The 72089-nt window shown below is 38.5% G+C and overlaps 1 protein-coding gene across 1 annotated transcript; it reads right to left on the bottom strand.

Moving 5' to 3' along the window:
* Nucleotides 1-32159: 32159 nt before the first annotated feature.
* Nucleotides 32160-62815, bottom strand: KCNMB2 (potassium calcium-activated channel subfamily M regulatory beta subunit 2). Its single transcript, XM_057739984.1, has 4 exons — nt 62696-62815; nt 47600-47770; nt 44885-45080; nt 32160-33241 (listed from the first exon to the last, which is right to left on the bottom strand). Exons 1-4 carry the CDS (start codon nt 62749-62751, stop codon nt 32957-32959), a joined length of 708 nt encoding a protein of 235 aa, XP_057595967.1. The 5' UTR covers nt 62752-62815; the 3' UTR covers nt 32160-32956.
* Between the last annotated feature and the right edge of the window lie 9274 nt (nt 62816-72089).

The following is a 72089-nucleotide window of genomic DNA, read 5'->3' as shown; positions in this document are numbered from 1 at the left end:
GGCTGTACCAACTTACAGTCCCACCAACAGTGCAGGAGAGTTCCCTTTTCTCCACACCCTCTCCAACATTTGTGGTTTCCAGATTTTGTGATGATGGCCATTCTAAGTTTACTTCTTAAATTATGCTTTTAATTGATTCTTATAACCAGATTGATTCTTTGAACCAGATTAATTGAATAACCAGAAGGCAACTTTATAAGGAAGATAGATTGAATGTGGACTTCTGATTCTAGCATAAAGAAGCTGATTTTAGGATTTCAACATTTAAAGGAAGTCTTTACTTTTGAGGTGAATATTCCATGTGTATAAGAAAAAAATGTGTTTTTTGAGAGGGTCACCTTTTTTGTTGATGTCCAGCACTGACAACAAGAAGAATGTGGTACCTAGGGATTACAGATATAAGACAAACAGTGCTTAAAACAGAAGCTCTTCGTATATTAACACAAAAATCTTCAACTTTCTCCTTGAATTGAACTAAATGTAACTGATTCTACCAGATAAATTACTTTAACTGTATTTTTCCATGATGTATTTTAAATTTGAAAAACATAAGTGAAGGTGTTACAGTTGAAAAAGATTTATATGCCACTGTCTTATTTGTTTTCCTACTGTGTTGCAATTTTACTCCATAATTCAAAATATTTTAGAGCTTTCAGACATTGTAGTAGCCATAATGACTGGGGTGGAATTAATTCCTAAAGGGTTGACTGAGTTAATAGGGTGCTATGATGGTATTTTTATGGACTGCACAGTATTTAACTTGTTATTTCTTTTATTCAATAAGAGGAATGGTCCTTCCTTCCCCCCATCTTCTTCCTTCTTTTCCTCTTTCCCTCTTCCCTTTCTTCCTCTCTCCATTCATTCCTTCCTTTTTCCTTTTGGACAAAGGAGCCTCTAGTTTTACCCCCTGCTATATAATATTAAATCCTATAAAAATTAAATAGAATTTATTGAATACCTCCTCTCTTCTAGTCATGGTTCTAGGCACTGGGGATACAGTGGATGAAAAAGGTATATAAACCTCTGTCCTCATGGAACTTACATTATCAAAATAGTCTCTATATTTGTTGGGGGTTCTCTTGAAGCATTTTGGAGGGTTTGTCATAAACTGTAAAGGATAATTTAATTTCTCTGGTTTTCAGGACTCACTAGAAAACCATTTCTACCAGTCACTAAAAAGCCATTTCCACCTTCTTACTGAATTCCATAAAACCCATTACCTAAAGCTTAGAAAGCCTTAAACATCTCTATCCTTAAATCTCTCATTTCACATGAAACCTGTGTAGAAACTTCTGTAGTTACAAATCATTTTTGTTTAACTAAAATTCTTTTTTTCTCCTTTTTAAAAATCTTGATGGATTGTCTTGTTTCACCATTTCTACTAGAATGTTTATGAGGCAAATGCCACCCAGACACTAATTCTGAAAATTGCAACCCTTTTCCTCTGACAAACAATAGATGGCAACATGTTCTGCATCAAGATCACAGCCATTCTGTTTTTCTTATGCGTAACGTATTTTTGAGTTCCTAGGCACGAACTGTCCAACTCTCAGCCTCATGTTAACAAATAGGTGGCAGGACACAAAACGCAAGAAAAGGAAAGAGCTCTCAGTGAGATCTGCTTTACATAAATCTAGCATTTATGAATGGGACAAAGCTCAGCAAGTTTAAAACAATTTGGTTGAAGCGATTACCTTTGTCCCATCTCCTTGAATTTTCTCCAATGTATCATTTTCTATAGTTCGCTGGATTGCTGAGTCTAGCAGTTCAGACTGTGAATCAATTTAGCTAAGAATACACCCAAATGACACCGGGAGAGGGGTCAACTCATGTGCATTGTCATTTTCATTTTTCATACTTAATTTTTCCTTTCCCCCATAAAATGAAACAAATAATCCTTTTAATTACATAAACTTGGTTTCTGACATCCTACTTAATGATTTTTCCTGAGTACAACTATCCTAAAATTTGACTCTCCCTCAATGAGACATACTCTTAGAGGTGGTGTAGGGAATTCAGATTTGATGGTCATATTCTCTTTCTTCTAAAGAGCTAATTTTCAAAGTGGAAGGTGTTTGGTTATACTTGTTTCCTGGGAAGCTTCTGTCTAAGGGAAAACAATGCCTTTGTTTAATTTTTCTTCATTTCTCTTCCTTCCCTAACTTTCATTTTCAAGTATTTAATGAATTCTTAGTACGTACAAAGCACTGTTCAAGGTGCTATTCCTGGGAAAGAGAATTAATTAAAATAATATTATGTTAATTAATAGATACCAATTTGTATCGATTTTTTTTAATGCTGTTTAGTTTATTTGGGAACGTATTTCACAAACTCTGGGTGGAGCTCTAAAATCAGGAACATAGTGTCCTGCTCCTGTGGTGGCACAGTAAATATTAAACTGATTTAATCTCTACATATTGTTAATAAAGAACTCCTTCAGTTGTCCCCCTATTATTTGAACTTGAAGCTTTATTTTTGAGAGGTTCTGTCAAGTGGGTCCAAGGAGGTGATTTGGTGCTTTGCTTCAATAGGAGTCTGTATGAAGATGCTGACTAGTTGAGCTTAAGTCACCAGAAGACAGAAAGAAGGAGAAGGGCTTAAATTAAAAGAGGAAATTTGTGAGTTAAATAAAGTGAAGAACTTGACTGTGTGATAAAAGATGGAGTAAGCTCCTTGAGGAGCTTATGGTATATCCATTCTTGCAGAAGCTTAATCAAAATTATTAATAATTGCTCATTATGGATGCTTGTTTACTTTCTAAGGAAGGAGTGATAGATTTTCCCAGAGAAACAAAAACTGAGGAGTTCATTACCACTAGACCTGCCTTACAAGAGGGTGTTCTTTGAGCTGAAATAAAAGGTTGCTAAACAGCAACATTATACATAAGAAAGTAAGAAACTTGCTGGTAAAGGTAAATATATAGGCAAATACAGAATACTGTATTTCTATGATGGCATGGTATATCATTTAAAATTCTAGTATAAAAGTTAAAAGACAAAATATTAAAAATAACTGTAACAAAATTGTGTGAAAAGATACACAATATGAATAGATATAAATTATTACAACAGTAATATAAGTGTGGGAGAGAAGTTAAGGTACAGAGTTTTTGTATGTGACTGAACTTAAGTTGTTATCAGCTTAAAACAGACTATTTTAACTATAAGATAATTTATGTAAGCCCCAAGCTAACCACACATACACATTAAAAACAAAAAAAGCCTGTAGAAGTTACACAAAAGAAAAGGAGAAAGAAGTTAAAGCATATCAATACAAATAATCAACAAAACACAAAGGAAACACAAACAAAAGTACCAAAAGACTATAGGAAACAGTTAACGAAATGGCAGTAGTAACTTCTTATCTATCTATAATTACATTAAATAGATTAAAATCCCCAATCAAAAGATATGAAATAGCTGAATGGATTAAAATAAAAGAAGATCCAATCATATATCGTCTCTAAGAAACTCACTTTAGATTTATGACACACATAGACTGAGAGTGAGGAGTAATAAAAGATATTCCATTTCGTAACTGAAAGAAAGCAGGGGTAGCTACTTAATTAGAAAAAAATAGACTTCAAGTCAGAAACTGTCACCAGAGACAAAGAAGATCATATAGTGATAAAAGGGTCAGTCAACCAGAAAGATATAACTAGGAAGATATAACAATAAATATATGTGCACCCAACATTAGAACACCTTAATATATGAAGCAAACATTGATAGAACTGAAGGTAGAAATAGATAGTAATACAATAATAGTAGGAGACTTCAATACCCCACTTTCAATAATGGATAAAACATCCAGCCAGAAGATCAATAAGGAAACAGAGGACCTGAACACGCCACAGACTGAAGTGACCTAAGAAACATATATTGAACATTCCATCCAACAGCAGTGCAGTACACATCCTATTTAAATCCACATGGATCTTTCTGTAGGATAGATCACATTAGGTCAAATAACAAGTCTTACAAATTTAACAAGATTGAAGTCACACTAAATATCTTTTCTGACAATAATGGAATGAAACTAGAGATCAAAAGCAGAAGGAAAACTGGAAAACTCACAAATGTGTAGAAATTAAACAATGCACTATTGAACAACCACTGGCTCAAAGAAGAAATAAAAAAGAAAATTAAAAAATACTTTGGAACAAATGAAAATGAAAACACAACATAACAAAACTTGTGGGATGCAAAAAATACAGGACTAAAAGAACTCATAGCAATAAACAACTACAAAAAAGAAAGGAGAAAGATCTCAAATAAACTAACTTTACACCTCAAAGAGCTAGAAACAGAAGAACAAACTAAGGCCAGAGTTGGTAGAAGAAAGGAAATAAAAAAGGCTAGAGCAGAAATAAATAAAATAGAAAAACAATAGACAAAAATCAACAAAACTAAGGGTTGGTTTTTTGAAAAAATAAACAAAATTGACAAACCCTTAGGCTAAGAAAAAAAAAAGAATCCGATAAAGTTAGAAATAAAAGAAGAGACATTACAGTTTTTGCAACATAAATAAAAAGAATCATTAGAGACTATATGAAAAATTATATGCCAACAAAAGCTTATGGGTAAGCTAGAAGAATGGATAAGTTCCTAGAAACATACAATCTACCTAGACTAAATCATGAAAAAAGAGAAAATTTGTACAGACCTGTAACTGGTATGAAGATTGAATCAGCAATCAAAAACCTGCCCCCAAAGAAAAGCCCAAACCAGATGAATTCCACCAAACCCTTAAAGAATTAATACATTTTTGACTGGAGACATATTACAGTTACAGGTGTTAGTTTCTGCAAAAATCCCCCGGTCAATAATATGTTAACACAAATACTTCTCAAGATAGAAGAGAAGCGAACACTTGCAAACTCATTTTATGAGTCCAGAATTACCCCAACACTAATGCCAGGCAAAGACACCACAAGAAAGTAAAACTACAGGCCAATATTCTTGATGAATATAGATGTAAAAATCCTCAACAAAATACTAGCAAGCTGAATCCAATAGCACATTAAATGGATCATACACCATGACCAAATGCGGTTTATCCCTGTGTTGTAAGGATGATCAACAGAAAAGAATCAATGAATGTGATACACCACAGTAACAGAATAAAGGATAAAAAAATCACATGATCATCTCAATAGATTCAGAAAAAGTGTTTGACAAATTAAACACCTTTGTATGGTTAAAAACTTTCAACAAACTAGGAATAGAAAGAAAGTACCTTAGCAAAATAAAGGCTGTATATGAAAAGCCCACAGCTCACATTATACTCAGGGAACAAGGCAGGATGCCCACTCTCATTACTTCTATTCAACTTAATATTAGAAGTCCTAGCCAGAGCAATTAGTCGAGAAAAAGAAATTAAGGGGTTCCAAATCAGAAAGGAAGAAGTACAATTGTCCTTGTTTGAAGATAACATGAACTTATATGTAGAAAAATCCTAAAGACTCCACCAAAAATCTATTAGAACTCATAAACAAATTCAGTAGACAAAATCAACATACAAAAATCAGTTGTGTTTCTATACACTAACAATGAATTATCTGAATAGAAAACAATCCCATTTACAATAGCACCAAAAAAAAAAAAAAAAAAAAAAGAAAAGATACTGTACTTAGGAATAAGCTTAAAACTCAAGAGGTAAAAGACTTGTATACTGAAAACTGTAAGAACACTGATGAAAGAAGACACAAACAAATGGAAAGACATCCTGTGTTTATGGCTTGGAAGACTTAATGTTGTCAAAGTGTCCACACTACTTAACGTGATCTACAGATTCAATGCAATCCCTATCAAAATCCCAATGATATTTTTTTTAAACAGAAATATACAGAAAAATAATTCTTTAATTCATATGGAACTACAAAAGACCATGGAATGGCTAAACCAATCCTGAGAAAGAAGAACAAAGTTGAAGGCATCACACTTCCTGATTTCAAAATATATTACAATATGTTTTATGATATGTATTACAATGTATTATATTAACTGAAACAATATGGTACTGGCATAAAGACAGACGTATAGACCAGTGGAACAGAATAGAGAGCCTAGAAATAGATTTACACATATATGGTCAGTTTATCTTCAACAAGGGTGCCAAGAATACACAATGGTGAAAGAATAGTGTATTCAACAAATGGTATTGGGAATACTAGGTGTCCATATGAAAATAAAATTGGATTCTTACATTACACCATACACAAAGTTAACTCAAAATTGATTGAAAACTTAAAATTAAGACTTGAAACTGTAAAACTCATAGAAGAAAACATAGGAGAAAAGCTTAAAGACATTGGTTGTGTCAATAACAACATGATATCCAAAGCACAGGCAAAAAGGCAAAAATAAATAAATGGGATTACATCAAACTAAAAATCTTCTGCACAGCAAAGGAAAGAATCAACAGAGTGAAAAGACAACCTATGGGATGAGGGAAAATATTTGCAAACCATATATATGATAAGGGGCTAATATCTAAAATAGATAAGGAACTCATATAGTTCGATAGCAAAAAACCTAATAATCCAATTAGAAAATGGGGGTAAAGACTTGAATAGACATTTCTCCAAAGAAGACATACAAATGGCTAACAGCTATTTGACAAAATGCTCAATGTCACTAATCACTTGAGGGAAATGCAAATCAAAATCTGGATATTTATCCAAAAAGAACTGTAATCAGAATCTTGAAGAGATAGCACTGGTTATGTTCATTGCAGTGTAACTGCCAAGATATGGAAACAACCTAAATGTCCATTGACAGGTGAATGGATAAAGAAAATGTGGTATTTATATACAATAGAATACTCTTTAGCCTTGAAAAAGGAAATTCTATAATGTGTGACAGCATGGATGAACCAGGAGGAGATTTTTCTAAGTGAAATGAGTAGTCACAGAAAGACAAACACTGCATGATTCCACTTATATGAGGCACCTAAAATAGTCAAACTCACAGAATCAGAGAGTGGAATAGTAATTTCCAGGGGACATGAGGAGGGGAGAAATGGGGAGTTACTGATCAATGGGCATAAAGTTTCAATTAAGATGAATTAACCCCAGAGGTCTGCTGCACGACCTTGTACCTATAGTCAACAAATAGTGAATTAGACCCCTAAAATTTTGTGAAGAGGATAGATTTGATGTTGTGTTCATACTGCAATAAAATAAAATTAAAATGAGAAAACTTTATTTTCTTCAGATACTTTTATGGTTTCATTTAAATTGTTGATCCATTTAGAATTTAAAGTTTTGAAATAGTGATTTAACTATATTACCTTTCCTAACATTGGTAGCTAGTTTTCCCAGTGCCATTTGTTATACATTATTTTTTCATTAATTTGAAATCCCATCTTTGTCAAATATTTGATGTGTTCCTGGACTTTATATTGTTTTGCTTCTTTTTGTGTTTCTTTTTACACTGGTACTATGCTGGTTAATTGCTGTATCTTTACCATCTGGTAGGCCAGCCTTCCTGTATTATTTTTCTTTTCAAATTTCTCTTGAAAAGCTTTTAAGTTTACTCTTTCAGAAGAAGTTCAGAATTATATTGTCAAGTTCCCCCAAATACTTTTGAGTTCGATGGGAATTGGATTAAATATATAGATTAATTTACTGAGACTTTTTTTTTTTCTTTCAATCTTTATTGGAATATAATACTTTACACTGTTGTGCCAGTTTCTGCTGTACAACAAAGTGAATCAGCTGTATTTATACATATATCCCCATATCCCCTCCCTCTTGAGCCTCCCTCCCACCCTCCCTATCCCACCTGTCTAGGTCATCACCAATTATCGAGTTGATCTCCCTGTGTTATGCAGTTGCTTCCCACTAGCTATCTATTTTATATTTGGTAGTGTATAAATGTCAGTGCTACTGTTTCACTTTGTCCCAGCTTCTCCTTCCCCCCTCCACATGTCCTCAAGTCTGTTCTCTACATCTGAGTCTTTATTCTCCCTCTGCCACTGAGTTCATCAGTACCATTTTTTTAGATTCCATATATATGTGTTAGCATACAGTGTTAGTTTTTCTCTTTCTGACTTACTTCACTCTGTATGACACACTCTAGGTCCATCCACCTCACTACAAATAGCTCAATTTCATTCCTTTTTACGGCTGAGGAATATTCCATTGTATACACATGCCACATCTTCTTTATCCATTCATCTGCGGATGGGCATTTAGGTTGCTTCCATGTCCTGGCTAGTGTAAATAATGCTGCAATGAACACTGTGGTACATGTAACTTTTTGAATTATATAGAAAACATTTTTAATCTTACAGTATAGTACGTTGAAAAGTACAGTAGTACAGTACAACAGCTGGCATACAGGGGCAAGGCTTCTTTATAATAATAAATCTTTTCATTCAAGGATGTGGTCTCTCTTTAATAAAAATATTTTATGTCCTTTGGTTAAAGTTTATCATCTTTATACAGGCTATGTGCTTATCTTTTTTTGCTGCTGGGGAAAGGATTTTTCCTATTATATTTTATAACTAGATATTATTGATATAAATAAGAGCATTGGCTTTTGTTACACTTATTAGGTAATGGCCACCTACCAAACTTGATTGTTTCTTCCAGGTGAGTCCATTGCTGGTGTTTTAAAGAGGAAAGCAGGTAGCCTGGGAGCCAGGAAGGGTGGCAGCTGAGTGGCCGGCCACCTTGGAGGCCTCACAGATTGTGACCGCCAGTCCTACAGTTATAGAAACTGGACTGTCACCAATACCCCTACAGATGGATAATACCACACTAGCAGAGGCTAACAGATAAAACAGAACGGAAACTTACTAATATATCATGAAGGGATGGGAATGGGAATGATCTTATGTCTCTATACAAGGCACTCACATTACTTTGAGGTAGCTGGAAAATAAAGTTAACAGTGAAAAATTTGCTTCAGAAGCAGGCAGATCAATGGTCTTGAAGTTCATTTCAGTTAGGTTTTATTGGAAATGAATTTTCTCAAATCCTAAGCAGATAGCAAACATTTCCCAAGGTCCAGAAAGTTCTGCCTGAGCAGTTTTCATTCTCCTGGCTAGTACTGAACACAGGCTTCCAGGTTTGCCTTCTGGATCCAGCACTTTCCTGCTGGCCACTAACTTTTGTTAGTGCACTCTTTGTTTAGATGCATTCTTATTACCAAAAATTTTAGATAACTGTTTTTAGAAGAGCAAGTCTTTCTGTAGGGACAGAGATTTTCTGTCTCCTCCCATTATGTGTTGATTTCATTAGATTAACTTTCAGAAAGTGGCCTTAATTTTTTGATTTCCAAGTTTAGGGTGTGTGTGGGAAAATTACCTATCTATGAACCCCTCCAACCCATGGTGCCCAGAGCTATAGGGGAAAAAAAAACCAGAATTCGTGGCCATGTTGGTTTCTATAATTCTTTTTGTGCAAATTAAGGTTATTAAATACACAAAGGTAAAGTTAATTTCATTTGGATGTCAAAGGGGACATTGCCAAAGGCTGGGAAGGATGGGACAGATAAAGCGTAATTAAATGAGCATACTTGCGACCGTCTTCACCTCAGTTCCTTTCTGTGGCCAGCACCAGCACCACAGCTGTGAGAATCCCAATGACAGTCGAGGGATGCTTCAGGGAACAAAAGCCCTGCATACTTTTGAGAATGTTGTTGGATAATGGGCTGAGGGTTCTGTTTCTGTCCATGGCTCAGGAGGGTATATTTTGTTTCTCCTGAACCAGAGCAGGAGAATTTAAGCCCCTTAGTAAAAAACGAGCAGATGAAACTGCTCGCCAACTTAATAAACATCACTTTATTATAGTTTGGCTTAACATAATTTGTTGGAGTCAGTCCATTGGGTGTTATCTGAGACATAAGCCAGAAAAAGTTTCACCTAGGCTTGCTTAAGCTGAGAGAGCACAGCAAATATCCACCACATTCAACATCAATACAAACTCAAAGAAGAACCAGATAGAAATTTAAACTGTGCAAGTAACCTTATCAGTAATAAGAGTTAATTAGCCTGAATACGTGCATTATACTTGGTGCTGGCTGTTTGAACCCTTACTTGTTTTCTTTTATGGTTTACATATTTGCTATGTGTAGGTCATGCTCTGGACTTCCCGCATGCTGCTGAAGTGGGCTGATGGTCTAACTTCCACTTTACAAATAGAGGAAGAGGTTTTAGAAGGCCTTCCTTGACTGAAGGTGTAAAAGTGGGTAGCCTTCCCAGAGCCTGCATTTCATAACCCTCTTTTCAGTACCATCAAGCCTGTCACAATGCATTTAGCCAGAGTACCTTCACCGGGTGATGTTTGGCACACTGTGGCCACATCCTGAAATAGCTTCCACCATTTGTCAGAGTAAAATTTTCAGAACCAGAAGGGGAAAGCCTCAATAAGCTGTTGTTGAATTACTAAAAGGAGTGATATAAATAACACTGATATTTTAATCTTTGGAACTGGCTGCTAGCAAAGAGTAAGAGTATAAATAATAAAGAAGAGAGTCAAGAACAGGTCTGAGCAGGAAAGGAATAAGTTGAGGCAGAGTAAGAGAAATCAGAGAAGGAGGAGGGAAATGTGGAGTGCAGCATCCCTGAAGTCAGGAGAGAGTAAAATGGCCACTTTGATGAGAACCAGGAAAAAGCCGCTGGGTTTTGGGATCAGGAATTCTTTAATGGCCTCCAGGAGCAGTTTCGGCAGAGTAGGGTCAGACCACAAGAGGTTGAAAAGAGAAACGGCAGTCAGAGGAAGAGGCGTTACCTCTGGATGGTTAAGCACAGGTATTTGCAGTTAGCTAGTCTGGATTCAAATCCACGTTCTCAATTTACTAGTTCTGTGCTTCTGATGCGTTAGTTAAACTTTACAAGGTAGTTTCCTTGCTTTTACCGATGAACTAAAAAGCAGTACCTACGTCAGGAGGAATTAACGTGAAAATGCATGTTAATGCTTAGCACAGCACCGGGCCCACAAGAAACATTCACAAATATTAGCTGTTAAAAATAAGTAGAGACAGTAAGTTTAGATATTTTTGAGAAAGGAGAAGGGAAAGGTGATTGAAAAACAGAAAAAACTTGGGAATATTTATTAGCCAGAGAAAAGAGTAATTGTAAAGGAAGATATTGGTGCTGGAGTAAAGGATGGTTAATGGAGATGTGAGAGGTGAGTGAAGACAAAATGATAAAAGGAAGAGGGCCTTGGTCAAGCATGCCTTTTCAGGCAGAGTAAAAGGAAGCTAAAGAGTTTGTTAGATTACAGTAATCTGAGGAGTGCAACTCAGAGGTAAATTTATTTGCTGAGAGAATGGAATGGTGAATTTTTTTTTAAGCTCTTTATTGGAATATAATTACTTTACACTGTTGAGCTAGTTTTTGCTGTACAACAGAGTGAATCAGCTGTATTTATACATATATCTCCATATCCCCTCCCTTCTCAACTTCCCTATCCCAGCCCTCTAAGTCATCACCCATCATTGAGTTGATCTCCCTGTGTTATGCAGCAGCTTCCCACTAGCTATTTTACATTTGGTAGTGTATATATGTCAATGCTACTTTCTTACTTTGTCCCAGCTTCCCCTTCCTCCTCCCCACCCTTGTCCTCAAGTGAATGTGAATATTTAATGGCTTAGTAGAGGAAAAAAAGATTTGGAATAGATGCCATCGCACATGCTATGGAAGCCTAATGAAGATGAGCACAAGACAAGATAAATAGCTGAGCACCACAGGCCAGGCTGATAACAGGGTGATTTTATGGTGGACAGTGCATCTCAATGGCCAGTTAGGAGACTGTTTGTCCTGCAAGCCTTGCAGTTGCCCAGTCTCGAGACTGAAAAAAGAGCCTGGAGACAGCGACAGAGACACCAATGGTTTATTGGATGGGGGGAGCTTACACAGGGTCCTGAAGTGACATCGCCACTGCGTGCGGCAGACAGAGAGCAGAACACTGCAGCAGTCTTCACTATTCGGGAAAGAAGGAGGCTACCATTTATAGGGAGAATTGCTGTCAGGTGGGCTTATTGGCTACCAGGGACTAATTAAGTCCTACAGTTAAAAGGATTGGATAGTCATGTGAGTGAAACAGGGACTGGTCAAGCAAGTGATGTACAGAGAGCAAGAGGACAGCCATCTTGAATGGCCTGACCATAGAGAGACTAACATTGGCAAAGTTCCTGGGCAGAGAGAAGGTACAGAGAGGGAAGGTGGGGGAATTTATCCAGAGTTGGAACTGGCAATAAAGTATGGGAGAGGGTCTAGAGAAGAGGAGTTCTGGAGGGCAAGTCAGAGCTCAGTTGATGACTGACTGTCAGGTACAGGTGTGAGACGAGCCATGTGATGCTTGAAATGTGCTGATGGCTAAAGAGACTAGGGAATGGAAAGTTAGGTATAGGTTAGATGGATATTTTACCGCATCTTTCTAGAATTTACACTAACTTGCATGGAGTTTGAGAGATATTGGCTTCTTGAACAAAATGAAGATAATTTTGACGTTCAAAGAAAACTTGGCAAACCTTCAGAAAAAGAAATAAGCTTTGGGTCTGTCTCCTTTTGATAAAAACTAAAAATTGCACACAGGCCATTCAATTTTCTTGGCCAAAGGGCTTCCTTGAATATGGACTTCAAGGTCAGGAAGCCAGGAAATTAAATATTTTTTTTTTTTACTGTATCTAACCCTCTGGAGATATATGGAAAATGAATCTACTCTACATATGCAGAACTGAATACACAAAAATGAACTCTGTACTTTTGACTTTTTGAAAATCTCAACAGTTGAATAGAAGTATTTTTGGCTTATAGAGACAGTTTGTGTATGGATATATTACTTGACAGAATCATTTTAAAAAAATAGCCTCTTCTAATAATAAATATTGCCATAATTAAAAGAGTACTTTTAATCCTCCTAACTCTGATAGGTAGGTATATGCTTCCTAAATTTCCTGTAACAAATTACCACATATTTAGCAGCTTAAAACAACACGAATAGCTTACAGTTTTGGAGGTTAGAAGTCTAAAATGGGTTTCACCAGGCTAAATAAAAATCAAGGTATCAGCAGGGCTGCATTTCTTCTGGAGACTCTAGGGTAGAATTCACTTCCTTGCCTTTTCCAGCTTCTGGAATTCCTTGGTTGCATTCCTAGGCCAGGGGCCTATCCCTCCATTTTTTTTTTTAATAGACTTTATTTATTTAATTAGTTTGGCTGTGTTGGGTCTTCATGCTGCACATGGGCTTTCTTTAGTTGTGGTGAGCAGGGGCTACTCTTCAGTGTGGTACGCAGGCTTGTCACTGCGGTGGCTTCTCTTATTGTGGAGTGCGGGCTTCAGTAGTTGTGGCATGTGGGCTCAATAGTTGTGGCTCGCGAGCTCTAGAGTGCAGGCTCAGTAGTTGTGGCTCAAGGGCTTAGTTGCTCCATGGCATGTGGGATCTTTCCAGACCAGGGATTGAACCCGTGTCCCCTGCATTGGAGGGCGGATTTTTAACCATTGCACCAGCAGGGAAATCCCCCTCTGTTTTTAAAGCCAGTAACATAGCATCTTCAAATCTCAGTCTCTCTCTCTGACCTGTTCCCATTGTCATATATTCTCTCACTCTGACCCTTCTACTCCCTCTTTTTAGGAACCTTGTGATTACGCTGGGCCCACCAGGAAAATCTAGGATCATCTTCCCATTTCATAATCCTTAACTTAATCACATTTGCCAGGTCCCCATTGCCGTGTATCATAGCGTATTCACAGGTTGCAGGTTTAAGAAATGGGCATCTTGGGGCCATTGCTTTGCCTGCCACAGTAGGTACAATTACCCCATTTCATGGCTGGGGAAACTGAGACTCAGCATTTAAGTGATTTTTCTGAAGTCATGTAGCTAGTGATGAGCATGAATTAGAGCTCAAGGCTGTCTGTGTCCAAAGATCCCCTTCTTTTTGTGATACCATGGTCACTTCTCTAATCCTAAGAGAAGTCTTTGATTTTTATATTTTTTATACAAGTACTACATGAATATGTGCATCATAGTAGTGTCCTTGGCCACTATAACAAGTTATCAAAAACTTGATGACTCAAAACAGCGGAAGTGTATTCTCTCACAGTTCTAGAGGCCAGAAGTTCAAAATCAATATCACTGGGACAAAATCAGTGTCAGCAGGGCCGTACACCCATTGGACTCACCAGGGGAGAATCTGTTTCTTGCCTCTCTCAGTTTCTAGTGGCAGCTGGCCATCCATGATTTATCACACCACTCCAGTCTCTGCCTCTGTCTCACATCAGCTTCTCTGTGTCAAACCCCCTCTGCCTCTCTCTTATAAGGATACTTGTGATGACGTTTAGGGCCCACCTGGATTATTCAGGATGATCATCTCATCTCAAGATCCTTAACATAATCGCATCTGCAAAAAACCTTTTCCAACTAAGGTGATATTTGCAGGTTCCAGACATTAGAATATGTATTAATATCAGGGTTCTCCAGAAAACAAAATGAATAGGAGGTCTCTCCACCTCAAGAAATTGGCTCATTTGAGTGTTTGCAAGTCTGAAATCTGTAGATCAGGTGGGCTGGCTCAAAACTCAGGCAGAAATTGATATTACAGTCTTGGGGCAGAATCTCTCTTCTGGGAAACCACAGTTGTTACTCTTAAGGCTTTTAATTGGTTGGCTGAGGCTCACCCACTGCATCAAGGGTCATCTCTCTTTTTTTTTTATAAATTTATAAATTTATTTATTTATTTATTTTATTGGCTGTGTTGGGTCTTCATTGCTGCACACAGGCTTCCTCTAGTTGCGGCGAGTGGGGGCTACTCTTCATTGTGGTGCGTGGGCTTCTCATTGCGGTGGCCTTTCTTGTTGCAGAGCACAGGCTCTAGGTGCGTGGGCTTCAGTAGTTGTGGCACATGGGCTCAACAGTTGTGGCTCATGGGCTCTAGAGCGCAGGCTCAGTAGTTGTGGCACACGGGCTTAGTTGCTCCGCGGCATGTGTTATCTTCCTGGGGCAGGGCTCGAACCCATGTACCCTGCATTGGCAGGCAGATTCTTACCCATTGTGCCACCTAGGAAGTCTGGTCATCTCTTTTAAAGCCAACAATCATGATGTTAACCACATCTACAAAATACCTTCACAGACACAACTAGATTAGTGTTTGATTAAATAACTGAACACTATACTCTAGCCAAGTTAACACATAAGACTAACCATCATAGGACACATATTTTTGAGGGTACCATTTAGCCCACTACACCATGTTATAAAAGTTAAGATTTACATAGTGTAGAGGAATAAGGAATAAAAAATAAAAGCCTGCTTTCATTTTTTTGTCCCCTCCAACTCTCCTCCCCAGAAGAAATCACTGTTAACTGTTTGGTGTTTATAATTTCAGATTTCCCCCATGCGTTTACAGACTTACATCATGTATATACGTGGTGTATATCCATTTTATACATATCATAAATTTGGCTTACTTTTTATATACTATGTCTCTCCACATTTGTACGTTTGGGTCTACTTCAGTTTTTTTCACCACTGAATAGATGATCAAGGTATGCATGTACCATAGCATATTTAACTACTCTCCTTACTAATAGACCTTTGTTTTTCCTTTTTTTTTTACAGTGAACAGCATTATTACAGTGCACAATCCTCCATCACATATCTAAGTATAATCATATCTCTATGAGATGTCATTAGAGGCGGAATTGCTGCCCAATGGAATTCACACTTTAAAATTTGATAATACTCCTAAATTGTTCTCCACGAGGGCTCTACTCATTTGCACTCAAACAGAAAGAGTTCTCATTTTTGCAGAGTAGTAACACTGGGAATCATACAGGTTTGATATTTTACAAGCTGATGAGGGAACAGTGATATATTATTGCTGTTTAGTTTAATTTTTCTTTATTTATGTGAGTAAACATCTTTCCAAACACTTGGTGGCCACTCCTGTTTCCATTTCTGTGACCCCCTCATGCCGATCCTTTGCTCGTTACCGGTTGCCCTCTCTTCTTCTTGATTTTTAGGAGCACTTTTTTACTAGACATACAGTTAATTTGCCTATTACATGAAATATAAATATTTTATCTATATCTTTCACTTGCTTGTGAACTTTTATGGATGTTTTTGAATCTGTCAATATTTTGATGTAGTTTAATCTGTCAATATTTTCCTTTATGGCTTCTTGGTTTTGTGCTTTGCTTAGGAAAGTCTTACCTATTTTCTATTAGGCTATGCGTGGAAAACATACTGATTTTGCTTTTTTTTTCCCAGAGTTTATATTTGACTGCCATAGTGCTAGCAAACCCAGATCACTGTACAGTGCCCGGTAGCTGGCTACAGTTGCCATGATTTTCCATGGACTGTGCACTCTCCAAGAGGTTTGATACAAGTGAGCTCACAGCAACCTTTGTCTTTAAGTAACGTTTACCTGCTTATTAATCCAGCTGTTATTTTAATTAATTTTCTTCTGGATGCACAAGAAGCTAATTTATTCAGTTCCTTATTTTCCATCCTGTAATTCATAGATGCAGCATTTTTCTTACAATAAAATCAGTGACAAAGAAAGCAAGAAGTGGGGTTTCCCTGGTGGCGCAGTGGTTAAGAATCCACCTGCCAATGCAGGGGACATGGGTTCGAGCCCTGATCCAGGAAGATCCCACATGCTGCGGAGCAACTAAGCCCATGTGCCACAACTATTGAGCCTGCACTTTAGAGCCCGAGAGCCACAACTATTGAGCCCATGTGCCACAACTACTAAAGCCCATGCGCCTAGAGCCCGTGCTCTCTAAAAAGAGAAGCCACTGCAATGACAAGCCCACGCACCACAACAATAAGTAGCCCCTGCTGTCCGCAGCTAGAGAAAGCACACAGCCAAGAAAGAAAGAAAGAAAGCAAGAAGTCAGTGGATAAACTCACAGTCTGACCTCTAGTATCATGTTAGTGATGGGGCTGTTTCTTAGTTTCCCTCTGTATCATTTGTGTGTTGGCTATTTATTCCCTGCCATTTTATTGATGGATTGTTAGTTCCCCGTATTTTCATCTGCAAAAGTAAGGATCTGAATTGGAGATTGTGTCTGATATGGAAATGATGTATTTTTTTTTTATAACAACATCTGCCATTTAACACTACAGAAATTCATTGTGATCAATGAATCACCATAAACTTACATTACTTCAAATGACATTCCAAAATCCCCGGAAACACTAAAGATGAGTGATTACTCTGTAGCATAGTGTAATGGGGCTCCCTGTTGGGCTGCAATTGAGTGCTCACCTGTTTCGTTGATGTTTTGCTCATTTCAAAGTGAATTTCCACAATATTTTTATACACACCATTGAAACAACTGGCAAATTCTCTCTATAGAGGTTTATTTTCATGAATTCCCTCATACTGCTTGTAGCACCAGAGTCTGGCAAATATGGACTCTCTTGAACAGTTTCAAAGTCTTTTAAGATTATGTGGTCCATTGAACCTTTCAAGATATGGATAGTTTTTAAGGAGTCACAGTTTGAAAGTTGTGTGTTTAGAAACTGTTTTGGGCCAATCTACCTAGATGGACGTAGGTAAGACCTGAATATAAGGAAGAGGGAAGAGGAAATCAGTGAGAATTAGAACCACACTCTGTCAAGGAATTATGTAACTTTAAAATGAAAAAACTTTTTTGAATAGCTAATGCATTCAGGTAGTGATGAGAAAACCCTGGAGTTCATACACAGCTTGGAAATAGCTTTCTGCCTGCTCTGCTTCTGTAAAACCTGCTTGCTGCGCTAGAGTGAGGACAAAATACTTTAACAATCAACTGGAACCTAAAAGATGATCAGATAAGTATGGAATGTTCTGTTCCTGCCCCTGCTCGCCTTTGTTTGAAAACCCTTTGCACGTAACCCCTAGCAACTCCCGCGCTCTGTAATCACCTGTAACCTATGGAAACTGAGTAGCTAATCAATTAATGCCAACTGTAGCCAATCAGTTAATGCCAGTTGTAGCTATGTGTCTTAACCTGTATAAGGAGAGAATTCACCTGGAATGGGGCCCAGAATTTTGGAGCGTTAGGTCGTCTGGGTCCGCCGGCTCAATAAACCTGAGTTCTCCAACCCTCCGAGTGTGGTGCTTGGTTTCTTGTGGGATCGATTTCTGCAACAGTAGTTCCAAATTCAAAGTTACTAAAGGTGTGCAGTGAAAAATGTCTCTCTCCTATCTCCCAGCCACCAAGTTCCCTCTCAGAAGGCAAATAACAATACCAGTTTCTTGTGCATTTTGCCAAGATAGTCATGTGCAAGCAAGATATATCTGTATAGCTATATAATATCAGTAAGGTCTAGCTGGAACTCTCAGGCAAGAGCTGAAGCTTCAGGCACAGACAGAATTTCTTCTTCAGGGAAACCCTGGTTCTGCCCTTAAAACCATTCAACTGACAGAATCAGGCCCACCCAGATTATCTAGGGTAATCTCCCATACTTAGAGTCCACTGATAATAGATGATAATCATATCTACAAAATACTTTCACAGTAACACCTAGATTAGTTTTTGATTGAATAACTGGAGCCACATCCTAACCAAATTGACAGATAGAACTGACCACAGTCCACGTCTTGTCACCCTGGCAACCACACACATCTCAAGCCATGCTTAATCTCCAAATAAAGACAATAACAAAGTCATGCTTCCATCTAACATGACACAACTACCCTGCATGCCATGAAAACACACTAACCCTTTGCCAGAAGAGGGTGCAAAGCCCTTGGGTGATATTCACTCTTATCCTTGATATTCTGTCGCTTAACTATTGTGATATTAAGTTAACTACTATAATACATCTTAGATTAGATGATGAGGGATAAGAGGGTAGAAGGCAAATATATTTTCTTAAAATACATACAAACATATTCATAACAAAATAAGGAAGTACTCATAACTATTATAGTTTTCATTTTTATAACTGGTCATGTGGTTGTAGCTGGCATTTATAGCTACCTTCTTCTACTATTCATTCCACATTCTCTTTGTCCTCAGCAAGAATCTCAGTTTATTGTATTGGGTTGGCCAAAAAGTTCGTTTGGGTTTTTCTGTAACATCCTAAATCTTTTTTTAAAAAATACATTTATTTATTTTATTGGCTGTGTTGGGTCTTCATTGCTGCACATGGGCTTTCTCTAGTGGTGGCAAGTGGGGGCTACTCTTCATTGTGGCATGCGGGCTGCTCATTGTGGTGGCCTCTCTTGTGGCGGAGCACAGGCTCTAGGCATGTGGACTTCAGTAGTTGTGGCAAGTGGGCTCAACGGTTGTGGCTCATGGGCTCTAGAGCGCAGGCTCAATAATTGTGGAGCATGGGTTTAGTTGCTCCGTGGCATGTGGATCTTCCTGGGGCAGGGATCAAACCTGTGTCCTCTGCATTGGCAGGCAGATTCTTAACCACTGCGCCACCAGGGAAGTCCTTTCTGTAACATCTTACAGAAAAATCTGAATGAACTTTTTGGCCAACCCAATAGCTCTTTGCCTGGTGAGGTGACTTGCATTTTCATTTCCGAGGGGTCTGGGCCACTAAGCATTTCTGCCTTAATTGGGTTGTTGTAGTTTTCCATTTGTTAATGGAAGTTAATCAAAGGGAATAGTAGTACTGAGACCACCTGTATTCCAGACATATTGTTCCTTATTGTGTGGCAGCAACCCAGTTTCTTTTTGATAATTGGGATCAATCTCCCCAGCTAGTAGAGTAACTCTTTCTTAGGCTGTAAGGAGTGAGTGGTGGCATCAGTCTTAACTTCCAGTTCAATGAAATAATTTTTGTGTCTACTAGAGAAAACATTCCTACCTTCGAATCTTAGACTTTAGACTAGCAGACAGAGGGATGGGATGCCCTGCTGAGGATGGGAGGTTATGGGGTTGAGAAGCAAAAATATTGCTAGTGGTTGATCAGGGCTGATAGTGAGTGGCGCAGCACCTAATTCCATTCCTCAATTCCTGGACCCACGAATCCTGGCTCTGGGAGAAATATAACCATATATCGAATGCTGAGTAAGAGCATATATGGCCTCCTGGAGGGCCTTGCCCTAGCTCTGTAAGGTATTGCATCACTCTAATTGAATCTCCAAAAGGTCATTCCACTGTTCTATCAAGCCAGATGCTTTAGGATGGTGGCAAAATGGTAAGACTAGTGTCTTATCAAGGGCTTATTGCTGCATTTCTTTTGCTGAGAAGTGATTCCAAACAGTATTGCTTCTTTTCCTTGATAGAATACTTGATCGTGGGTAACACATTCTATAAGTCCCAGGATGGTAGTTTTGGCAGAAGCATCACAAGTAGGGAAGCCGAATCCATACCCAGAGTAAGTGTCTATTTCAGTAAGAAAAAGTGCTGATCCTCCCACTGTGGAAGTGGTTTAATGTTATCAGCCTGTCACTAGATGGGGAATGGTGCCTTGTCACCTACTCAGTGTTAGTCTGCTGCTGGCCGATTGGGCACTCAGCAGTGTCTGTAGCTAGATCAGCCTTAGTGAGTGGAAGTTCATGTTGCGGAGCCCATGTATAAACTCCATTCCTGCCACCATGGCTACTGTTAATGAACCCATTGGTGATGACAGCAGTGGCTGACTGGTGTCCAAAGAAGAGGTCATCATATATGTTTGAAGCATGCCCTGTATACTGGCTTCTTTCTTGCTTCCTTCACTAAATAAATCCTTAGCAAACATTACGTATCTGTGCATGAAGAGTTTTAAGAAAATGTATCTTTCCAAGAGATTACTTTTTTATTTTGTGTAATGTGACCAGATTGGACTTACAGCAGTGTGATTTAGTGGAAGTGAACAAACTCTTTTCTAGACCAGAACTGTGTAGTATTTTCTGATGTGTTGAGTTGACCTCATAGAAGTAGAAATATTTAGTATCTGAGTAGGAAACCAGTGCCATCAAGGCACCAGGGAAGTTCCCCACGTCAGAGTATAGACCAGTTTTGGTTGTGACTGTTCAGCACTTCTAAATTGGTTAAAGAGCACTGACCTGAACCAGTGACTATCCTTGGGTGTCCTTGTCTCTTCCCTACCACTGTTTAACTCAGTGATGTCTCTTCCTTTTATTCATTAATCTGTGTTTTTCCTCTGTAATGTTTTTTGGGGCAAGGATTTTGTCTCAATCATTGTTGTATTTCAAGTGCTTCTCATAATGTCTGATATGTAGTAGGTGCTCATTTTATAGTCTCTTATTACTTTATTCAGAAAATATTAACTGAGCCCCTACTGTTAATGCATCTTGAATAGACACCTTCTTTCTCTTCTTTTTCTTATTTCCTTTTCTGGCTGTCTTTCCCATTTTCTTTCCTTTTTTGGCATAAAAGAAAAGATTTATGAAAGAAAACAGTTCAATTCAATTTTACAGACACTTACTGAGTGCTTACTTTGTGCTAGGCACAGAATTTGACAAGACTTCCCCTCAAGGCACTGCTTGGTAGAAAAGAAAGACCCATAAAAACATAATAAAAATAATCAAAAGTAATATGGCAAATGACATGACAGGAACATGCTTTGGAGCTAGGAGAGTATCTTATAGTCACTATGGAAAACATTATGGAGTTTCCTCAAAAAATTAAAAACAGAACTACCATATGACCCAGCAATCCCACTTCTGGGTGTATATCCAAAGGAAATGAAATCAGGATCTCGAAGAGATATCTGCACTCCTATGTCCATTGCAGCATTGTTCACAATAGCCAAGATATGGAAACAACCTAAGTATCTGTCTACAGTTGAATGGATAAAGAAGATGTGAGATATATATAGATGTGACATATGATATTATGTTTTAATCGTTGTATTTCAAATATTTCAAGCATTCTTCCTTTAAAACTTAGACCTTTAGACTAGCAGAGCAGAAGTTTGCTGGGGATGGGAGGTCACAGGAATGAGAAGCAAATATTTTGCTAGTGGATGATGAGGGCTAATAGTGAGTGGTGCTACTTTCATTTCCATTCAATTCCTAGGCCCAAGAATCCTGGCTCTAGATCCATTTTATATTATATTATCTTATATTTCTTTCTATCTATCTATCTATCTATCTATCTATCTATCTATCTATCTATCATCTATCATCTATCTACCTATCTATTTATCAAATGGAATATTATTCAGCCAGGAGAAAGAAGGAAATCCTGCCATTTTGGACAACATGGATGGGCCTTGAGGGTGTTATGCTAAGTGATATGTCAGAGAAAGACAAATACTGTATAATATCACTCTATGTAAAATCTAAAAAATTTGAACTCACTGAAACAGAGAGTATAATGGTAATTTCCAGGGGCTGGGGTGTGGGGAAAATGAGGAAATATTGGCCAAAGGGTACAAACTGCCAGTTATAAGATGAATAAGTTCTGGGGATCTAATGTCCAACATGTTGACTATAGTTAACAGTACTATATTATATACTTGACAGTTTCTAAGAGAGTAGATCTTAAATATTCTCACCACATACAGACAAAAAATGGGAATTATGTGAGGTAACGAAGGTGTTACCTAACCCTATTGTTGGTAATTATTTTGCAGTATATATATATGCATCAAATCATCATGTTGTACATATTAAACTTACACAATGTTATATGTCAATTATATCTCACTAAAGCTGGAAAAAAGAACTGTATATTAATAACTGAGGAACCTTGCCTCTCAGGCAGTTATCAGGTAAATAATTCTCAGCTGGGATGATTCCAAAGCAAGAGTTCTTCACTATTTCTCAGTGTCCCTGTAGGATAAAATGTGAGCCATGCACAGAGGTAGCTGATTGATAGCATTCCCTTTACTGGGGAGATCTCTCTTCTCTTTCTCACTTCCCCACTCCCCAGCTGGTATTTTCTGAACCTCCAAATAAACTGCTGTCTCTTTGTCTCAGAGTCCGCTCCTGGAAGAACCCCAAATAAGACAAGTATCATGCCCAGGGCAGAAATAGGGTATGAACCCAGGCATTGGGTCTTCAGAGTCCATGCTCTTACCAATCCCTCTGCTGCCACTAGGAGGAAGGCTAGGCAGAGAGCAGAGGAAAAGGCAGAGAGGCTTGAGAAAGTTTGGTGGGTTTGAAGAAATAGTTCAGTATGGCTAGAACAGGATGGCTTGGGGAGTGGGATGTGGTTAGGGGAAGGTGAGGCTGGAAATGCAACCTGGGATGAATTCATGAAGCGCTTGTAGGTCAAGTTACAGGTATTTGAGCTTCATCACAAAGGCAGTGGGAAGTCATTACACAGTTCTGCTCAGGGTGGAATATGATCAGATATCCATTTGTAAAATTTCCTTCTGGTGTAAAGAAGGTGGGGTGGGGGCAGTGGAGAGATTGGAGGTAGGAAGACTGATTCTGAGGCTATAGCTACTAGGAGAGAGTGACAGTGTGTAGAGCAAAGAAGAGGCTAGATATGGGGATATATGTATACATATAGCTGATTCACTTTGTTGTACAATAGAAACTAACACAACACTGCAAAGCAATTATACTCTAATAAAGACGTATAAAAATAAATCAAAAAACAAAAGAAGAGGCTGACCTGACAGGTGCTTAGGGCATAGGGTGCAACATGGTGACAGTGTGATTAGGTCATGTGTCAAGGAGAGCAAGAGGTGCAGGACGAGTGCAGGGAGGACTGGGGCACATGTGAGTGTGAGTATTCTGTGGATTTAGAAAGAGGGCCACTTCCACTGGACATATTGAGTTGTAAATGCCTGAAGACTCCCCAGGTAGAGGTATCCAGAGGCAAATAAAGATAGAGCTTCGAGATTTAGGAAAGAGCCCACAACTAAATATGCAAATTTTGAAATATTAGGTGATATTAGGTGAAAATATTATAGCCATTGGCATGGATGGGATTCGCTGGGAAAAGGGAAAAAAGCCTGTGCAAAATATATGAAATGTTTTGGCACACGTAATATCTTTTGATCTTCATAATAACCATCTGAGGTGAGGAAGAAAGGTATTATTTTCACCATCACCTTGTAAGGGAGAAAATCAAGACACAGAAAGAAGCTAGGTGGCTTGTCTCTTAGCTGGAAAGAGGAAGAGCTGAGGCAAAGTCTAGGTCCACTGGTTCCATGTCCAGTGCTCTGCTCATCACACCACACTGTCCCTCCCCGAATATATTTGCATGCCTATATCAAGTAATACAGGACCTCTCTACAGTGATTTTTTTAAAGAAGGTATCGTATCTTTCTCGTGTTATATATGTCTCTATTATATTGTAGAAATCTGGCGTATGTCAAATCATAACGTATAATGTTCTTTTCTGCATTTTTTATTAGTTTACTGATAATTGGGTAGATATTTAACATAGTGATTGGACACAGGCATAAATGACACCAAAGCCCGTTTGTCAAGGCAGTGCTTGCTTCGCAGGTGAATTCTCAGAGGCTTGGTCATTTTTCTCGGTCCATTCATTTCTGCATCACTTGTCACTATGGTTGTCTTCCTTTCCATTATTTTTGACCATGTGCTAAGCATCCAACCTAACTCTGTAAAATTAAGTTTTAGGCAGTAATAATTCACATTTATTCACTGGACATCTTCAATGCCTACAGCAAATCTTCCTGAGGTTTTTCTCTTCCTCCTTTTATGCTCTGGGGAGAGCAGTCCCCAAATAGTACTGTAAGTCATTCCAGGAAAGGACCCTGCCACAGAACAACCTCTGAATACAGAGCACAACCATTTTGGGCCACGTTTTAAAAAACCTACTTTCCTCTCTTATTTGCCAGGGAGATGACATTGACGTTTGGAAATGTTGCAAATGTGACAAATTGTGACATATTTTATTACACAATTTGTGGCATATTTTACCTATTTGGGGGAAAACCCTGACAATGTGACGTATGTATAAATGAATCAAACCCTTGTAAAATCCCTGGGGCAGCCGCAGCCAGAACTCGGTTGAACAGACTGAAGGAGCAGCTCGTGGACACAGAGAGCAGCAGGGGGCTTGTCATGTTCTGCTGTGGTTGGCAATTTGTTTTCCCACCTCTTTAAGCATATGGTAAGTGATGGGGGAAGAATGATCCCAGATGATGGCAGGACACCCTCTGTGTTGCGTGTTTTTCAGCTTTCTGCTATTTTAACTAATTTCCAGTCAATTATGCTGATGTCTGGGTGTATTAGTGGTTTTTTTAGGCAGAAAAACATCACCTTCTCTTTGAACACCAGTGTTTGCTGTTCTTGTTTAATTGTGATAGAAATCATTTATGATTTCTTTGTGAGAAGAAAGTTTCTGGAACTTCTGTCCTCTACCTTCTCCCTGCGTTCTTCCCTTTAAAATGTCTTGAACAGAGCCACTTACATGATAATCTCAGTTAGGCAGCAGATGAGCCCTGACTGGTGAAAAGTTGAATAAGCTATTTCTTCCAGAAGGGCGAGTTTGTGTTTGTGTGTAGACATAAGTGCTTAAGAGCACTGTGGTCCTTTACTGCCACACCAGACCTCCTGAGTATACAAATTATTTTTTTTTTTGAGTTCAGGAAGTATTCCATTTATAGCCATCATTTTTGGTGGGGTGAGAATAAAAGTGTTTCCAGTGCGATGCTATTTTAGCCACATATTAGGTCATTTTCTTCTTACTCTTTCCAGTTTGCTGAAAATTTGGAGACAGAAAAGGATAAACACGTTTCCATTTTCTGAGTTGATAGTTCAGGTTTATGTCCTTAGTCTCAAGGTAAAGTAAGTGCCTGGTATTCCCTTGTGTAAAAATGTCAATATACTTGGATAAGGTGTGTGGTTAATCAGAGCCCGTTCGCCACTCTTTTCTAGGAAGAAACAGGAACTGTTTCAGTGGCTGGCACGGCTTGAACGTAGCCTTGGTATTAGCACCTCTGGTTTAAGTGTGTACATTCACTGTCTCCTCCTTCTCTGCGTCTCTCCCTGCACCCCTCATTTCCTTTATGGGTGGCTCTCTGCAGCCGTTAAACTCAGATGCTTGCTCACTCAGCCTCATATGCCTCTATTTTAAAGAAATTTTCTGGAATTTCACGCACTGCCTAGATGAGGTTCTATGTGAGGACTGAAGCCCTTTTCTTACCACTTGTGGGGGGAGTGAACAGAATCTTCTTCAGAGGTTTCTCCTCCAAAGAAACTGGAGAGCCTGTGATATAATATCTCAAATCAATCTCTCGACACCCCCATCCACATTCCTCTGTTGACTAGGAATGCTTTCAAATCTCCCGGGAACTGACCTTAGTTATGAGGTTTCATTTGAGAGGCTGGGGCCGTCCTGGGAAAAATTGTAGAAAGGATGAAGGTTGTCTTAATCTTTATTATCCAACTTGCATCCATTTTTCGATTCTTTGCCTCAAAACTTCCAGTGCCCGGTCATGAAAATGATCACAGTCTCTGCTTTTTATTATTAATCATCATAAAACAATTGCTGTCATTTCATGAGTATTTATTATGTGCTAGACATTTTGATAAGCATTTTCTATATCATCTCATTTAATCTTAAGATTTGGATGTTACTATTCCTGTTTTCCAGATGAAGAAACTGATGCACGGTAAGTTGAGTACATTTTCCTGAATCTCATAGCTAGTGAGTAGCGGAACCAGGATTCAAACTCAGGTCTGAATGTTCCCAAAGCCTGTGTGCTAATCATTTATTTAGACCTTCCCCCTCTCGGGCATTATTCCATTCTGCAAATTTAAGACTCCAGTTCTCTCCTATCAGAACTTACCTTTTATGTTCTTCTATAGCTCTGCTCTTAGGTTTCTGGGGTTGTGGATGGGTCTAGGTTACTTTAGTGTGCTGAGGAATTATTGGCTGAGAAAGCTAGCATTGTTCAGGGCCATCTGCAATTTTACTGCCAGGTCATAAGAATCTGCAGTAAAAGGTACGGATCTCTAATGGTGGCTTTTCAGGAATTTTTGTTCGTTGGGAAGATCTTCAAGTCACAACACAGAGAAATCTGCTGAATTTGCCTACTTTTTATTAATAATTCAATTATTTATTTATTTAAGTAACATTTATTGAGCCCTCCTATCTGCCAGGAATTGTATTGTACTAGGTAGGGGCTGAGACTATACACACAAAAGAAAATGAAGATGAACACACTAAATCCCTGTGTTCAGAATCTTGTAGGAGCACCAGAGAAATACACCACGACTATCGTGTGGTGTGATAAGTGTTTTTATAGAAGGGTGCAATGGAAGGTTATTGAAGCACAGAAGATAGACACCTACCCTGGACCTGAATCACCTCCTGGTGCGTAAGAAGTTTGAACTACATCTTGAAGAAGGAGTTTAGTTAGCCAGATGGATAGAAGAGAGATCAGAGAAAGGAATTTCAGGCAGAGGAGACAGTAAATGCAAAAGCCCAGAGGTGTGAAAGAATTTGGAACATTAGGGATGACCACTGACGAGATGGCTGAAGCATAAGAGGTGTGGGGATGACAGTGGGAAAGAGACTTGAAGGGCCATTTCACTCCATGACCCAAGTCATTTGCAGCAGCAAACTTTTGTTACTAGGTCTTGGGATGTAAATTTTCCTAAATAAAGGCAGGACACCAGGCTGGTCTACAGTCTGCTGTTGAGCGAAAACCTCTTCCTTTTAGCACATCTTGATGCCTGCCAGTGTCAGGGTTGGGCTGGGTTTGGTTTCCTACTTTACACAAAATATGAGTGGAAATGGGAGGAAGGAAAGTAGAAATGACCATGTGAAGGTAGTTTGTAGTTTGCCCAGTGGCTGCTGTTCAGGGATCACAAACTACACTGATATCAGAGGGAAAGTAAACTGCTGGCTTTGCCTGGTCTTCCAAAGGGCCCCTTTGTTCCAGTCTCCATGGGTTTTTTTTTTTTAATTGAGTTTAGTGGTAAATGCTGGCAGTTTCTGAGGCTACTCAACTATTAAAATACTTCATTCTTAAAAGCAGAGACAGCTGCTAATTCCCACTGTTGGAAGACTTGGACATGTGACTTCTCACACACACCAAGTAGAATCATCTAAATAGTCTTGGATGTTTGCCAGGAAAACTTGACGGTTGCTAGTATTCAATGAGTTATTTATTCAGCCAGATAATATGACATTTTCAAAGAAATTGAGAGTTAGAAGTCCTTTTTGTTGTTGTTAGCACAAAACCAGTTTGCTTTGTATGGACCTGACTGGCTGAGCTGGACCTGATTCCTGGGATTTCTGTTGACAGTTGCCTGAGCTGTATTTAGGGCGCTCTGTTTTTCTAGGAAAGCTGAAATTTCCCAGCTGATTATGACTTTCTAGAGATGGACCTCAGTGTAGCTTTTGCACCAAATTCTGTATCTGTCACAACTGTTGGAAAGGAAGGAATGTATTTTACGTGTAGTATGAGTCCCCAGTCACTGCTTTCTTCTCAGCATTGCTAGATGTCAGTTACAGCAGCTGAATGCTTTTGGTTAGAGACAGACACTGTTAATTGTTCTGAAATGATACTTCTGTCATGCTCAAGGATGGCACCAGGACAGTCTGTTTGTTTGCTCACCATGGGAAGGAGCTAAGTGTCAGGGTTTGCAGCTGCCTCACAAACTGCTGGATTTTTACTGCAGCAAATAAAAGAGCAGAGCCTTGATGACTCTCTGACTAGAGGAGGCTGATGAGTTTGGACAGACCTAAGTTGAGGGTATTATATGGATGTCTAGATGTTGAAGTCACCACAGTATTGCAGATTGTGAGTGATGCTTCCTGTTGATATCTCTGTGACTAGCTCTCTCACTGCATGGTCTAAGGAACTGTTTTCTTAAATGTTATGATGTGTGAAAAACCTAAGAGGTAAAGAGAACCTATCCCTTCATCTCTTCACATGCTCCTTAAATGAATTTACTTCAAAACAAGCAAGAAATGGGGCAATAGAATCTGTGCTAGTCTAAATAGGTATTTATCAACCCCAAAGGATAAGGCCCTTAAGAAAAACACAGAGAAATTCTTTAGTAACTGATGAACGGCAATAGTTGCTTAAATTAGATTTCCTAATCCCAAATCTCCTTTCCCCATATATTGTCACTCCTCTCCTTTCTTTTAAACTAGTTTCTGTTTCCTATCAATTCTTTCCTCTTAGCATGATATCAGTTGCCCCTAAGGGAACCTCTCCAACTGAAACCAAAATATTCCCACGTCTTTCATTGAGTGAAAATCAACGTTAAAAAATTTTTTTTTGAGATAACTGGAGGATTCATGGAAAAATTGCAAAGTAAAATTTGAGCAGTGGTTCTCCTTTTTTGATTATTGACACAGGGATTTTGTGAACATGTAATTGCTGGGGGTCATCTTTGCTGGTGTATGGAGATTAAAGAGAAGAAATAGAGCTAAGAGAAAGGGAGGGTTGGGAGTAGAGAGAGAGAGAGAGAGAGACAGACAGATGGAGGGAGGGGGAGGGACAGATTTTATGAAGAGACAGTGTAACTTCTACCTGCAGAAATTTCTGGAACTGTTAATTGTGCTAACAGGTGGTGGGATTGTGCAGAGGACCTTGAAGCTTTCTTCACAGCCTGGTGTTGGTAACAAGTCATATTACATTACAAGGGCTTGGGGATTAAATTTGTTTTAGAAGAACTTGGCTAAAGAACAGGACCAGAAGCCCTAATTAAGTGATTATATTGTTTGAGAGAACAACTTCTCTTCCTGCCTAAATGAAAACACTTGCTCATAAAGTCACTACGAGAATGCACAGATTGACATTTCCTTCCAATTCCTTGGCATTGCACTGGAGAATGGTACCTTAGCCAAGATGAACCCATGGCACAATTATAGCAACATTTTGTTAGGAAAACATCTATGGTCCTAAGTAATCTGGTTACTTAGTTATATAACTTAATTTGGTTGTCATAAAGTTGAATAAGGACATAATGTAAAATTGCAGATAGTGTTACTTTTCAGAAGGCCAAATCATACCTGAGAGGTGGTGCAAAAGTAAAATTTACATGGGCATTAAAGGGTTTAACTAGCTTATCAATTTAATTCATTCATGAATGTTTAGGTTCTAATGATTCTATCAACTTTTTAAATTTGATGTCATTTATGCTATGTTTATAAATTTTCATTTGTCATAATTCTGGCTGAATGAGTTATTTTCCATAATCTTTTATTCTAAACAAATGAAAGTTGCGCTTTCCCTACCCTCCCTCCATTTTTAAATAAAATAACACTAATAGAAGAAGTTAGTGACAAGGGTATTGGTCTGGTTTTGTGTGGATTTAGGAATTTGAGTAGACATAGGGAGGCAGATTTCAAATTGCTATCAGGAAAATTTTTAGCATTGTCTTATTAACTGGTAACCTGTCTCGTTTCTGGTAGGATTCAAGTAGTAACTGTCCCTATTGCTAGATGTTTCCTGCTAAGGATTAGAAAGGATTTATGCACTGGTGTGAGTTTTGGGCAAAACAACCTTTTAAGCTATTCTAGCTCCAAGAGACCATGTACTACTAGTGGTTATACTACTACTATTAATATGACTTCTACATTTTGCTATTAATAGTAATAATTGCCATTTAGTAGGCATATATTATATGCTATATACAGTGCTAGGATTTTACTTACACCTCCCAGTTAAGCCTCATACCAACCCTCTGTAGATATTATCCACACTGGTGTGGATTAAATACCTGTTTTCTGTTTTTTCATGTGTATTATCTTGATGCTTCCAGTAGATTTCAAACTCATTCTTAAGAGAGGTCAGTGGCATACTTTGTATTATTCCTTGTAGTTGCTGCAAATGTGAAAAGGTGGAACAGACTCAGCTTAAAAATTGTCTGCTCAGTCCTGCTTCCCTTCCAGACCTTATCAGTATTATTTGAAAGACCCCAAAGCTGTGGAAATGGGTGCCACGATGGGAAAGCTACAAGCTGGGTATTTTCTCAGCTTTCTGTCATCGTAGTAACTGTGTTACCTTGGGGAAGTTATTTAACATCTCTGAGCTTCAACATTCTCATCTGTAGGATGGGGCAATAACAGTGCTCCCTCTAATAGGGTTGTTATAAAGATTAAGTTAGTTAACACATGCAAAGCATTTAAAACATTATTATTAGCTCCACTTCTTTCTCCTTTAATAATGAGTATTTAATTGCATATACATTTAAATTACTTTAAGGGGCTATCGCTTTATTGGAATTCAAGAAGGCACTAGCTAACTTCTTTTTGGTGCCATTATTTTGAGATTTCTACAATCTTATCTGACACATCAGTTGGGAATTTTTAATTAAAAATCCAGAGGAAAATAAGAAGTAACTCATCTAACAATTTTACTTGCATGAGTTTCACCCTTGGATCACTTGAAGGAAGTCCAAGGAACATTAAAGGTTGTAAATTTTAAGCTCTGTAGTCACAAAGATTTCTCTGTCATCTGCAGAATTATGTTTTTAAGGTGGAGTAGGAATTGAGTTTTCCATCATATTTTCCAAGTATTCATAGTATTGTGTGTATGTGTTTGGGTGTTAAAAAGGGAACTTTATAATCTCTTTAAATGACTTTAAGAATAGTGAATCATGGCCATGGGCTTGTCAGCTTAGAATGCAAGATGTATTCAAATCTTGCTGATGTAATGGGTTTTTTTTTAAAGTTTTAATTACACATTTGAAGTCCTGATTATCCCTATGGATTTATTTGTTTATGAAAAGTCAAACTATGAATTACAATATTGCAGAATACTTTCTCCTTCATCAGATTAGTTTCACCATTCATTCCACAAGTATGATTTGTAAAATTCTGCAATACCTAGAAAACATTGACACTACATTATAAAAAGGTACTTAAATATAGATGAGAAAGATAGCTGTTTGTCTTCTTCTTCTGATATTGATGTTGAATAAAAGATGGAATGTTTTTGTTTAAAACCAATTCCTCACCACCCTCCCCCACCCCCACCCCAAACACAATAAGTGAATGGCAATGTGAACAAAGGCTTCCTTTAAATCTGTTATTCAGTTCAAGTGTGTGTTAGGAAAAAAAAGTTTGTGTAAAATCTAACAACAAAAAATGGAATTGTAAATAGAAAAGTAAAACATGTAGAGGAGACAAATATTCTGTGCATATAGCTTTAAAATCCCAACGGGGAATACTTGTCAAAAAGAGAGACTACATACTCATTAATTTAAACGTAAATTCCCCAAAGCAATATTCCATCATGTTAATTTGCCACGATAGATTTACCCATAAAATCAGTCCACCAGTCTTGACCAACAGTAGGATCTTAGTTTTACCATCTAACAGTTCAGTTGAAATGGAATAAAGATTTTCATACAAATATCTTAGTAACATAGACTTTCCCAGATTGTAATGGAGCATGTATTCAACATTGTCAGTTCACAGGTAATGAAACTCCTTGTAAATGTTATCTCCTCACACAGTAGCAGGGTCTTACAAGGAAAAGGGCTCTGTTCATTTCCTATTTAAATAACAGGAAAAGATTATAGAATTGGTTAATGAAAACAGCTTATTTTTTGGAAATCAGTTAAAAAATCTAAAGTTATGAGTATAAAGTAATAAAAGAAAAATAGCTGGCTGGGTTTTCCCCCTTCTTTACAGTGATATGGTAGAAATACAAGGAGAATGCGTAATGTCCTTTAGTTAGGAAATCTGGTCCCTTCACTTGCTACAGGGCTCAGTTTAGAGTAAGGAAAAAAAATATTTTTGGCTGCAGCTTTAGTAAACGATGAATGATGAAACACATTGCAGAAATATCTTCAAGAGATCTGACAACGCTGAGTACAGACGTTATCACATTGATATTGTCTGTATTCTTCCATGAAGCTTGGCAAATGAATAACTGAGCCCAATTTTGGCGGAAGGAGAGAAGGAAGTACTAGTTCCAGCATCGAACTAAGATTATGAAAAAAACCCAACCAACAAAAACAGTTATTTCTTCTCCTGAATAATAAGGACATCATGTTTGCATATAGAACAGCTTTTGCATTATTGCTCTACGTATAAGAATATATTAAGGAACTCATAACAGACTGCACATTACAAACTTAAGGTTCTTTGGTGAAGAATGAAAGAAAACAGTATTTGAGCTTTAAAGAAAATGATCTCATCCACTTTGTTTTTATCTATTGATCCGTTGGATCCTCTCACAGAGCAGGGAGAGGTACTGTGTGAGTTTCACCATGGCAACAATAGCCACGCCCCCAGCCATCATACACGTTGGCCAAAAGAGTGAATGGAACAGCACGTTGGAACTGTAGAGTTTGGTTAGGATGACACTCTTCTGGTTTCCTTCTGGATCAGAATAGCAGGAGAAGTGTTGGTACTTCCTGAAGTTTTCCATGACAACATTCACCAGGGACATGGATTCTTCAAAATTTTTTCCACACTTAGGTATATAGGAGCACTGTGGAAAATGAGATAGACTGTCACCAGGAGATACTCTGTGTGTGTGTGTGTGTGTGTGTGTGTGTGTGTGGTACTAGGAGGAGTATTGAGGCCAACTTAATAATCTGTGAGATAACCATGATGGTTTTTCTTTTCATACTCAAACTAGTGCCTCCAAAAACCCTAAGAACTCACACATTGATTAAAACAATGTTTTTAGGTATCAGACCAAGATGTACTTTGATAGCTCACTCATACAGTTCAAATATTGATGAAAATTGGGTAACTCCAAAAAAAAATTGGATTACTCCAGTGGACTCTTTTTGCTACAGCTAAGCATGCTGAGTGTTAATTATTCTCCATTGAACATACTTTTCCGTGAAATCATAGTGTCAACCTTTCTGTCTGTATCTGTCCACAGCTGTTTATATAATATCAAAAGCTGTCAGTTTTCTAAGGGAACTCTTATCTTTTTGGCTTGACTTCACTTTTTCAGCCAAATCACCTTGGTCACCTTGCTGCTAGTCAAGGGGACAGCTATACCCCTGGTGAGTTGCTAAAAAACAATTTCAGAAAGTGTAGGGATATTGAACAGTTAAAGAGCTGTGATAAATGGTTCATGCCCAGTTAGTGTCAACAAAGTAAGTTTTTCCATAAAGCAAGGAAAAATAAAGCAGAATCAATTCAGTTTACTCTTCAACCAGCACTCATCTGAGAATTTGCAATACCTTTTCTTTGATTTTTTCACCTGTTATCTTTCTTGCTATATCTCTTCTATATGCCTCTCCTTTTTCTTCTATATACTTACGTCCTCTGATTTCTTTCTTTTTATCTCTCTTTTCCTTCCCTGCTCTGCCCTGCCCCCAAGCCCTCTCTATGATCTTTCCCCCTCTATTCCTTCTTCCTGTTCTCCTTTCTCCTTCTCCTCTCTCTCCCTCGTCCCTGGATACAGATGGAATTAAAGAACTTTGTAGTTTTTCTTTTTATTATTTATTGGATATGTTTTTGCACATATTCTCCTAATTTATAAAGCAGTCTTTGAGGAAATGAAATCTCTGTGAACCCCTTCCTTGGTCTGTAAATGAACAGTGACAAAATTGATATAATGATGAATTTAACTTTTTAAAAAATTAGGAAAAAAGTGATTTAAGTCACTTCTCTGAGAAATGTGTGGGCCCGTGGTTAACTCTTTGCCCTCTTTATGGTAAAGTGCCTCCCAAAAGGAAAAAATTTCTATCCCTCATTATACACATTATCAAATGTTTAATTGAATTGATTTATCTGAATTAAAATGGTTTGTGACAAGATCACTGTTAATCTAGTACTTTAATGTGAATTAGAAAACTATGCCCCCTCATCAAAACACTCTTATTCTCTGCTGAAAAATTGTCATAACACACTGATTTTACAAAATACTCCACATATTTTACTGTTATTACCAGTTTATAAGTTCTGATTTAAATATTGACATCTGTGAGTTTTATGTCACTGGTACTCCCAGGATTGTACAGTACACAACTCATACAACTGTATGCAGAGACGTAGATGAGGTGGGCTCTTGGTGAACTTCAAGGTACGCTGATGGGAACCTAAGGGTAGGATCCTGGAATTCTAGAACCAATTTAGATTTGTGTATTTCACAGGAAGAAAATATAAATGAAATGGAATGAGTTTGGCTAATAGAGTATGTTAGAATGACTCTTTCCCTTCACTTTATTGGTGGGTATACTGGCACCTTGCTTTTTTTCACTGTGCTGTAATCATTGGATTATTTGTTTATAAACAGCAGGGAGATTCTTCAATTAGTTAAGAATGGAGAATGAGCATGCTGACATTTATCGTAAACAAGGCTTAATATTCTCATACAAGGGCTGGTTGACACCTTCAAATTTAATCAGCTAAGAATAAATGTGAGTACACTCATAAATGTGAGTACTGCAGAGAGCTGGGACTAGCATAACATTAAGGGTCTGAAAGTATCTTCAAGAGAGCTGAATTTCTCAGTGAGTTATAAGTTAGTATAAAAATTGGCCTACGACTGCTATGATATATTTTCTACTGATTGGATGCTGGATTGGAAGGGTTTAAAGCAGTAAGGAGATACCTTTATATCTTTCCTTCTTCAGTGCTGCTCAGATCATGTCTAATAATTTTTTTAATGCTTTGATTAAAAAAAATTAAAAAAATTTAAAGACAAGTCGTTTATGATTGAATTAAAAAAGAGCTAATTTAGACTATGAATGCGTTAGACTCCTTTATATTTTGGTGCTGAGAGAGTTTATAGTGGTAGTTTTAGTGGCTAATAGTACTAAGTTATTGAAATGATCTCAATAAAAAGGGAATTCCATTAAAAATGGAGTCTTTTCTTTTCTTATGCTCTTGTGAATTGATTTGGCCTTTTAAATTTTTTATTTTGGAGAAATGTTTGTCAGCCAGTGACCATAATTTTCTCACTAGGTAAGATTCTTTCAGATACAATGAGATACACATTGCTTTCCAGACCATCTAGCAACGTTGTAATACAGAAGTTGCTTTATTAAAATTTCAAGCCATCAGGGTCTCAAATGCACACGTTTGGACTGGCCAGATGAGGCGTGTCCCATACATGATTGGATGTGGGTCCTCAGGGCCAGTGGCACTTAGAAATGCAACTCCACGTTCCTAGTGGAGAAAAGATTCCTCTGCCCTTGTGTTTTTAGCTTTTGCTAACCATGCCACCCACCACTTTTCAGCACTCGTAAACTGGCTCCCACTAGACTATTATTATCCCTGAAAATTCTACCATATGTCAATCATTCATTTACTTTTATTGTTGATGAGTCCTTCTTTTGTGCTGATGAATGTGTAAGGTAGTATAACAAGCCCCTGACATGTCTTCAGGAGGTCTGGTTACTGAGTTACTGTGTTTCTATAAGCGAGTTTCTTGGCTTCTCAGAATCAACTTCTTTATATAATAGGGTTAACAGAGCCTTCCTGGCAGGGGTGTGTGAGGATTACGTTATGAATATGCATAAAGCCTCAATAAATTTTCTTTAACATTTTTTAATTGAAATATCACATTTGTCCATACGATCTTCTGAAGTCTTTAACCAAGTGCCACATACTGAACGATGAAAACTTTCAGGAGGGTAACATTGCTAGTTATATGGTTTTCACAGGAACAGTCCTGTTTGATGGGTCTTGTCATGTGTTCCTTGTTTTTGTGTCCAAAGAGATTTGACATTATGCTGAGTCCTACATTAGGATTCTAAGTTTCTGTTTCAAACTATAGCCATGTGTATGTTTCCGAGGCTGGTATGAATTTGGGGTAAAGACTTAGTGATCTTATGACTTTATCACATGTTTGGAGGATAATTTTATGTGATTGGTTTAGAATATGTAGAATGCATTTCAACCAATGAAAACTTCAGTAAGTGATCAACACTCAGTTGGAAAAATGTAACGTAGATTGAAAAGATAAAAATCCTTGTGTTTTTAGATCATTCTTTTTTGGTGGGAGGTATGGGCTAGGAAAGATTTAACTTATATATATATTTGTTAATATATATATTTGATTTTATATATATATATATTTGATTACCATGGCTATAGGTGCTGCTTTCTTTTGTGCCTAGCATATGAGTATAGAAACCTCGCAAAACTCTGAAGCAGCCATTCAGGGGAGGATTTAGACTTGCATTTCTCTTCTTCATCCTGAGTTTTGTTAATGAACCTTCGTGCTTTCCCAGCTCCCTTACATTCTCTTCAGCACTGAGAACACAGAGATGGGCCCCCAGCGTCTTCGCCTCCCACTGAGGAAACCTGGGTCCCTGTCACCTTCTCCTGACCGTCCTTTCCCTTACAACCAAGATCTAGCAATTGCATCTCCTCTCTGATTCTTTGGAAAGCAGCTGAAAGTTTTCTTTTCTTAGCCTCCCTTGCAGAATCTTTCACATCGATAGAGCTATTTTTATTCTTGTGATGGACAGAAGTTTTGAGAAACTACCTGTTGGGCTTTTGCTTAGACATGCTTCACTAGGCATGTGTGAAACAAAAAGTGACAGGCCTTCACCCTAAAAATAAAAGCTGTGGGGAGGAGTGGGGGCAGTAGGAGGGGGATATTCGGCTGGATAACCTCGCTGGTCAGCTTCCTTTTCCTTATGATGGTAGGAAGAGAGCTGTCAGCTCTCTGGATCACCTCAGGGGAAGGGTTTGTTTTTCATTTGTTCTTTTATTAAAAGGGCAGTGTCTTATTTCAGAGAGGGGTTAAGTTTAATGAAGTCTAATCAATATTTTTTGAGTGTCTCTAAAGTACAAGGTTGCACACTGGGCATAGGCGTGAAAAGCATAAACAATTTAAAACAGATCATTAGAGAGAAATAGGACAAGGGTGGGATTGATGAAATGGGACCAGCAATGAGGCTGAAAAAGCTCTCAGTAAAGGCTCTACACTTCACAGACATGGGCCACAAATTTGCTCTCAGAACTCTGTGGTATCCAGGGCATCCTAGTTCACAGTGCCTATGAGATAGAAACAAAAACATTGCTCACTGAAGCATAAATATTCTTGGTTGCAAAGTCAGGTGGGGCTTCTTCAGTGTCCTCAAACAGTGAGTATTGTGTACGTGTTTATTAAGCATGTACAACGTGCCAGGCTTTGTGTTCTGTGCTGGAGAAGGAGACATAATCCTTACATGTAGAGATGCCCAGCTGGCAGTCTTGGAGTACTCTGGCCCACAAGGATATTCTTAACTTTTGAGTCCTGTGAATATTAGTGATGGACAGAGGAGATGAGAGAATAAACTGGGATGTTATTTTCATTCCCGTTTGCGACTTCCTGTTCCTTTCCATCACTTTTAAAAAAGTGAATCCCACAAAATTTAGTCTAGACTTTTTTAGTTTGCACTTCTAGTATCTGCTTGATTTTGGCAGGTGGGACTGTTTGAAATGTTTGGTAGAGGAGAAGAAAACAGTATTCACACTCTGCTATGTACTATAATTTCCTGCAGTATCGAGACACAGCTTCCTCCAGAGAGGTTTTCCTTTTCTGTGTTTCCCAGCGCTTTCACATTTATTATGGCATTACTGCTTGATGTGGAGTAGAGGAGAAGCTGAAAAGACCTAGGAAATCCACTAATGAAATAGAAGCTGTGTGGAGCCTCAGGCTTAGTCAGTACCCACAATCTCTGAAACCACGGAGCCCTCAGGTCCGTGATGTATCCAGTTAGGCCTGAGTAAGTCAGATATCTAATTTGACCTTGCCCTTCACAGTGATCCTCTTTCTCAGCAATGGAAAGGAGTAGGCTCATTTCCCATGCTTTTCTTCTTGATGCTCAGCACAGGCTGTTCTGGGGGCACATTCTTCCCTTCATTTCTGCACAAAGATGCCCTTAGGTGTGCCATAGTTCAGTTTTGGTGAGCCATGACTAAATTTTGTCAATCACAGAAGCATTTCTGAATCTATGGTCCATAGGCAGTTTCAGCAAATTTCTAATTTAAATATCCCTAAATTTAAGGTGCTAATTATGGGGATGTTATATGTCAAACTTCCAGGCATGTTTTTTTCCCCTCTTTTTAGGGTGCACTTCTATCTGATACCCACCCTGTGTAAACTGGTGTGGAATATACAACCTTGACTGTTCCTGTGCATCATGGATAGTTCTGTTCCTTGCTCATGGCCTTTAACTTGATCCTAAGCCCCCCTTGGAGTATGATGGAATGGCGTGGATTCTCACCTGTTCACTAAAATATGCCATCAGAAGGATAAGTATTTCATAGTGTTTAGAGTTTTTTAAAGCTCTTATCTTTACTCTCTCAAGAGGATGCACTAATGTTTTGCTTTTTAAGAGATAGCTTGATTAGGTAAAGAGACTTAGATTTTAATTCAGACCTAATTAGTTAGTGAATGTGTGACTTTGGGAAGATTATTTCATTTTCTGAGCTCAGCTTCATTATTGTGAAGTGGAGATAATAGGGTACCTAACATGTGAGACTGCTGCTGTAATTAAACAAATGAGTTCATGTAAAATGTTTAGCATTATGCAGTGACTGGCACATTGTAAGATCTTGATAAAATTTGGCTATTATTACTTTAGGAATAGGGTTTTAGTCAGGATTAAATGAGATGATTTTTATAAAGTTCTTAGCATAGTGCTGGGCACATAGTATATAGTAAACACTTAATAAATGTGGGCCCCTCTTTTTTTCCCGTTTAGATTCTCAACTTCACTCAATTTTCTTCCCTTTTATCCTTACCCTACCAAATGCTGTGCAGAGGAACTCAGTGTTTATAAGCTTTGATTAAAATTGTAGAATCTCCCAGCATTCAAACTAAAAGCTAGATAAAATCTAGAGCAGTGGTTTTGCCATTGTCTGGAGACATTTTTAGTTGTCACACTTGGAGGGAGGATGATGCTAGTCATCTAGTGGGTAAAGGCCAGGGATGCTGATAAACGTCCTACAGTGTACAGAACAGGTCTCCACCCTACCCTCACAGACAGCACAGAAATATTCCACCTCAAGTGTTAACAGTCCTGAGGTTGAGAAATTCTAGTCCAGATATGTATACTCTATGGACATGGAGAACTCAGAAGGCTTCAGAATGGGTGACAAAATGAGGGGTGATGCTGAGTTTGGAGTTATAAATAATTGGTTAATTTATAGAACTTATTCTCCACCCAAGATAGCTGTGTTCCTAATGACAGTTGTATACAAAATACCATGTATATGGTATTATACTACATACCAAAAATGGATATATTTTCTGGTTTTGCACAAAAATTTATTCTAAATACTCTCTTAAACCAGATGGGCATGTTTTGGGGGAATCCCTGGTGGGCAAACAAGATTTTAAACTCTCAAAGGAGATCAACATTGAGAAATTTAACAACCGTAGTGAATTCTCAGCCACAGTTTATGATTCCAGTGACAGCCTTGCCAGGAGAGGCAGGGGCCCTTGAGCCTACTTGCAGCTCCTAGAGACTGTTAGTCAACCAATTGCTCCACAAGAGCATGCCAGCTCATCAGCTTAAGCAGCTTCAGTTGTAATATTGACAAGAGGCTGGTCACTGGCTTTAAAAGCTAAAGAAAAAGAATATATGAGAGTGTGAAAATTTTAAAGTGAAATCCTTTTGGATATCTTTCTACAAAGAAGCAGACAGCTTGACCAATAAATATCTCTTTGCCTCCTGTTGCCTCAAATCAAACATTGTCAGTAGTGCCTTAGGTATCTCAGTAAAACCGTGCCCATTTGTTGGTAACTGTGGGAAAGACTACTATTTTTGCTGAGCTTGGGGAATATTAACAGGAGAGAGAGGACAATATAGAGAATATTTAAATTTTCTCCCCAGGAATATCCTGTATATTTCTCATGCTACATTAAGATCATGGTTTAGTGACCTTTGACATGGATATAACTGTATTTTCAATGTATATACTTCTGACTAAAGGCAGAGGACAGCTATCTATAGAGAGTGAAGAACTACTGGGCCAGGAAGGTGAGCCTACTGTTTGGTGGTACCTTTCCCCCTGGGAGTGTCTGTTGATTCTAGAAAGGGGCTGAGATCCTAGAAGGCTGGATGGAATTTTTGACAGCCTTGCAGAGCTCGGGGCAGGAATTATCACTAACAGCCTATCAAGTGGGGGCCCTGATGACCCCCTGTTCACTTTGGGTTGGGACTCTTAAGGGCTGCATCCTAGGAGTAATGGTCAACCTGAAGAAGAAAGGTCCTCACAGGGACTTCAGTTCAAACTTGAAAATCTCAATTTATGTGGTCACAATAAGATGATCATGAATGGCACCTAGGGGTCTTGCAGAAGCAAATGGAAATAATTTTTGGAAAGGATGACATCATGACATCAACCTAGGCTTAAAATTGTTTTTATAAATAATTTTTCATATATGATGTCTATCTAATAAAAAATAACCAGACATTACAATGCAACATGAAAACAATTAAGAAAAAAAAAAAGAATAGGAACAGAGGGGCTTCAGATATTGAAGTCATCAAAATAAACTTTAAAATAACTACAATTTTACTTTTTATGTTGAAGAATTTAAAAGACAAGAATTAGAATATTGCAAAAAACTTATTATTATAAAATAAGATCCAAATGGATATTCTAGAAATAAAAAATACAATAAGAGAAATTAAGAACTCAGTGGATGGCTTTAACAGTAGATTTGTCAGAACTGAGGAAGGATTGCAAATCAGAAGATAGATCAATATCTAGAATGAAGCACAGAGTGACAAAAAGAGGGAAAACATAGAATACAAAGGCAACAGGAAGAGACACAGGCGGTACAGTGAGAATACCTAACATATGGCCTGTTGGAGGCCAAAAAGAAGAAGCAGGAAAGACTGAGAGCAGAGATAATATTTGATGAGATAATGACTGAGAACCTTCTAAAATTGACAAAGAACATCAAGGAATGGGGAGAGAGGCCCTGGGAACACTAAGCAGGCTAAAGAGAAATAAATGCTTAATTTGGTACATCGTAGTTCAGCTGTCAAAAACTGAAGATAATAATCTTTAAGGTAGACCAAGATTACCTTCAAAGAAGTAGCAATTAGACTGAGAGCTGATTTCCAAATAGTAGCAATGCTCACCAGAAGACAGTGGAATGTTTTCATTGTACAGAAATAAAATAACAGCCAACTTAGAATTATATACTCAGTGAATATAAGCTTTGAGGATGAAAATGAAAAGAAAATATTTTCAGACAAATGAATGCTTAGAGATTTCTTTAGAGCTGACATTGCACTAAATAATTAGTGTTCTTCAGGAAGTAGGGAAAAATGATCCCAGATAGAAGATCAAGGATAAAGGAAGGAAGGAAGAATAAGAAAATGGAAAGTGATGTGGACACATCTAAATAGATAGCCACTATATACAAAAACAATAACAATATCTACACAGGTTTAAATTATATGTAGAATAAAAGTGATGATAATATATAACTTGAAAAGGGAATAAATGGAGTTAAATGTTTTAATTAGTCAAGACTGCAAATTGTAATCAATAAAGACTAAAAGAATAGTAACAGAACACATAACTTCCAAGAAAACAGAGGGGAAAATGGGATCATACAAATAATCCAGTAAAGAAAAGGTAGTCTTTTCATGAATGGACTTGGGCAAATGACTGTCCACATGAATAAAAAAGAAATCTAGAAACCTGACTCCTGCATAAAAATCAATTCCAGGCAGATTGTACTCTAAATGTGAAAGGAGAAACAATACCATTTCTAGAAGATAATTTGGGAGGATGACTTCATGTTCTCAGGATAGGTAAAGACTTTTTAAACAGACAGCAGGACAACCAAATGATTGAAAAAAAGAAAGAAAAGAAAGAAAGAAAGAAAGAAAGAAGGACTTCCCTGGTGGTGCAGTGGTTAAGAGTCAGCCTGCCAATGCAGGGGACACAGGTTCGATCCCTGGTCTGGGAAGATCCCACATGCTGTGGAGCAACCAAGCCTGTGTGCCACGACTACTGAGCCTGAGCTCTAGAGCCCGTGAGCTGCACCTGCTGAGCCCAGGTGCCACAAGTACTGAAGCCCGTGCACCTAGAGCCTGTGCTCCGCCACAAGAGAATCCACCACAATGAGAAGCCCACACACTGCAATGAAGAGTAGCCCCTGCTTGCTGCAACTAGAGAAAGCCTGCACGCAGCAACAAAGACCCAATGCAGCCAAAAAAAAAGAAAAGAAGATAAAAGGAAAAGAAAGAAAGGAAGAAAGAAAGGAAAAAGAAAGAAAAGAAAATAATATTGACAAGATTTTGTTGCACTGAAATTAGAAACTTCTTCCTTTCAAATACATATTAAGAGAGTGAAAAGGCCACCTTTCATTTCAGGAGAAGATACTTGCAACACAACAATCAAGGAAGGTTCACATCAGATTTAAAGAATTCCTACAATGACTACTAAAAAGAAACAATCCAATAGAATCAATTCAATAGAAAACAAGGGACTTGAACAGACATTATACAAAAAAGGATATTCAAAATGCTGAAAAATAAATGAAAAGGTACTTGATAACATTAGTCCCCAGAACTACAGTACAGGAAATGTTTTATTTCTTTGCTTTCATGGTGGTTATGTGGGAGAATCTCTGTAATAAGTGCTTGAGCTGTACTTTTTCATTTCTTGCATATTTTACAGTTAAAAACAAGGTAAATAAACCAAACAATGACCTAGTATCATGCTGACAGCAGACAAAATACTGGTCCTAAAATTTTAACTGAGACTCTCCGTGGTAGGTTCACTACCGGTTTATAACTTTACATACTGCATTCACAGGGCTGTTAGTGATAAGATGTCAAAACAACAAAATGGAAATATGTCCCACTTCTTGATGCCTATTCAATTTTGGCTAATTTTCAATTCCTTGGAGATTTGACAGTTTTATAGACATTCATCATTACAGGTCAGTTTTGATTTAAGAACTTGACTTGAGAGGTCTTGAAAAACATACACTTTGTGGGAGAACTAAGCTATGTATATTTGTAGAGTAGGATTAGGACTGGTATTGTTTGTGGGTACCACAAACAAAAGGAAATCAGAGCAGATGTTGTATCCTCAGAGATATTTGCAAGAATTCTTTTAAGTTACTGTAACCAAAACTTAAGGTGGGTTTATTTAGTTTTTGTTAATATATCACAAGACAAATCCTATGTTCTAGTATCAAGCCTCACAGCTACTGCATTTTTTCAATACGTAGAATCTGTATCATTTAAGTGCTAATAATTGTACTGAAAAGTTTTTACAAGAAAGGCTAGAGTTGTGAGAGTTGTATCCTGGTGATGAGGGCCAGTCGTCCTACTGGAGAATGGTATCAGGTTGTCTTGGCATATGAAAGTACTCTGGCCATCTAAATTACTACCATAAATCCAAAACACAGTATATTTAACTTAAAATTGATAATGGCAGGTTGGTTCTGCTGACACTTTACTGGTTATCCCAGACCTTTTAAATGCAGATTTTATGTGCAGCTTTAATGCAATACATATTGAGCATCCACCACGTGGACGTGAATATGTTAGTGCTGGAAAATTAGCCTCTGTGAACATAACATGTATGAATAAATATGCACAGACACACATACTGTGACCATGGGTTGAAGGTCTCACCTGTGCTCTGCTCAGCCCTCTCCATACTCTGCTCTAATCCTCGCAACGACCTTGCAGGATGGTCATTGTAATTACCTTTTTAGAGAAAAGGATACTGAGGCTCAAGGAGGTTGTTACATCTCCAAGATCACAGAACTAAGTGACAATGACTGTGGAAAAGCAAAATATAGTTTTACCCCATGGTTCCCAGGTATATGACAAATATCTGTTTTTTTTTGACTTGTACAACTTTAAGCTGTACATTTGCTTTGAAAGACTAAGTCTATTTGTGTATCAATAAGGATATAACGTTTACCCTTCTAAATGAAAATAAAGGCTATATCTTCACTGCTACAAAACGGGGAGTGATCTGACCACCACTTGCACAGAAAATAAATGTTTCCCAAGCAAGAGTCAAGTAGTGTAGTGAGTTTTGTGAATGGGTGAGGCAGGGCCTGCTTCCTGGTGGCATTTTCCTTTAAAATGCTGGCACAGGGGAACTTCAGAGAGAGAGAGATGAACCGGTGTGGAGCTGTGTAGGGGTGAATGAAACACAGTGTGCAGCAAGCTCCTACCTTCTGATTGATTTTCATTGTCTCTTCCGTGTGGTAGAGAAGGAGCTTTTCGCCGGAAGAAGTCAGGTTAACGTACACCTGGAGGCAGGGGTACTGAGAAAGTTTCCAGCAGTCTGGACCACAGCTGAAGGAGCAGTTAAATGTTTCCGTGATGGATGCATTCAGCAAGGTGCACTGAGCCTCCTCGGTCCACACACTACACAGAGAGGAGGAGAGTAAGCACAGGCCCAAATGCCAAGGGCAAAGAAGGTGTAATCAGAAGGGATCACTTGTCAGCACCTTGACCTGAAGAATCTGTGAAATCTATAATACTACCTACATGTTAACATGTATGACTTTAAATAGAGCAGTGTTAGGCTAACGACAATATAAACATAGATAAAATTTGCCTGGCATCTGAGAACTTTTCCAGTGATTTCCATCAGATATAGTATCATGTTTTCCATTGCTTAATTTAAGTTAGATTTTTTTCCTTATCAAATTCACTGGTAAGCATAAGGCAGCATCTTTTTTACATCACAACCTGTACTCACCCTGCATTTCTACATTGTAAGCCTCTTCCAGCCATGCCCTGGTTCTCACCTTGCAATGTCTGCCCAGTTTGTAGGCAGAGAAGGTATAAGGGAGAAGGAGAAGAGAGATGGTGAAAGGGTGGAGGGGCTTGAGGTCCAATGTGACAGATGAAAGGACAGTGATATATTTCTTTAAGGTCTTTCTAGCAGTGGAGAAAAGATAACTCCACCCTTTGATTATACCAAGAGCAATTACTTATTGCATCCCCCTTCACCCTAATTGGTGCTTTACATACTTTGTCTTCTTAGTTCTCCCAACAACCCTATAGGTTAGGTATTAATTCCTTTTAAAGGCGAGTGAATTGACAGTCAGAGAAATGAAATACATACAAGGACACACAGCTAGTAAGTGATGGAAATTGTGCTGCCACCCAATCCTCTATTTCTCTAGTGCCCAACTTCGTTCCATGGTGCTGCGCTTTGTCCCCACAAACAGTGGGAAAGAGGTGTTATAGGCAGATTAAAGGGCTTCTGTCGGTGCCCTGGGACCTCTCAATTAGAAATATCAAACAAACACACAAACCCTCCAGCTGCCCATTGGTCAGCTTTTCATTCTAAAATATTTATAATTTTATGATCAAGGGTAATATTTGTGATTAGGAAGTAACACACCCAGAATCAGTGTTTTGCTTCCAGATATAAACTAACTACCAGAGTGATCAGAAAACAGCATGTTTCTTTGCAAATTAATAGCCCCTCTGGACATGTGTTGACAGGCCCCCTTTTCGTGTTCAGTTTCATACCAGAGCCAGGATGCTAACCCTGATCCCCTCTGGTGTGGCAGTTTGTATTTTCCTGGGATATGGGTGGTCAGATTTTGCTTATACAAGGAGAAAAAAAGTCTTAGATGGTTCTAAGCAGATGTGAGAATCTGAAAGCGGTTTTGGAGCCAGTGAACTCTTGGGACCTGAGGCATTAGCTCTTTCACTGAGAAGGAGCACACCTGAAGGCATCAGAGACACAGAGCAGAGCAGCCACAAATGGGAAAGATGATGCCTTAATTTTAGCAAATTACTGTGTTTCAACTAGATTTTGCTTCTAAAATGAAAGTATTAATTTAGGTGGGGAAATGAATGGCACAAAATGGTTTGATTCTCTTTTGGATTGAAACCTCAATTTTTCACTTGAAATGGCCTCATTTCTTTAAGCTGAAGAACTGTGAGACTTTCCTCATTAGTTATAGCAACGCTGGGCTTTCCTGTGCTCAAAGTGTCCAGTTTATGGACAACAGTTAGCTAGTGATGCTGTGGAGATTTGTCATGTGACTTACTCAGGGGGAACACCCTTGCCAGCTTAGTATGTAATCACCTATCTATTCAGTAAACCTAGGGCAAGTATTTAAATAAGAAGGGTTCACAATCTGTTACTTCAAAAAGTTAGTGCATAGCAGTGTTTTTCAGCCTATTAGAATCACCTGGGGACTTTAAAAGCTACTGGTGACTGGGTCCCACTCCAGATCAATTAGTCTGATCCTACAGAATGATGCTGGTGGGGTCTGGGTGTAGCTGAGAACCACTAATACGTGGGATGATGAAAGAGTGGAATGTGGTGGAAAAGTGCAGTATGGTGGAAGAGTGGAGTGTGGCGGAAGAGTGGAGTGTGGTGGGAGAGTGGAGTGTGGTGGGAGAGTGGAGTGGTGGCAGAGCGGAGTGTAGTGGGAGAGCGGAGTGTAGTGGGAGAGCGGAGTGTGGTGGGGGAGTGCAGTGTGGTGGAAAAGGAATGCAGGTGGAGAATGGACAGAGGTGTGAAGAGGCAAGACTAGGGGTTCTGGAATTAACAGCATGTGGGTTCGAATCTTGGCTCTGCCAAATACTACAGCTGTATGACCCTGGGCAAATTATATCTATCTTGAGCCTCAGTTTCACCATTTTTATGAGTATATTCATGCTTACCTTACAGAATAGTTGTGAGAATTAAAAAAGTAATGTATGGCAAGTCCCTGGCACATAGTAGGTGGTTTATGCATAGAGCTATTTTTATCACTATTAGTAAATAACATTATTGACAAATAGTATGTGCCAGGCACTGCTCAAAGTTCTTTTTAGGAGAGAAGGTAAGGAAGAGGACCTCAGGATTGATAAGCTGTGTGGGAGGATGGGGAAGGGAGACAAACGTCAGGGTCCCAAGCCCCCAATGGCTTTACCTCTGCATGTACGAGCGCAGGAGCGTGATTCCCAGCAGAAAGTACATCATGATGGAGCACACCATCATGGCCAGTCCCAGGAGGATGGCCCGGTCCTCTCCTGCTTTCAGTGCTGTGACAGTTTTCCTTTTATCCAGGAGGTCGTGGTCCCTGATTTTTTGGTAAATATTTCTGAGGTTGAAAATAATACAGTTTTACATGAAGTCCACAGTTAATCAGCACGCCCTAAAAAGTAAGTCTCTGCCCAGGCCTTCCTAAGGCAGAGAGGCCGAGAGAGGGCCTCCAAACCTGCTCTGGTGCAGTTGGATCCCAGCATGTGACTATTGCCTCCCAACACACACACACACACACACACACACACACACACACACACACACACACACACACACACACACACACACACACACACACACACACACACACACACACACACACACACACACACACACACACACACACACACACACACACCTGATCAGGAACAAGTCTCCCTTCTTTACTTGAGGCCCATATCTAGCTGTCAATACTTTTTCCTTTTCTCTCACTCTGAAGAGAGAAAACACTCCCCTCAGCCCTTAAAGTAAAGCTTTGGGTTTGTTGCCTTTGCCAGCCCCCAGCTGATCATCATTGATCTTTCTATACTCTCTGAATACCTAATGGAGCATTAATTCAAATAAATGGCAACATATATCAGGAATCCATCAACTTAATCACTTGTTTCCCTCAGTAGTAATAGACGGAATTTATTCTGGTTAACATTTTTCTCAAGCTTAGGGCTGCTTAGGGCTCTGTTGACTTGAGAGTTACAAGAAATGTGGAGATGGCCAGTGGTGACCCAGCCTTCTTTTCTTGTACAGTAAATATTTGAGTGAGTTTACAAAAATGTCAGTCAAGTCAAGGCCGGACCCCCCTAAGTTTGGATAGTTTTATTAGTATTTTTTAAAATTTTCAAGCAGCAATGTATGGTAAGAGAAAACAGACTGGAGTCAAACTGCCTCCTAGTTCAGAACCTGATTTCACGGCTTACTAGCTGTGTGATCGCTACAACTTCCTCAGCCTTTCTAATTCCCAGTTCCTTGCAAAGTAGAAATAATGTGTAACTACATTGTTATGGTTAAATGAGGTGACATAAGTAGATTATCCAGGAGAATGACTGACACGAAGTATTTAATAAATGTTCCTGTTTAAAAATAGTATGGGAGCTACAGCTTTATGACATAGGCATAGAACATTCAAAACTTGCTGTTCTTCTCCAAAGAATTTCTAAGGGACAGAATGTCAAGGAAGTGAATGGTGTAGAAAGCTTATGAGTGGAGGGTTAGATTTGAAACAAGGTCTGGAGGAGAAGGCAGAAAAGAAGTGAGAAATTGCTGGGGGTGCTGGCTGGAGAGACACGTGCGAAGTATAGGAAGGAAGGCAATGCTCAAGGATTCTGGAAAGGCAAGCAACCAAGGAGCCCCTGGACCTGGAGACTGGAGCCCCTGGAAACTGAAGATCTCCTTCCATTTCTATTTTGAGAAGGGAGCTTTGGATTGCAGGGGTGTGGGTGAGGGGGAGTTGCCGGCTTTTAGGGCTTGGGAACAGAGAGGAGGACACAGAATGCTGAAAATGGAGAGAGAAACACTTATGCCGTTTTTACTTTAATCTTCAGACAAAAAAGCCAACATACATGAGGCAGACTTAACATTTTCCTTTTAAATTTTCATCACTAGTCACTCTTGTTGCTTGAAAAAGAACTAGAATCCAGTGTGGAACTTTGCAGAGGAGGAAAGGAATGCTTCCTTGTGCTTGTATAATCGCATGTATATTCAGGGCTTCTGTTCAGCTTCATGCTGCAGGATGGGCTCCCTGGTGTCTATGGCAGGCACACCTTCTGGGGGGCTGGTTCACTCTGGGCTGGTAGTTAGAAATTTTGATTCCCTATAGAAGTGTGGGAACGTGTATGTACTTAATGTATTTCCAAAAGGTTTTAAGGAAGAGTATATGTTAATCTAGTTATCAGAGTCTAAAATTAACCAATTAGCTTATTATCATCATTATTATTATTTAAACGCTCTCCTCACGAGGTGGTTTATACAAATCTTAGTCTTTCCTTGAGGAGTGGGCCCTTTGTAGCAGGAGAGTCATAGCTAAACAGAGGCTTTTGTTCCTCATCTTTTCATGACTGTGTCCTTCCTGCCTCCTTCCCACCCTCATTCACTCTTGGCCACTCATCCTGCTCACGGCCAGAAGCTTTGGGAGCCCATCTTTCTCATCACTCTCCAGCTCCCAAGCCCGGTGCCTCTGAACTACGTAGCTGGCTTGCCCTGCTTTTGATTTCCATAGGCTTGCCACCACCCGTCCTCTAAGTTTCCCCATTCTTGTCTGAGATTTTCTTTGGAAAATGTAGGATTTATATCAAAGCTTTCATTAAACTTGATCCTCTGTGAATCTGAATGAAAAAAAAAAATCAGCGCCTATTCGGTTAAAGCCAGACTTCTGCAGCAAGAAGAGACAGACAGGCTGAGTCTGAGTGGTTTCAAAGGCCTGCTGTAAAATAATAATCTGATGTTACTTTCCTATTGTTATTTATTGAAATGTATTTAATTCTGATGGCTGCACTGAGATGTGCATTTCCTGCAGTTGGAAGCCAGCACGGACGGAGCAATAGTCTCAGTTCCAGAGTAGAAGGCTGTCACACCACATCACTTATGTCAGTCTATACCCATAAAAGAGACTCAGTGTAATCAGTTATGCCACTAGGAGAAGAAGCATATAAAAATGATTCAAATGGGTAATTTAAAAACAAATACAGTTTGGAAATGGTTAACAATTGTTCTCCACATACTCTGGAATATGTAGAGAAGAGGGAAAATGATTGCTTTCCACGCAGGCTAAACACATCCGGGAAATCAGGATATTACTCAGCAAAACAAAAGTGGGTGAGTGAGGTGGGACATACTTATGAAATTCATCAATAAATGATACTTGAATTAATGGATAAGTTAAGGAATGGATGAATGATTTGGAGGAACAAAAATTCAGTTAATGTCCACCAGCTTGTTTTGAGTGCTAGTAACGTCTAGTTACTGGGGATGTGGCTCCTGCCCAACAGGAAGACCGACATGAAAAAAAAAATTAACATAGGGCAGTAAATTCAATGATGGAGCCATTCACAGACAGTATAGAAGAGGAGTAATTTTCCCACCCTAAGGGGGGAGAACAGGGAGCAAGGACTGAGGTTAGAGAAAGCTTCCCGGAGGAGAAATGCCATAAACAGAACCTTCAGGACTGAATCAGAGTTAAGCAAATGAGACAGAGAATCAAGGGCATTTCAGACAAAAGGAATCACATGAACAAAGGATGGAGATGTGCAACTTCATGTTGACTATCAAAAACTACACAAATTTTACTATTCCTGGGATGAGTGTGGGACAGGGGAAATAGGGCAGATGAGTTTGGAAAGATAGTAGGTTATGAAGAGTTTGTGTAAGTCATTTAAGGAGCTTGGCCTTTGTCCTGTAGTTAATGGGAAGCTGGCAGAGGGTGACATGATCAGAACTGAGTTTCAGAATGATCACTCTGGCTGCAGGGTGGAGATTAGATTAAAGATGAAACCAGACTTAAATCAGAAAGAAGAATTAGGGGATTGTTACCATAGTGTTGGCGAAGGATGATGAGGCGAAGGATGATGGAGAGAAAAGGATGTGTGGAGAAATATCTAGGAAATAGAACTTCAGGATTGGTGATCAGTAGAATATAGCGGATGATGAGGAAGTGAGAAAAAGGATATAGTTTAAATTTATACCCAAGAACTTGGCTTGGACAACTGGGGAAAGGGTAGAGGATGTTAAAGCAGGGGTGCTTATTTTCCTATTCTTCACGGTTCCAAAGAGGGGGTTTTCACTGCCCTGGCTAAGAAGGGAGAGGCTGATTTTTCATTTGTAGATTCTTTCCCCCACAAAGTGTCCTGAACTCAGGTGAGGATTGACGAATCAGATTGGTGAGATAGGCCAGAACTTGACAGTCAGAGGCCCTGTCTACCTTTTGGGTGAGTTTGAAGGTCACTGTTTATGGGTGGCACAATTTTTTTCCCATCCTTTTGGACTTGCCTTTGTTTAGGCCTGGTGTGCCTTGGCCTTCCTGGTGGGGAAGGGAGTGTCCACAACCTGAGACTAAGTGGGTTAATGAGGTGCCCCTCCCATGCCAAGTTGTCTTTAAGGCCAGGAGGAAGGAGCGTGATGCTATATTTTGGGCCTCAAGCCTAAACAACACCCTTCATACTAGGAAGGCTTGTACTTTGGGGGTTATTCTGCCACTACTAACAGAGTGGATAGTTCACCTCTCTTTGGCTTTGTGTCTATTCTCTGTGACTCTGCTTAAAAGGGGGTAGAGGGAGATAAGGGAATGAAGGCTAGTACAGTTCACTGAAGTAGACTCTCGGGAGGAATAACGAGTGTGGAGCATGACTACAAAATCGGTTTCGAATACAGGGGGCACTCAGCAGTGGGTACTGGAGAGAGCAGGAATTTGGATTTATAAATTTGAAGCAGATGTAGCCTTGGTGTGTCCTGGCAAGGCAGTAGGTTTAAGCTCTGTTGGAGCAGCTGTGGCTTCACGGTTCATGGTGAACCATGAATCAATATGGTGGATACAGATCAACACTTATACATGTTGGCAATAACAAAAAGTATATATGTGCAGTCTTTTCTACATGTACAGGGAGCATCTGCCCAAATCCTTTTGGAGAATGTGAGTTATTAATAAAACTATAAGGCAAGTTCAAGTACAACAAAATATTTTGCATAAAAACTTTAATTGTCCAATAAAGCTTTATTTTTACCCCAAGCAACAGTCAACACAATACAGTTTTATTTCAGGCTCCATATTTGGATAGCTTCTTAAAGTTTGATAGTAGTCCTGTGGTTCATCAGCAAATTATTTATGAGGCTGTGCATATACAAACATGGATATAAAGAGTAAAATGTGCAAGACAAAATTTTCTCCTTGGGCTTTGCCCATTTAAATTCAGATTCCCTTGTTATTTAGCCTGCAGGAAGAAAACTATTCAGGTTAAGGCAGGGTAAAGGTCATTTGTTAATTCATTTGTCAACATTTTAAAGCCTTCATAAGATGAAACATACTGTGCTGAGTTCTGGGGAATACAAAGTGAATAAGACATGTCCCGAGAGAGCTGGGTGAGAAACCAACTATTACAATTCATTGTAAGGAGACTTGTAATGAGTACAGAAAGGAAGCAAGTCAATATGCTGGGGGCTGATATGCCAAAGTTTCAGTTACTGAATGGCTAATGTTCCAAGATTAGCCAATTTGCCAATTTATTGAAGAATCACTTTGCTAAATGAATAATTTGCCCACTTAATCACAGATTTAACAAAGACTTATTTTAAGGAGCATTGTTTTAAGTATAGTAAATTATATGAATATATTTTCTTATGAATATTTTAAGGTGATATTCTAAAAATATATTCAATTATATTCTTATATTCTTTTTAGCAGTATTTTAAGATATGCTTAATTTTTTTTTTAAGTTAAGTAAGTTTCCTAGGAAGGTTTAGTCTCTTTATAAATATATTCTTATGAATATATTCATAGATATATCTTTTTTGAATATGTGTATGAATATATTCTTCTAATACAGCAAAAATTTAGCATTTCATATGGGAGCCTTTCCATTTATAATGATTTTTCTCAAGTCCTTTTTAGAGTCATTTAGACTGTTTTGCTAACATTTTAGCATCACTGAGATTCTTGTGGCAAATTTCACATTATGACTACTTTGATAGATTTGGCAACTTTATCAATTAAATAAAATTTGTTTCTTTTCACTATTCATAAGGGTACGATATTTGATTTTGGGTGGGAAATTGTACCAGCTTTTTGAAGTTTCTGTTAGTTTTAATTTGAACGATTTTATTTTGTCTTTATAACAAAATGTTTAATTTGTCTCTTCTCTTGTCCTGCTATTGGAACAGGAGGGATCTGGGTAAGATTAGTGGGACCCTCTGCTGGGGGAAAGTTGAAGAGCTGAATCGGCATTATTTGGTCTGGCCTGCTGATCCTAGAGAGAGGGAAGCCCAGGGGCAGAGAGGAGAGCAAACAAGGAACAGAGAGAGCAGTAAGGCATGGCTGGGGTGGGGGAAGGGGAGGAAGACCAGATAACAGGGGAGACTGGAGGCAGAGGGTGTCTGGAACACAGGGAGGGAAAGACAGAGGGGCAGAGAAATAGAGGGACAATGGCTGCAGAGACTGAGAGACAGAGGAGGAGAGTTCCCTGCAGCATTTTTGGTCCCTCCTAACCCATAGAACTATGAGGGTACAATGATTATATGAAGTTTTTGGTAGGTAACTAAATTTGGTAAATTCACCAAAAGGGTCAGCTAGCAAATGGATTAGTATTTGGCAAATTGGCTTCAGGCAAATTGGCTATCACTATATTGGGCATTTTTTGACCTGGGCAGTCAATGGATTGGTGATGGATAAATTGACTCAGGACTGTGATTTATGAGCATGAATGTGGTTTTAATTCAGGTTTAATTAAACCAAAGTGGCCATAACTTGGTTTAAGTGGTGGTAGTTAAACAGCCCAGTAATAGACTGAATTAAATCCCCAATGAACAAACAACTGATGAGGGGAATAGTCTCTAGACAGAATGGGAAAGAATAGGGCAGCTGAGTGTGGTTGGATTCCAGGATCCAGTGGGTGGGGGACTTCAGGTAGTGAGCTGGTTAGATAGGCAGGGGTCAGAGATAAATTTAGGGTCTTGTATGTCTTCTGAAGCTAGAGAAGCCACTAAAAGAATTTAAGCAAGAAAGTGATATGATTAGGTTTGTACTTTAGAATGATCACTCATGTTAGTGGCTGTTTGGTATGGTTTACTCCTGGAGGCTAAGAGACTGATTCTGAAACTCTCCCAGAATTTCAGGTGTTAGATAAAGAGGGGTTGAAAAAAAAACAGTGGTAGAGGAGATGACATTTTAGATCTGGGCATCATTTGTGTCCAGAAGTAACTATGAGCACTGTAAGTTTTAACGAGACCTCTAGGTAGTCAGAGAAACAAAAACTCAGCTAGGGTACTAGAAGTTGGAAAGGGTAAGAAGACAGGTCTGCAGAAGGGTCTTGAAGCAGTCAGAGAGGTGTGGGGCACTGGCAGGTATAGGAAAGAGAAGAGGGAAGGTGTGAATAAAGAATTAGGTACATCTGCCATAACTTGGGGGAGGCCCTTCAGAAACCTAACCATAGTAACCACTATACTTAACATACTAAATATTTCTATTAATGCCTCTCTGGCCCAGTGAATATTGAGCTACTCAAGAGTTAGAGCCAGACCACATTCATCTTTGAGGCTCAGTCTCTTGCATTTATTAGGCTCACAAAATATGTTCCTTTAATGTGGGCTGGAAATGGCTTCAATATGCTTAGGTTGTGAGGCAGCCAGTGTAGACCAAGTGGCCAAGCGAAACCAAATAAGTCAGAGAACCATGGCTAGAACAGACTCCTGGCTTCTCTCTTCCTATCAGTGCCCACTGCACTCTACCACTAACACATTTAGTACTCCTTCTAGAAAAATTTCAAGCTTTTCTGGCACTGAGAGCTCTAGTTTCCAGATGTTAAGGAAAAGTGCCTTTTGTTAGATCCTACAAAGTGAATCTGTGGGGCAATGGATTGCTGAATGCCAGCTGAGCTGAAACAGGCAGAATTGTGATGTATCTCTGCCCCACTCAACCTGTTATCTCATATAGCAGAGCTGGGAGTGGCATGGGTTAAAAGAGCCATTGTTCTGCCTTCTGCCCACCAAAGACTTCTATGTTTTTGAGATGTATGTACATCCTCATCTTCTATCAGTTCCAAATTTTATGATTTTTCTTTGAACTAGTAGGTATATATTCATATGGTCCAATTTGATTAGTTTAATTATTCTGTTTTCGATCTTTTAAAGCATACATTCCTTTGGGAGAAATGTGCTCTTGGGAACAAATGACAGTCATGCTTAATATAGTCATTAACATGAGGGGGTTTGTCTATGAACCTAATGTTATTGTCAACTCAATAATTAAGACTTCACAAGCAGTCTTATTTTATGAATAAGATTAAGGATGAGAAGAAAATTATGGAAACAAAAGTATGAATTATTTCTTTTTAGTCCTGTGTTTAACTTATCAGATCAATTTCCCAATGATATCTTAATCTCTAATCCTCATTTCTTTTTACCTGATCCATTAACATACTAAATTTGATAAAAGTCTTTAGTGACAAAATATAGAAGGAAACAGAAAATTATGTGGATCATTCAGATAAGTTAGTTTATCCTTATAACCTAAAGAGCCTTTGAGAAGTGCTGCCTTTATATTGATCATATTATTTGGCTCTAGTGCAACAATGGTAGAAATAATTTAAAAAACAAACAAACAAAAAGCTAGAATGGGGACTTCCCTAGTGGCGCAGTGGTTAAGAATCTGCCTCCCAATGCAGGGGACATGGGTCCAATCCCTGGTCTGGGAAGATCCCACATGCTGCGGAGCAACTAAGCCCGTGCACCATAACTACTGAGCCTGCACTCAAAAGCCCGTGAGCCACAACTACTGAGCCCACGTGCTGCAACTACTGAAGCCCAAGCACCTAGAGCCTGTGTTCTGCAACAACAGAAGCCACCACAATGAGAAGCCCGCATACCGCAACCAAGAGTAGCCCCCGCTCACTGCAACACAGTTCCAAAGAACTTATGGGTCATAGAATAAAACATGATAAAAATTAGGATACATTTAGAACTGAATGAGAAGAAAAACACTATAGAGCAACTAGTGGGATACAGCTAAAGCAATACATAAATAGAACTATATAATCTTAAATGTCTATATTAGGTTAAGAAGAAAGCCTGAAAATTAATGTGCTAGGCATCCAATGTAAGGAGCTATAAAAAGATTAATAGATTAAAAGAAAGTATAAAGAAGGAAATAATAAACATGAGTAGAAATAAATGGAGTAAAAGATGCACTGTATTAAAAAATCATTGAAATCAAAGATTGATTTTTTGAAAAGACTAATGAAATAGACAAACCTCTGATGAGGCTGATTAAGAAAAGCTAGAGAAGATGCAAATAAATATCAGGAATTTAAAAACCATAAGTACAAACAAAGGGAGATCAACTCGATGATGGGTGATGCCTTAGAGGGCTGGGATGGGGAGGGTGGGGGGGAGTCTCAGGAGGGAGGGAATACGGGGATATGTGTATAAGTACAGCTGATTGACTTTGGTGTACCTCAAAAACTGATAAAAGAGTGTAAAGCAATTATATTCCAATAAAGAGCTAAAAAAAACCCATAGGTACAGATACAGGTGGATTAGAAAGACAATAGAGGATATTAAAAGCAACTTTATAGCAAGATATTTAAAAACTTTGATATATAATTCACTTAAATATATAGCACATTCTTACAAGTGTATGGCTTATTGAAACTGCTTTGAAATAACCAGCAAATCTAAATAGTTCTAAATCATTAAAAATTGAATTGTAAATTTAAAATATCCCCATAATGAAAATATCAGTCTCTTATTATCTATAGGTAAGTTCTACCTATATTATACAAATCATTCACAGAATCTTATTCAGAGAAAGACTTGGTGACATAAAGATGCAAATTTACCACAAATTAATTAATAGCTTTCATAAAATGTCAATAAAAATCACAAAAGCTTTTTTGGGAAGTGGGGTAGGCATGACAGGACAAGCTGATTCTTACATTTATATGGGAGTGCAGACATCTAAGGCTAGCAGATACAGTCCTGATTACAAAAGAACAAGGTGGGCAACTGTTATGTTAGATATCAAGAGGCGTTATAATGCTAAAGCTTGTAAGCTCAGGGGTGGTGTTTTTCTGAGGTAGACAAAATTGACCAGTGGGACAGAATAGAGATCCAGAAACATATCCATGCATATGTGGAAACATAATATATGATACATGTGTACTTTTACATCAATGGGGGAAGGACCGACTGTCCAACAAAAGGTGCTGGCAATTGGTTATCTACATAGGAAAAGATTAGTGCCTAGTTCACATCACACACAAATGTCAGCTTCAGGTGATTAAGGACTTAATTGTGAAAGGCAAACCTGCAAAATATTAACTGTACTGGGGCATACCCTTTTGAACTTGGGATAGGAGGGATTTCAAAATGTTCAAAAGATTGCTGAGAACACATTAAAATTAAGAACATATGTTTACAAAAAGACATCATAAAGAAAGTGAAAATATAAGTAAACTGGGAGAAGCTATTTGCACACAATAAACAGACAAAGGGTTAATAGAGACTTTTATAAAAGTTTTTAATAGTTTATATAGCATTTTAAATTGTTGCTGCAGGAGGGTTGGCCTGAGTGTTTGGTCTACTATACTGTCAGAAAAGGAAGTCTCACGGGTATGTCTCTCCTCTACCTCTTTCCCCTCCTGAAACTCCTCATTCACGTGTAACTCTCTGATCCTTCCTCTCACGATTTCCATCTCTTTATACTTTTCCCCTGGGTTTTGAGATATTTCTTTCACTTTATCTTCCAGTTCTCTCATTTTATTTTCAATCATTCTCAATGGTTACCATTCTATCTTCTATTAAATCTTTTTAAGTTAAACCGAGACTTTTATAAATAATTCCTACAAATCAATATGAAAAAGACAAAAATAAAAAAATGGGCCACATATTTGAACAGGCACTTTACAGAAAAGGACTAGGGAAGTAGATTTAATCTTATTACTAATCTGAAAAAATGGGAATTGAAAGCACAATACCCTCTGGATTGATGAAAATTAAACCCTCCGAAAGTCTAGAGCAACGGAGTCACATCTACAGCTGCTTTGGAAAGTGATGGCATTGCCGAGTGAACTGGGAGCTGTGCATACTTTTGAACCAACCAGGGTGTACAATCTAAGAAATGTTTGTACATATGTACAAGGAGACATGAACAAGAAGTATTATAGCAGCATTGTCAGTACAAAAAGAACTGGAAATAATGCCAGTGTCTATTAGTAGGAGCCTGGATGAATAAATGGTGGTATAGTCACATAATGGCATGCTACACAGCAGGCAAAATTAGCTACAGCTACTCACATCAACAATGATAAATTATGGACCATGTTTGATGAAAAAAGTGAGCTGTAGAATAATTCATATGGTACGATTCCATTTATATAAAGTCTCCAAACATTCAGAAGTAAACAATGTATGGTTTAAGCATTCAGATGTGACAACCTCATGAAGAGAAGCAAGGGAGTGCTAAACAGGATGGTGGTTATCTCTGGGTAGGGGCTGGGATAGGGAGGGGGATGCTACTAGGGAAGCATCCTCAAGGGCTTCAAAAATTCTGATTGTTTCATTTTTTAAGCTTAATGAAGGGTACTCAGATGTTTATTATATCATCATTCTCTGTACATTAACATGTGATAAATGTTCCTTTATATTAGTTCAATATTTAATATAAACAATCCAAAGAATATTCGATAAACAGTGGTAATGTCCTTGGCCAATAACCTCTCTCTTCTTTAATTTTTAAATTAGTTATTGCTGCTCTTGTTTTATTTTGCCTCCTGCAATTTAGAGATTAACATGGCTCATCTAACAAAGAAGTGTGTTCAGAGAAGAAAAAGTATTCCTTCTCATTGCTGGGCATGTGGAATGGTGGATAAGGATAGAAACCAGTGTTTTGCATATAGCAGATGATCAGTAAAAGGACTGGCATTGAATTAAAATAATGAAAAAAATGTAAAGTTGAACCACAAAAATTAGGTTTCAGAATTTTCAGTGGACTTTTCCTTCCACTTAGTTGCTCTGCCTGTCTGTAAGCTTATTTTCTTTTTTTCTTTTACTTTTTTTAATAAATTAATTTTATTTATTTATTTTTATTGGCTGTGTTGGGTCTTCCTTGCTGCACCTGGGCTTTTTCTAGCTGCAGTGAGCAGGGACTACTCTTCACTGCAGTGTGCTGGCTTCTCATTGCAGTGGTTCCTCTTGTTGTGGAGCACGGGCTCTAGGCACGGTGGGCTTCAGTAGTTGTGGCTCACAGGCTTTAGAGCACAGGCTCAGTAATTGTGGCACCTGGGCTTAGCTGCTCCACAGCATGTGGGGTCTTCCCAAACCAGGAATTGAACCCATGTCCCCTGCATTGGCAGGCGGATTCTTAACCACTGCACCACCAGGGAAGTCCTGTAAGCTTGTTTCTTGAAGTTCCATCTCTTGAGGAATCCTAGGGAAGCTGATATCCTGACAAGTTTGGCTCTGGTCTCAGAATAGGGAGTGTGCAGTGGACCTGAGGATTTTTGGCTGCCTGGCCTCTGGGATTGCTGGGGAACACAGCTGGAGAAGCTGGACACACAGAGGCCCGGTTTGGAGAATCAGAAACTGAGGGTGAAACAATTACCAGCAGTTCTGTGCAGTGCTTCCAGACAACCTCGTTAATTTATTTCCAAATAATTAACTTGAGGACCTTAATTATCTAGATTTATTATCAGCCATCATTACCTTCCTTATCACCAATGATTACTGCCACCAAGAATATAAGGCAGAGCAATAACTGCTCTTTAAAGTCAGTTTTAAAATCTGAGTCTTGTCCTACAGGAGTCTGTGAATTAGGCAGTGAAGATAGAGATGTGGTCAAGAAAGAGGTACAGACAAATGAACCAACATCAGACTAAGGATACTGACTTAGTGGCAGATTCTATTGTTGTATTCTTTGCCTATTTTTCCATTTGTCTTTGACTTTGTAGGCCAAAGTCATGCAGATTGATTTCATAAGCCTTGGCATCCCCATCCCATAAATAAAGCTTGCTGAAGATGATTTACTTAGAGTCAATATTTTAATTATTTTAAATCCCATAGTTACTGAAATCATGCTTTGAAAATAAAAACATGAAAGTAGTAATTTAAGGGTTTTATAGAATCTTACTGGTGCAGAATATGAAGCTAATTATTCGCTCCTTGTAATTCCAAAAATATTGCTAATATATCATATTCACATAATTATCTCCTTTGATATACAATTTTTAACTCTATTTTAACACAGTTTTCCCCTGTGGGTTTGGCTGTTCACTGCTGCTTTGAATATCTCATGTTTGACAAGGGCTTATGTAAGGCATGGGGTGCAGGGGAGAGATTTCTACCTTGGGTTTAAATCTTAATTCAGTCACTGGCTAGTTGTTGGACACTTGAAAGTTATTTAAACTCTCTAAGGCTGAGCTTCCCCAACTTTAAAATGGGCATAATAATTCTTATCTTACAAATTAGAAGAGAACAGTTTATGAAAACATGCAGTGCAGAGTAATTGCTTCTTAAATGTTAATCCTTTTGTTTGTAAAAAAATTATATACATAGAAAAATGTATTTAATTAAATTGCTCAAGGAGGATAAATAGAAGTTGAAACAAATACATCATGTTTCACCTGCTCTGATGAAACCTTCAAAATCTAAAGAGGTCTGGCCATTGACAGTCACAGTATTCCTGTAGGGCAATAAAATTTCTGCCATTCTCCACCATTACTGGTAGTGACTTTTTTTAATTTAGGATATTTCATACAAAATATGGAATTTAAAAATGACACACAAAATTTCAGCCTTATAGTAAAGATCTTGCTGAAAAATGATTCAACTTAGTTGCTTGAAAGCAAATAAAAAATAACTTGCTTAAGCATTGAGAAAAAGCATGTGAAAACCTAGAGAAGAACAAAGACAGTAGATTTACAGTTGATCTGCTTGTGTCACCATGAGTACCAAGGCTTTGCTCAAACACTAGTTGCCTTCTGAGCTGTAATTTTACTTAAACATCATATCATTATTGTTTTCCATAATTAAGATAATATAACATATAACAAAGCATTTGGAAAATGGAGGAGGAAGAAACATACTTTTCCTTCCAGGCCTTTTCCTATGTATATATTTTTTTGTGACTGCAATGATAGTTTGTGCAATTTTTCAACTTGATTTGTCAGTTAATATCATGCCAAAACATTTTTAACTGCTAAGTGATATATTACATTCCATGGTTTATTTAACAGACTTCCTATTGTGAATATTAAAGTTACTTCCAAATTTTTGTTTGCTGTAATATATAATTATTGTGAAGATCAATTTTGCTTTCAGAATTTTTAAAAGGATTTTATCTGTAGGGAAATATAGATTTTTAAAAGGAAAAATAGAAGTACCAGCTATTAAAATTTACACTCAAGTAAACCTCCCTCAGGTCCTTCTTGTGCCCGACACCATTTATCAATCCTGATTTCTATGAGATCCTGCAGTCAGGTGAGCCTTGCTTAAGTTGCAATATGTTGGTATAGGCAGTTGTGTTTAAAATTTCACTTCCCCAAACCCAAAAAATAGTACCAGGTCAATAAGAAAGAGAGAAATGCAGAAGAAAAGAAGAGAAACCAAATATTAAAAATGGTCAGAGAATGTTATGAATGTACTTACTCCCAGGTTGGAGGACTGGGCTGAGATGCACAATTGTCACTCTGTCTTTCATTAACACTGCCTTGCCCTTGAATCTTTTTTCTTATTCCCCCATTTCTCCCTGACCCCAGGCTATTCTTCTAAGGAGTTTGAGGGCTCCATGGACTTGTCTATCCTTTTTTAATTCTTAGTTTTTGCTTTCCTTCCCTGCCATATGTCCAGTGCCTTGAAATGCAGTTTTCATCATTTCAGTTCAGTATTTATTGAGCATTTACTATGTGCCAGGTATGGTGGTAGGAGATGAAAATTCAGGGGAGAGTAAAACACAAATGCTGTGCTGGTCAAGAGGATAGTGGGAGGTTCTGATTGAATGATATCTGAAGGCAGAGATGGAGTTAGCTAAGTGAACAGTATGTGTATATGTGCACATGTAAAGGGCATTTCTGACAGGGAACAGCCTTTGTAAGGCTGCATGTTAGGAGTAAGCATGGAGAACGAGAGGAGGAGGAAGGCCAAAGTGTCTGAAGCCCTGTTCCCTCAATGTAGAGCCCATCCCACATTAACACTTGCAAAATATAAAGCTCAGTTGCCCAGTGCTTTCTCTTTGGCATACTCTCTGAGTAGTCAGGTTAAATGATTCTGAAAAGCCAGAGTCCCAGTGATTTACCTTTTCTCATCATGTCTGTAAGATGAAGAGGTCCGGCCACTGGTCCATATAAACATCTTAGAGGATGTTGGTCCAGGGGCTCCTTTCTTTATGGTGGAAGTCCTGGAGGAATGGTGAAAAGACCTAGAAGAGGTACACACTAAAGTTAAATCCATTACTTAAAGTTTGGGGAATTCAGTATCAATAGCAACCAATAACTCTCAGTGGATTGACCATCTTAAATAAAACCAGGTTTCTGTTGCTGTGGGGCGCTGGTTCTCAACCCTGGCTGCACATTAAAATCAACTGGGAATCTTTAAAAAAACACTGAAACCTGGGTCCATCCCTCAGGAATGTGGATTCAATTTTTTTTTTTTTTTAAGCCTTCTAGTTGTTTCTAATGCACTGCTAGGATTGGGAGCCGCTGCCTTAATTGATGTTATTATCATATTCCCTCCAAGGTGTCTTACGACTTGGCTTGGGGATTAGTTCTTTCATCTTGAAGTTAGAAATATGAAACAACATAGAAATCTTTATCACATATAAAAGTTAAAATGATATTTAACAAATAAAGGAAGGTGATTCCTTCATGGATGCATAGTCACTCGTGGTTTTCTTTTTGGTTGAGCACAATATTAATGGTAAGCATGAGATTAGAAATAAAATTAACTACTATATACTATATTAGATATACATGCCAGGTAATTTTCATATATTATCTATGTATATATCATGAAATGTATATGCCTATATCTATGTTATGCTTATATTATGAAAACTCTGCAAGGTAGATAATGCTATTATTTCCAGATTACAAATGATGCTTCTAAGAGACTGAGCTATTTGCTCACATTTAGAAAAGGTGGAGCTGTGTCTATGTGTCTCCAATCCTCATCCTTCTGGAGAAAGACACATTATGGTCTAGCCCAGTGATTCTCAATGTGGATATGAATTACCTGGGGATCTTGTGATCATGCAGATTCTGATTCAGTGAGTCCAGGGAGGTGGCCCAAGCATCTGCATTTCTAACAAGCTCTCAATGATGCTGATATTGGTGGTCTGCAGGAAATACTAAGCAGCTAGGGCTCAGCGCGTATACTCAGAGTCAGTAGTTGATTATCGGCCCAATTTTTTCTTTCTCTCTCTCTCTTTTTTAATAACTAGCTATGTGGGCTTGAGAAAGTCACTTATCTTTTCTAGGGCTTAGTTGTTTTTAATCTGTAACATGGAAAGTTGGAAATTGATAACCTCTGAGATCTCTCTCAGCTCCAAAATTTTGTGACTCAGTAAACTGAAGAATCAATGGAAGCGTATTTTAAATCATCGTGTACTGACTTTCTGGAAATAGGTCTGGATATAGATCTCCTTCTATAACCCTTGGTCAGTATCAGAGGTAGAAGGAACAGAGGCCATGGGAGGTGGTTGGGGTTTGATAACCAGTTTAGATGCAAGAAGTCATACTTCTATCCTTGGTCTCCCAGGATGTATGACAGGAATGAAAAGATACATCTGAATCGATGCCCTCTAGACAGTTTTAGAAAGATTTAGAAGCTGAATCTGCTAGCTCTTTAAATGACTTGGATCTGGGATATTTAAAGTTATTTAGGTTTTCTTTTGAACACTTTTAAAACACATAGAATAGGAATTAAATTTGTTATTAAAGCTAGTCAGCCTTCAGGAAATAAGAATGATTTTAATGTAAGCTGAATGAACTACTTCGTAAGAATGAGGATTGGCTTAAACTTTCAGGAAGCTATTTCAACATTGACTGGTGGAATCTTCTGATACTTTAGTTACTCCTCAAGGATTGGGTTGGAGCAGACAAAGAAAAATGGCACATTTTGAGTTCAGGTAAAGCAATAAATTACTGAGCTCCTGCCCTGTTACTGGTTATTAGCCAGCATTTAATAGACACCCTGTCCATATTATAAATGCTTTGAAATAACTTAAAGTGAAAGGGAGTGTAGTGATTTTAATATATTTAGAGTACTCTTCAGGCTGTGTGTCATTATTTCAGCATTGCACCCTTGCTCTGTTGTTTGAAGATGATACAGAAAGGAAGAGATGAAAGATATAGTTATCCTAATTAACTGTCTAAGGGTCTTTGAAAAGGACTTAATGACTCCTCAGCTTATTCCAAAAAGTGAACTTGGAGTTTCTTCACCCCAGTTTACTTTCACATAGACAAACTGTTATTTAAAACCTGCTAAGTTTGTTGTTAATTAAAATGAAAGGGAGTAGCTGTTTTAAGGACAACAGTATAAAGGTTCTGTGGAGGTAGAAAAAAGTTCCAGGCTTCAAAGAAACACCCAGAATATGTTAATGCGAGCTGGTTTGGCGGTTCCCTCAGCTCAGATGCAGCCCTCCTGAACTCCTCAAGTAATTACCTCAACTCTGCTCACTTTATAAGTCAAGGAACATCTCATTTGAATTGTCATGAGAAAAGTGATATAGAGACAAAGAAAGCACTTTATAAAATTTTGTAATCTGGAATCCTAGCTTGAAGAAGAGATCTGTGTTAGTGGATGCACAGGGCTGAGGGCAGGGGGAGGAAACCTGGATCTAATTCCGTCATTAATGACCTAGGAACTGCGGTGAACCTGGCTGAGCCATGACTATATGATTGCAGATAAGTGTGGTCTGAAAACTAGATGCCCTAAAAGACATAAACTCAACCATGAATGAAAGCAGGGGTCGGGGAGAATGTACCAATTTCTTTGTCTCAGGAATTTATAAAGGGCCCCTTTCCATTTCTCAAGCACCCACCTCGGTGGGTTTCTACCTCCCTGACTCATTTCACACTTTCCTCTGCTTCCCTTCTGTGCCAGGTGAATGAGTTCCTCTGTTTCCAAGGTCATCTCAGATGTCATCTTTTCTGTGACGCCTTTTCTGACCCACACGAACAGCTTCCTCAGCTCTGCTCCCAATTCTTGGTACTCACTTCTGTTAGAGCAAGGCACAGTTTATCCAGGTTGTATGCATATCTGCTTCCCCTTCTAGGCTGTGGGCATTCCATGGCAGGGCTGTGTCTTATGCATCTTTTGGCACAGTGCAGGACACACAGTGATGCACTGGTTGTGTTTGCTGCCTGCCTTGACCATCTAAGTATCTATTTTTGGAAAGCATGACTGAAAGAGCACATGAAATATTGACCAGCTTAAACTGGTTTTGCTTCCTTAAAATAGGTTGTTGATCAATCAAATCTGGAGTTATATTACAGAGACAGTACTGTGCATGTGCAGGACAGGAACCCATGTCTCTAGGATGGCCCTGGACCAAGGATCTTCGGTCTATGGAACTCACAGAATAGAAATGTTGCCATTGGAGCCCTGTATGAAGCAAGAAGTCCTTCAATAAGGGAAATCTGGCTTTCAGCAGCACCAGTGGTTTATATGGACTGATTTGAGACTAGTCAGTCAGCTTCCAAGTTTGAAATTCCTCTAACCCTTTAAATTTCACCTTGATCCTGGATCTGGGAGACAGATTTGAGAGCCTTGCTTCCTGTCTTCTTGCCAGTAAGCCTCACAATAAAGCTCGCTCTTTTCTCAAAATCTGGTGCCACTGTATTGGCTTCTGTGGGCTTTGGGCAGAGAGCCCTTGCTTGGTGACAAAACCACGGGTACTGACGTTGGCCTCCTGTGTTAGGCTCACTACTCCTGGGTGCAGCTGCCCTCTCTTTCCAGTTCCTTTCCTTAGCTCAGGATGTTGTTCCTTCTTCCCACTCCCCACCTCCTCTCTTTCCTTCTCCTGATTGCCCTGCTCCCTCTGTCTTTTTTATTGACTTGGACAAAAAGTTTCTATTGCTTGCTGAATTATCACTCAATAAGGTTTTCTTTACAAAGGGCAGTGTGATCTAATGAAAATATGAGCAGGAGAGTCAGATGGGGACTGTTTGTTTGTCTCCTGGCATCACCACCTACCGACTGTGTGACTTTGGACAAGTCAGTTTAACATCTCTGTGTCTTAGATTCCCCAACTATAAAAATGGTGATAATAATACTTGCCTTTCTGGGATACCTGAAAGGTTAATGAGTTAATAGATGCAAAAGTACCTAAAGTAAATCAAGGCACATGCTAAACATTAGTTTACTTCTTCTTCCCCTTGTTAATAATTTTCAGAACAAATGAATTGGATTTTATCTTTTTGTAAAAAAAAAAAATCCAATTCAGTTGCTTTGTACTTGTACATTGGGACTATTGATTTTTTTTTCTTATGCATCAGTAGCAGAGAGAAAACAGTTTTCTGAGATATTGAGATAATGAAATCTGAAGTACTTCCCCATTCACCTTGATACCCATCCTGAACAAGAGGAGTATAAATGTGGTGAACACTGGCTGAACAGTAGAATCACCAGGCGGAATTAAAAAAAAAATCCTGGTGCTTAGATCTCAAGCCAGACCAGTGAGAATCTCTGAGGGTGGGTCCCTGGCACTGGAATTTTAAAAAAGCTTCCCAGGTGACTCTGATATGCCACCAAGGTGGGAAACGCTGCTCCAAACTCTCAGGTTCTGGTTTCATTTGAGTTCTTTATGGAGACTCCCCCTGCTTCTAGAAGCTTCAGCTGGAGAGTAACAGTTTTGTGAGTGCTACTCTGTGCAGTGGCTTCTCATTTCCTATCAGTGCCAAGGCCTCGAGGTGACAGCCGCAAGGACAAGTGGCATACGAGGCAGGGGAAGCGCAAAATGGATGCAGTTTTCCAGTGTCAGTGGCCTTGAGCTATGCATATGGGGTACTCTTAATGCACTTTGCTTTATTAAACAGCAAGCAAGAGCCAGCAGAACTATTTAACACCTAATTACATGTCTAATCATGTGTAAAATTGTAACACTAATGACATCACAGCAACAACTTAAAAGGTCACTCTAAGCACAGAAATTTAGGAATTCTTCTAATGTGTGAGACTTTATCTTTTGCAGACGGCAAATTATATGTTCTCCCTAGGAACTGAGTTGTTTTGTCTCCAGGGCCTTTGGAGGGAGAACCCAAATGTAAGGTGATAATTTTAGAACTCGTGATTTAATTTAGAAAATATTGGTATTTCTTATTAAGAGCAGTTCTAAATAACTTTGGGATGTTTTCTTCCAAAATGAACCACTATACCTTGTTTTGATTGTCATTCGGGTGTCTGTTCAACAGCATTTATAAGTGTATTCTGTGTGCAGGCACAAGCCACCCATTTCTGCTTCTAAGATAGTTCATGGTTGAGTCAGAATAACAAATCAACATTTGCAGTATACCAGAACTGCTCTTTCTAAGGGTGCCATGACTTCCCAGTGGGTTTGTCCAATAGCTTCATGTGTTTCCACAACATATTTAGCCTCTCAACTTGCTGAATTTGATATGTTTGGTTGTTTCCTTCTTCTAAAAATTTTACCACCTTGACTTACTGAACAATGCTCTTTTGGTTCCCTTTCTCCCTCTTGAGCGCTTATTCCATGTCTTTGTTGGGTTCCTATTTCTCTGTCCACTCCTTAAGTGTTATCATTAGGAGGCCGAGCATGTGCTACTGAATAGTCTCTTGACAGTGCCTCATAACAGGAATGTAAACACCCCCCCCCCCCATTTGATGCTTGAAAGACAGAGTGTATAGTTTCGTTTGTGCTTCACCTGTAGAGGTAAAGAAGTGTATCACCGAACATTATAGTTGGAGATGGGTGTGGCAGTCACTTAATGACTTCTGTCACACGTGTGGGCCAACTGTTGTTTCTGGAATTGTGATGTGCTTGATTTCTGCTTCAGGAGGACACTGCTCAAGTTAAATAATGTACCTGTCCTTTAGCCTGCTAGTAACTTGGCTCATTGAGCTCAGCCGTTTGGAGGCTCTGGGTTTCTAATATTCTGCTCTGTCACTGAGTAATTGCATAACTGTAGATAAAACACTCCTTCCCTGCACGCACCCGTGACCACCCCCTGCCCACCCCCGCAGAGTTGCCACCTGTGAAAGGATGACTGTGGAGGTGAACTCTATTCTTTTAGTTAAATCAGCATTCATGTCTTCATTCAACAAACATTTATTGAAGATGTAACTATGTGGCAGGCACTGAGCCTGGGTGTTGGGGATATATTGATGAACACAACTGCATGACCCTTCTCTCACAGAGCTTATGGTCTGTCTAGAAGAGGAGACACACTGGTCAGACAAGTATGGATGAAGGTTTTAATATAAACTTGTTATGCATGTGCATGCAGTGAAGTAAGTTTTGCATCACATCTGCAGTCATAACAGCTATCAGAAATGACGATCTCAGGGCTTAACTGAAAGAAATTTGAAACTAGTTTGATGCTGAAATCCCTCCATAATTACTCCAGCTCCACAATGTACTAATTATATAACCTAAATATACTGTTAAACTTCCCTGAGCCTCATTTTTCTCATCAAGAAAAATCGAAGTAATAACAGATATCATAAAAAATTGCCATACAGATGATTTTAAATGATGTATGGCATTGAGTAGACACTCAGCAAATATTAGTGTCTTCCATTTGGAGGAAATAAGAGAAAAAAAATTTTTTTCCAAATTGTCCATACCAGTGGCCCTTCTGCTTGATTCACTTTTTAAAAAGTTCTATGCAGAAATGGAAAACACATTTCTACGTGGTCTTAATTAGTCCACTATTCCATAATTCATTTCTTAATGAGCTTTTCAAGTGTATAATCACATCTGATGTTCAGTTTGATTCTCTTCATGCTGTATATTTAAAACCAGTTTAATTGTTAAACATTCACTCTATTGGGCATCACACATGCACAGCTGGTGTGAGAAAACCTGCTCATAACTCACATGTGCCTTCTAGATTGGTACAAATGACTGATTCATGCTGAAACCATCTATCTCTTGGTGAATGTGGTTCAATTCTTGCTTCTATTTCAGTTGAAAATCAAGGGAGATAAACTATAATGAGAGCTTTTACTAGAGAAGAACTAGAAATGATAATAATAAACATAAAGGTATGAAGTACTTCTTTAGACGTATGTAAGTAATGCATTTATAGGCATTGCTATATTTAATTCTGACAGTAACCCTTATGAGATCTCTATTTACTAGGAGAGGAAACTGATATTCAGAATAGGAAGTAAATTGTCTGAGGTCACATAGTTATTAAGTGGTGAAGTCGGAATTTCAACCCAAGCCTGTCCAATTCCAAAACCTATGCAAGCTCGTCTAAAAAAATGGTACAAAGGAAACTATTTACAAAACAGAGAGTCACAGATGTAGAAAACAAACTTATGGTTACCGAGGGGAAAAGTGTGGGAGAGGGAAAAATTGAGAGATTGGGATTGACATAAACACACTACTATATATAAAATACATAACTAATAAGAACCTACTGTATAGCGCAGGGAACTCTACTCGATACTCTGCAATGACCTATATGGGAACAGAATCTAAAAAAGGGTGGATATACGTATATGTACAACTGATTCCCTTTGCTGTATAGCAGAAATTAACATAACACTGTAAATCAACTATACTCAAATAAAAATTAATTAAAAAATACCAAATTCTATGCTCTGTATATATGCAGTTTGTTGTATGTTAACTGTATCTCAATAAAGGTAAAAAAAATATAAAATAAATAAAAAAAATATATATATAAAAAAGAAACAAAAAACCTCCCATGCTATTTCAACCTGTACATTTCTTTTTAGTATAGATTAATTTTTTAAATTCAATTTTTATTGCAGTTTTAGGTTCACAACAAAATTGTGAGGAAGGTACAGAGATGTCCCATACCCTCCTGCCCTCACATTGCAAAGCCTTCTCATTATCAGCATCCCCCACCAGAGTGTTATAATTGATGAACCCACATTGACACATCGTAATTATCCAAAGTGTATAGGTTATACTATGGTTCAGTTTTTAATGTTGTACGTTGTATGGGTCTGGAAAAATGCATAATGACATCCATCCATCATCAGAGTATCATACAGAGTATCTTCACTGCCCTAAACATCCTCTGTGCTCCTATTCATCCCTTTGCCCACCCGTGGCAGCCAGTGATTGTTTTCTCTCTCCACGGTTTTGCCTTTCCAGAATGCCATATGCTTGGAATCATGCTGTCAACCTGCACGTTTTCTGTTAGGCAAACCAAGTGCAAAAATCCATATCAAATACATAATGGGTGCTAAATGATGGTGGCAACATTTGCTTACTTCTTCGAGTACCACATCTTCCCCACATCAAAGTTAGAGAGAGAAAAAGAGAGTTTGTAGAAAAATATGGCGGGAGCGAGAAAAGGGCAAGAAAGTAAAGAATAATACTAAGAACATGGACAGGTGAGCCCCAGCTCAGGTTTGCTCCTTATTATCTATGTGGCCTTGGGCAAACTTCTAATATTGTTTCACCTCTATTTTCTATTCTGTAAAATGAGAATTGTAACTATAGTATATTCCTCATAGAGTTTTTGTGAAGATTGGGTTAATGTACATGGTGATATATGCTATGTGATATTGTAATGTAATAATGTCGTATATATTATATCAGTATACTATATATATAAATAGCATGAACACATGCAAGTTAATATATGTATCTATTTTAGTATATGAATGTATATGACATTACATATAATATGAGTTAATATATGAAAAGTATAATATGGGAGGAATTAAGCATATGCTATAATTATTATTACCTCTTGGGAATGGGTTAAAAATATATTAAATACAGAAAATAATTAAGAATCTATATGAAAGTCCACACAGTTAAATATATTCAATAGACACTCATAAATGTAATCTTTAATTTTTTGTGGAGAGAAGAATGGAGAAAAGAGTAAGCCATGGAATCACTGACTTGTCTGTGACTGGGGCCCTTTGCCTCCTGGCCTCTTATTCCTCATATGTAACATGAGGGAATTGAAGGAGATGACTCTCAGTTTCCTTTCATCTGAAGAGTTTTTTGTTCTGCTTTGGAAAATTGTAATCAAGGTCTGTTCCCATGACTTACTTGACTTCTAATTTGTCTCTGGTTAGATGTAATTTTTTTCTTTTTTACATTCCGCTCATTTCTTAAATGCAGTATTCAGTAATGCTCATGGGAAATCTAGCAAAGTAGAGAGAGAGTAAGCACCAAATGGGAAGGCAAAATGAGAGCCTCCTAACAACCCTTGAAAAGGATTTCTGTATATCTAGGCATTGCTGTAGAGCTGGGCGTCTTGAGCAAAAACCTTGTTTTGTTGCCAGGATTCCAACAGGCTTTTCTACATGATTTCTCCCACTCCCTGTGCAGCTCCCCCCATCCCCCCTGCCCCCATTCCCATTCTTTCTCTAACCTGGTTGTTAACCCACCACTCTGTCTCTAAGGGGAGCTGTGATAGTGGAAATTTTAGGTGCCATGGCAAATTAGTGAGGGAGATATTTGAGGGGCAAGAAAATATGGTTCACAGGTCCTACTCTGTCTAACTGTGGAG

The sequence above is a fragment of the Hippopotamus amphibius genome, chromosome 6, assembly GCF_030028045.1.
Source record: "Hippopotamus amphibius kiboko isolate mHipAmp2 chromosome 6, mHipAmp2.hap2, whole genome shotgun sequence".
In the NCBI taxonomy this organism is placed as follows: Eukaryota; Metazoa; Chordata; class Mammalia; order Artiodactyla; family Hippopotamidae; genus Hippopotamus; species Hippopotamus amphibius.
Note: the sequence above shows the minus strand (reverse complement) of the source record. Positions and strands in the feature narration are given on the sequence as shown.

Bases quoted from the DNA above. Each gene is read 5' to 3' on its own strand.
- KCNMB2 (XM_057739984.1), bottom strand. From the start codon at position 62,751: ATGTTTATATGGACCAGTGGCCGGACCTCTTCATCTTACAGACATGAT. The intron at 47,771-62,695 runs GTAAATCACTGG...TTTCAACCTCAG, and splicing joins TACAGACATGATGAGAAAAG to AAATATTTACCAAAAAATCA. The intron at 45,081-47,599 runs GTAAAGCCATTG...CTCTCTGTGTAG, and splicing joins CTGCGCTCGTACATGCAGAG to TGTGTGGACCGAGGAGGCTC.